Source organism: Miscanthus floridulus, chromosome 2 (assembly GCF_019320115.1).
Source record: "Miscanthus floridulus cultivar M001 chromosome 2, ASM1932011v1, whole genome shotgun sequence".
Classification (NCBI taxonomy): domain Eukaryota; kingdom Viridiplantae; phylum Streptophyta; class Magnoliopsida; order Poales; family Poaceae; genus Miscanthus; species Miscanthus floridulus.
This window is the reverse complement of record NC_089581.1, coordinates 126,469,406-126,540,520: the sequence shown is the minus strand read 5'-3', so window position 1 is coordinate 126,540,520 and position 71,115 is coordinate 126,469,406. Positions and strand designations below refer to the sequence as shown.

General features: G+C 46.4%; 5 protein-coding genes and 1 long non-coding RNA gene across 8 annotated transcripts; 4 read left to right on the top strand and 2 right to left on the bottom strand.

Moving 5' to 3' along the window:
* The first annotated feature begins 6,588 nt into the window (after nt 1-6,588).
* On the top strand, nt 6,589-7,095 carry LOC136537029 (uncharacterized). Its single transcript, XM_066529131.1, has one exon. The coding sequence runs from the start codon at nt 6,589-6,591 to the stop codon at nt 7,093-7,095; it is 507 nt and encodes a 168-aa protein (XP_066385228.1).
* A 9,411-nt stretch (nt 7,096-16,506) lies between these two features.
* Nucleotides 16,507-27,399, bottom strand: LOC136529314 (1-(5-phosphoribosyl)-5-[(5-phosphoribosylamino)methylideneamino] imidazole-4-carboxamide isomerase, chloroplastic-like). Of its 2 annotated transcripts, none has more exons than XM_066522398.1 (9): nt 27,019-27,399; nt 26,804-26,906; nt 26,665-26,723; nt 26,205-26,412; nt 24,821-24,906; nt 18,451-18,552; nt 17,948-18,081; nt 17,271-17,319; nt 16,507-16,795 (listed from the first exon to the last, which is right to left on the bottom strand). In XM_066522398.1, exons 2-9 carry the CDS (start codon nt 26,895-26,897, stop codon nt 16,616-16,618), a joined length of 912 nt encoding a protein of 303 aa, XP_066378495.1. In that variant the 5' UTR covers nt 26,898-26,906; nt 27,019-27,399; the 3' UTR covers nt 16,507-16,615. The 2 variants fall into 2 exon arrangements, with proteins under 2 accessions (XP_066378495.1, XP_066378500.1); XM_066522403.1 differs by having other exon boundaries at nt 27,109-27,399.
* Nucleotides 27,400-34,778: 7,379 nt separating this feature from the next.
* On the top strand, nt 34,779-37,615 carry LOC136539610 (uncharacterized). 2 transcript variants are annotated; one of them, XR_010779722.1, is made up of 5 exons: nt 34,779-35,350; nt 35,433-35,535; nt 35,743-35,880; nt 35,959-36,032; nt 37,320-37,615. It is a non-coding gene; the product is annotated as an uncharacterized lncRNA (long non-coding RNA). The 2 variants fall into 2 exon arrangements; XR_010779721.1 differs by having other exon boundaries at nt 34,785-35,535.
* A 14,156-nt stretch (nt 37,616-51,771) lies between these two features.
* LOC136539609 (diacylglycerol kinase 1-like) lies at nt 51,772-56,193 on the top strand. The gene is made up of 7 exons (XM_066531567.1): nt 51,772-52,905; nt 53,818-54,184; nt 54,252-54,328; nt 55,334-55,453; nt 55,530-55,694; nt 55,780-55,917; nt 56,044-56,193. Exons 1-7 carry the CDS (start codon nt 51,772-51,774, stop codon nt 56,191-56,193), a joined length of 2,151 nt encoding a protein of 716 aa, XP_066387664.1.
* Nucleotides 56,194-56,985: 792 nt separating this feature from the next.
* On the top strand, nt 56,986-61,032 carry LOC136539608 (uncharacterized). Its single transcript, XM_066531565.1, has 3 exons — nt 56,986-57,168; nt 58,918-59,254; nt 59,346-61,032. The coding sequence occupies exons 2-3, from the start codon at nt 58,924-58,926 to the stop codon at nt 60,509-60,511; spliced, it is 1,497 nt and encodes a 498-aa protein (XP_066387662.1). The 5' UTR covers nt 56,986-57,168; nt 58,918-58,923; the 3' UTR covers nt 60,512-61,032.
* Nucleotides 61,033-62,959: 1,927 nt separating this feature from the next.
* On the bottom strand, nt 62,960-64,772 carry LOC136539607 (zinc finger protein ZAT9-like). The gene has a single exon (XM_066531564.1). It carries the CDS (start codon nt 64,484-64,486, stop codon nt 63,275-63,277), a length of 1,212 nt encoding a protein of 403 aa, XP_066387661.1. The 5' UTR covers nt 64,487-64,772; the 3' UTR covers nt 62,960-63,274.
* Between the last annotated feature and the right edge of the window lie 6,343 nt (nt 64,773-71,115).

Genomic DNA, 71,115 nt, shown 5'->3' with positions numbered 1-71,115 from the left:
CCATAATGTCCATCAGCCTCTGCGCCTGGGCCTGCCGCTCGGCCCGCTCAGCCTCCAACTGGGCCCCCAGCTCCTGACGTTCCTTCATTTCTTGTTCCAGCCGGACCTACAATATTTCACTCCAATGTTTCAGTAATGCAAAGCTAATTAAGATGTGTAAAGATCAATGTATGACGAGTAAAACAGGAATAACCTCGAGTGCGTCGACCCGGTGCTGTGCAGCGGTCGGCCGTGTGCGAATGGCCGGGCTCTCGCTCGTGCTCCATGCTCAGATCTGGGAGAGAGAGGGAGTAGAGGCCGTGTCGATGACGCCGTCACCAAGCCAGAACCACCCATGCTTCTTGCCTTGCCCCGCCCTCATGACGGCCTCTCCATCGAAGTCCTGAGTGCTCGAATCGTGGTCTGCCCCATGGAGCGACCTCACCACCTCAGTGTACTCACTGATGCGGGAGTGGACGCTTGGGTTCATGTATGCCTCGGGCGGGTCCTCCAGGTTGAAGGAGACGTCGGACATCGCCTTACCCTTGTGGGCCATACACCATGCCTAGAAGTCCGAGCAAGCCTGGCCACTATGTGACGCCGACTGTGAGAAAGACAGCACGATGATTAGAAATCAGACAGAACTGAGCGTGACAATAGATAAATCAATTCGCGTACTCATGCTTGTTTGTATCCGGCGAGGTTGTGGCTGCCTTGATGGTGTGCTGGACCTTGCATCAGTAAACGACAGTCCCGGGCATCCCTGTGCATCTTGAGGTACTCCTCCATGAACCACCTGTCCACCATCATCGCCCAGCACTCGGGATACGCTTGGCACCACTAGGAAATCACCTACACGTCATCAAGTATTGGACATATAAGAAGATCAAATTAAACCAACTTAATCTCAAATCGAATCAATATTGATGTTCTTCATTTACCTCAAGGTACTGCTCCCGGGTCAGCTGCATCTCTCTTGCGTCTTTCTTGGTTTTCCTCTCTCCAAGCTTCGACCCGTAGTAGGTTACGATGGCCTGGATGCACGCCTCATGATGCATGTCGGTGATGAGTTTTTTACAGGCTTTGGTAGTCGCCTGCTCCGCCCTGGCCTCAAATCCCTCCTCGCATCTGTAATAAGTCTGCATACAAAAGCGATGTATCGATTCATTATTTCAAGAAAAGTCCAATGAATGTGACGTATTGAGCAATGTTGTGCAAGGGAGACTTACCCAAAACTCTGCCTTCACCCGCGCCGCCTTGTTGGGGTACTCCGCATCGGAGGCGACGACGTAGTGGTCAAATGAGTAGGCCGGCTCTGTCTTCGATGCGTATGTGACAATGTCGGGGAAGTGCTGCCTGCACAGAAGACCCAGGATGTCATTGACTAGCCGTGTGCTACCACCCAACACAACCACCCAGTTCCTGCACAAGTAATTAAGAAAAATTATTAGTTTTTTTCATCATATCATATGAAGTAGTGGTGATAACATATATAGTTACTTACTTTTGTCCTTTGGGGCGAATCACTGGGCGTTGGTGAGGAAGCGGAACCTGTGGGAGGCTCGCGGGACCTCGCAAGTAGACACTCGAAGAGGAGTTGGAGGAAGCGGAACCCGTGCCTGCCGCCTACCCCCCTCCTCCTCCTCCACCTCCTCCTCCTCCGTCTGCCGAACCAACTCCTCGTTTGACTCGTCCACGGGCACCACCTCCTCCTGCGGCTGGCGGTCCTCCTCACATGGCGTGGGAGGAGACGGCCCCCTCCTACGGCTAGCGGTCCTCCTCCTCCTGTTCGATCCCTCTGCTGCCCGCTCCTGTGACTAGCATGGTCTTTGGTAAATCGAGTTCACAGACCTATGACGATCGCCCGCCATCTTTGTTCAATCACCTGCAATAAAAAAGAAAAACAAGACGTAATTAGAAATAGGTGCAAAAATAAACAAAACATAATTACAAAAAATATAGTATTACATGTATTAGAAATATATGCAAAAATGAACAAAACATAATTACAAAAAACATAATATTACATGTATTAGAAATAATCTTCATGATTGAAATTAGCTGGATCATAGGTCTCGTCATCACTATCAACATTGTCCAACTCATCAACACTATCCGAAGGAGGAATGTTGTCTTCATTGTCATTGCCGAAATGTAATCGCTCAAGCATTTGTATGTCCTTCAGATTTCGCACCTCGTCTCCAGCGTCCTCGTCATCATCCCTTTCATTATCTACTTCCATTCCTATCTCTTCGGTTAAGTCTATGTCAAACCTCCCTTGTAGCCCCTCTTCTTGATAGAACTCTCCATCATATGTGTTTGGGTTGAAGTTGTAATCTTCATCGTTTGGGACAGGTAGTTTACTGTGTGGCGATACCTTGTGCACAATAGACCAACCCTTAAGATGCTTGGCGTCTTTGCACGCGTATGACGTATAATAAACTTGGACAGCCTGTTGAGCCACAATGTAGACATCTTTTCCTAGATAGACGGAATCCTATCGAATCTCGACTAGCCCAAGCTTAGGGGTCCGTCTCGTTACACCAGGATGAAACCAGTGGCATTTGAATATGACAGGAGTAAGAGGTTTGGAACCATAAAATGATAGTTCATAGATTTCTTCAATTCTTCCATAATAGTCGAGTCCATCAGTGCCGGGCGTAACAACTCCGTTGTTTGTGGTTTGTCGATTGGGCCGACTCTGCTCGTAGCTTGCTATGTGAAAACGATATCCATTCATGTCATAACCGGTAAATGACTTGACCCTAACGGCACAGCCATTTGCAACCTGTCTTAACTCATCACTTATAGGTGCATCAGTTTGGGCTTTCTGTTTGAACCAACAAATAAAATTGGGGCTCCCTAGTCCCGCACCCCATGAAAGAAGGGTATCATTTTCTTGCGGGGTAGGTTGACTTGATCCATGCCAGGATTGATGAAGAAATTTCCTATACCAACAAGAAACAAGGGGGTTGGACGACGAAACAAGGACATACGGCGAAATGAAACAAGTTCGTTTAGAACTTACCAAATGAACGGTTGCACCTCGACAAGGTTGGTCAACACATATAGCATGATACTGCGCCACTCTTCATTTTTCAATTGCTTAGTGGTCGATGCACTTGCGCTTCCAAGTTGCCCTTAGAAAAGGCTGAGGTTCGATTCATTTTCGCCAGCATTATAACGAGGGGATGGATTATGAATGTTAGGAAGTTTCTCAGTGTAGTATTTCTCTATGAAGTTCGACACCTCCTCTAGAATGTATGCCTCTACAATGGAAGCCTCAATTCTAGCTTTATTTCTACATTTTTTGCGAAGAGTCTTCAGACATCTCTTGATTGGATAGCACCAACGGTTCTACATGGGCCCCCCCATCCGTGCCTCATACGGGAGGTGCACAATCAAATGATGCATCGACAAGAAGCAGGTGGGTGGAAAGATCTTCTCTAACTTACAGAGCAACACGGGTGCCGCTTTTTCCAAGTCATCAATGACGGTCCGAGAGAGCTCCTTGGCACAAAGCTGGCGGAATAAGTAGCTCAACTCTACCAGCACTTGCTAGACATGCTCTGGGACATAGCCTTGAACCATCGCCGGAAGAAGCCGCTCAATCCATATGTGGTAGTCATGACTCTTCATCCTGTTGACTCGCAGAGTGCCTAAGTTAACTCTCCTCTTTAGATTCGCTGCATATCCATTAGGGAACATTAGCTTCTTAATCCATTCAAGTACTTCCCTCGTTTGGTCCTTTTTCAAGACAAAATCAGCCTTAGGCCTTCTCCAGGTCTTGCCACGACTAGGAGGTTGCATCTCTTGATTTGGTCTATCGCACAACGTTGCCAAGTCTACTCTAGCCTTTGGGTTGTCCTTAGACTTTTCAGTGTCCATGAGTGTTGCCCAAAGTGCCTCGGCGACATTCTTTTCAGTGTGCATTACATCAATGTTATGTGGTAGAAAAAGGTCATAGAAATAAGGGAGCCTCGTCATGCCCGAGATATGAGTCCACATATGCTGCTCACCATATCCCACAAAACCACCTTCTTCATTAGGCACGAGAGCACCTATCTGAGCATGAACCTTGGCACCATTCATCATCCGCGGTGCAGGGTTTGTCACTTTGACGCCTTTCGTAAAGTTCTTGATGTCTTGTCTGAATGGATGGTCAAGAGGTAGGAATTGACAATGTCTATCAAACGATGAATACTTGCCACCCTTCTACAACCAAATAAACCTCACACCTTCCTTGCATATTGGACATGGGAACTTCCCGTAAACACACCAGGCGCAGAATATCCCATACGCCAGGAAGTCATGCAGGGAGTAGTGGTACCAAACATGCATTTTGAAGGTTGTCTTTGTAGCTCGATCGTATGTCCATACCCCTTCATCCCAAGCACAAACCAATTCATCAAACACGGGCTCCATGAACACACCCATATTACTCCCTGGGTGTCTAGAAATTATCAACGACAAGAATATGTTATGTCGTTGAAAGGAGACACCAGGGGGGGAGAGTAAGGGGGATAACAAAGACGGGCCAACATGTGTATGGGGCAGCCATCATTCCATAAGGATTGAACCCATCTGTTGCCAACGCGACACGTACATTACGAGCCTCATCTGCTTTGTCACAATGTTTGTCATTAAAGTGGATCCAAGCTTCACCATCAGATGGATGTACCATCTTGTCAGGATTGTACCATTTGCCATTTTTGTGCCATGTCATCTGTTTCACGGATTCCTCGGTCATGTATAGCCGTTGGATCCTCGGTAGGAACGAAAGGTACCGTAAGATTTTCATGGGGATCGTAAGTTGCCTCTTCTGGCCATCATCAAAGTCCACCTCCAGGTACCTGGAGGATTTACACTTTGGATAGAACTTTATATGCTCGTGTTCTTTCCTAAATAGGAGGCACCCTTTCGGACAAGCATGTATCTGCTCATACGGCATCTTAAGTGCTCGAAGGAGTTTCTATGACTCGTACATGCTCTTCGGCAGAATGTGGCCCTTCAGAAGCAAGGTGCCAATCATGGCCAACATCTTATCGAAGCCAGGTCGACTTAAGTTTAACTCGGACTTCAACCCCATTAAGCATCCAATGGCATCCAGTTGAGACACCATTGACCGATCGTGAAGGGGTTTATGTGCCGAATCCATCATATCGTAGAACGCCTGTGCGGCTGCTTCCATCTCCTTCTCACGTCCCTCATCGAACTATCCTTGGTGAAAGTCATCTAACATGTCTGCTACCCTGGCATCAGCATCAAAAGCCTCCACCCATGGTCTCACCACCTCCTCTCTCATATGATGGGCTTCACCATGGTGGACCCACCGGGTGTAGTCCAGCGTAAATCTATTCTTCACAAGATGTTTACCCATTTCCACCTTGTTTACCCTTCTCCTGTTTGCACATTTGCTGCAGGGACACAAAACTAGGCAATGTCCTTTAGTAGCGTTGCCAAATGCACTGTTCAAGAAAGCATCGGTCTTGTTCATCCATTCCGTGGTGTAATCGCTCTGACTTCTCCAGCCCGTGTACATCCACTAACGGTCATCCATTCTCTAACATATGTATCGGCGAGTAATGTAACCATCAATTGCATCTACATGGTGTTCCTACTGTCTAATAGGTGAGGATAGGTCCTAATCCCACCCGCAGATGCATAGATGAGGTTAGTTTCCATGCTCTACTCCTATCCGAGATAGAATTTCGGCAGCACCTCCCCGCTGTTCTCTAGATACACATCCTGCCAAAGAAGAGTGTGTATCCGGAGAACAACAGGGAGGTGATGCCGAAACTCTATCTCGGACTAGAGCAGAACATAGAAACTAACCCATCTACGCATCCGCGGGCTGTCCAAAAAGCGTGGACAATCTGAAATAGATACGATCATAGATATGCAAAGATCTGCATACCTCCAACCGTATCTCTTTCGAACGGGAGACACCTAACTAGGTTACGCGATCTACGACAATGATACGAAAAGAGGGGTTATACCTAGGGTGGCAACGGAGTCAGGCTAGCGGGGCCATGGCGGGTCGGTGCAGTGGCGAGACGACGCGGTGCAAGCAGACCGACACGGTGGCAAGAACTCCGACTCAACTCTGACGGGCTCTTCTCTACAAAAATGGAACAAAATACTATCATTTACAAAAAAAAATTGGCAGAACCTCCCCTGCACGGTGAGGTTTCCAAAACCTACAAAAAACAACGGCACAATGGCCGACAAGCACATATGGCTCAACAGAAGCCATGTAGTTTGGATATCAATCCATGCAGAAGAATATATCCAAGTAGTACCACTACTTGTACTACTACTTTCACTATTGCTACTACTACTACCATTGGTTCTTCTACTACTACCACTATTGCTACAACTACTACCATTAGTTGTACTACTACTACTACCACTACTTCTACTACTACTACCACTAATTCTACTACTAATACTACCACTAGTTGTACTAATACTACCACTAGTATAACTAATACTACTACAACTACCACTACCTCGACAATAATAAGTGAGAAGGCATACCTGACGGGTGACGGGGTAGGGGCGGGCGGCGTCGGGATCGGGCGGAGTCAGGGACGGGGTCGAGCACGGATGGCGTCGGGGCGGGTGGTCCACGGGGCGCGGCTAGGGGCAGGGCAAGGCCGAAAAAAGGCGTGGCAGGGGCGCAGGGCCGGTCGGGGTCAGGGTGGCGCGGTAGGGGAAGGGCTAGCCGGGGGCACGACGCGGCCTAGCGCGCGGGCAGCGGGCGGCGCGGCTGGGGGAAGGGCCGGCCAGGGCACGGCGCAGCCGGCGGCAGGGCGCGAAGGCAGCGGGCGGCGCGGCCAGGGGAAGGGCCGATCGGGGGCAGGGCCGGCCGAGGGCACGGCGCACGGGCGGCCGGGCGCGTGGGCAGCGAGGGCAAGGCAGCGTGGGCGTGCGGGCAGCGCGGCGGCCGGGCGGCGCGGGCGCGCGGGCAGCGCGACGGGCACGCGGGCGGCCGGTGGCAGCGTGAGCGAGCGGGGCGGTGTGGGCGCGGCGCGCGGCGCGGAGGCGGGGGCGGGCAGGCGTGGGGGCGCGGGGTGGCTGGTTGTGACTGCCCGGCCGGTCAAAAACCTCTAAGTCCGCGGCTTTGCCGAGTGTCGGATCAGGGAGGCACTCGGCAAAGATTTGTTTTTTTTTGTTTTTAATTTCTTTGCCGAGTGCCCCAGATCTAGCACTCGGCAAAGATTTAATTTTTTTAAAAATTCTTTGCGGAGCGTCTCAGATCTGGCGCTCGGCAAAGAAATTTTTTTTATTTTTAAAATACTTTGCCGAGTGCCCCCTGGACGGCACTCGGCAAAGATTTAATTTTTTTTATTATTATTATTTTGCCAAGTGCTCCTGTGGATGCACTCGGCAAAGAGGAAATTTAAAAAAAATTAAAACATTCTTTGCCGAGTGCCTGATGGCTGGCACTCGGCAAAGACACCCTTTGCCGAGTGTCATGCCCCGGCACTCGGTAAAGTTTTTTTGTTTTTGGCCTTCAATTTTTTTTGTGCAGCCTTTTTAAAGCACCAGGAACTCCTAGTTACAATTTGGGGATTTTTTGTGGCTTTTTGTTATATTTAGTTACTTTATTTCGTTTACTTGAATTTTTCCGGAAATTAGAAATTTGAACTGCACGTGGTACGAATAATGGAGTTTAATGATTCAAAAATTGATAGTCATGTTAGTGAGTGTTGTGAGAGGCCGTATCCAGGAACAGACCCGAAATTTCGGACATCTTGTTCATGAAACATGTCCGCGAAATTGCATGTGAAGTGTTTATAAATTCTATAAAAAGCAAACGAAGTCCAAAAATCATAAAACTTGTTGAGATGTCGTGATATCATATGTGGAGGCTATGATAAAAATTTCAGAAGATTTCGTGCACGTTGTCACGTACGATGCTTACAAACCAGGACATCTCCATATGTGTATCTGATATCACATGTGGAGATGTCCTGGTTTGTAAGCATCGTACGTGACAACGTGCACGAAATCTTCTGAAATTTTTATCATAGCCTCCACATATGATATCACGACATCTCAACAAGTTTCATGATTTTCGGACTTCGTTTGCTTTTTATAGAATTTATAAACACTTCACACGCAATTTCGCGGACATGTTTCGTGAATAAGATGTCCGAAATTTCGGGTCCGTTCCTAGATACGGCCTCTCACAACGCTCACTAACATGACTATCAATTTTTGAATCATTAAACTCTATTATTCGTACCACGTGCAATTCAAATTTCTAATTTTCGGAAAAATTCAAGTAAACGAAATAAAGTAACTAAATATAACAAAAAGCCATAAAAAATCCCCAAATTGTAACTAGGAGTTCCTGGTGCTTTAAAAAGGCTGCACAAAAAAATTGGAGGCCAAAAACAAAAAAAACAAAAAAAAACTTTGCCGAGTGCCGGGGTATGGCACTCGACAAAGGGTGTCTTTGCCGAGTGCCAGCCATCAGGCACTCGGCAAAGAATGTTTTAAATTTGTTTAAAAAATTTTCTCTTTGCCGAGTGCATCCACAGGAGCACTCGGCAAAGAAATAATAAAAAAAATTAAATCTTTGCCGAGTGTCGTCCAGGGGGCACTCGGCAAAGTATTTTAAAAATAAAAAAAAATTCTTTGCCGAGCGCCAGATCTGAGACGCTCGGCAAAGAATTTAAAAAAAAATTAAATCTTTGCCGAGTGCCAGATCTGAGGCACTCGGCAAAGAAATTAAAAATAAAAAACAACAAATCTTTGCCGAGTGCCTAACCGCAGGCGCTCGGCAAAGAAGGCCGTGACAGGACGCCGTTTCACGGGCAGCCTATGCCGAGTGTAGAGATTTTGTCGAGAGTCTGGCACTCGGCAAAGAAGTCCTTTGCCGAGTGCCCGTGTTTGCCGAGTTGCCGGCACTCGGCAAAGAAATCTTTGCCGAGTGCAATTCTTTGCCGAGTGCCCGATTTTTTACGCTCGGCAAAGAATTTTGCACTCGGTAAAGTCTCTGTTTCCAGTAGTGTTTGGTCAAACTTTAGATACTTTGACTCTTTACGAAAATTAAAATGACTTATAATTTGGGACGAAAGGGAGTATATATATACTAGCTACCGGCTAGAAATATCTATACTTTATTAATGCAACAACTATGCATGCGAACAAGTACTTCAAGTCTTTTCTATTTCCTCGATCAATCATCGATAGAATGCAACCTAGCAATAAGGAAATGCCCTTGCACCCAGCACATTAGTAATCTAGACGGCGATTTCTGTTTTGATGAGGGGCACAAAAAAAATATTCTTGTTACTTTATTGTTCGAAGGAACAAAAACAAATTGAGAGGCCTCTAGACCGCGAGAGTGCTCGCCGATTAGAAAAAAACATCATACCAGTCTAGGTTCAATGGATCCTCCTCCTTACATGGAACCTAAAACGATAAACCTTGTCTTTAGGCATGCATTTGGTCGAACACCTTGTCCCTCTTGTTGTCATTCGCTACACCTTCTTCGTTCACTCTAGCCAAGCGACGCCATGACATGGCATCTCAGTCGTCGTGGTGTCTCTGATACTGGTGGACAAAGAAGGTGTCGTGAATGACAATGCGTGAATGACAATGAGAGGGCGAGGCGCTCAGCCATACGCATATGACTTGACAATACGGTTTGTTATGGTGGGTCCTATTGAAAGCCCTAGTTTGGTTTTGGATAATTGATGAAACTTAAGCACTAACCTTTGTTATGAGTGATGATATGAGCTAGGTTGGTGCAATCCAAGTGAGGAGTATGGTGGCACTCAAGAGATGGTAATGATCACATGAAATAATGAGATGGCCACATGTGATGATGATCAAGTGCTCAACTTAGAAAAGAAGAAAGAGAAAAACAAAACCCTATGGAGATCAAGGCAAAGGTATAATTAGGGATTTTGTTTCGGTGATCAAGACACTTTGGAGAGTGTGATCACATTTAGGATAGATGTCTGTACTATTAAGAGGGGTACTTAACTAGACAATTCGGTCATCTAGTGTCACTAGGTGTTGGACTTCATGCAATGCATTTAGGCCTAGTGCACATCGGAGAGCAAGCGAAAATATTTATCGAAAAATGTTTCGAGAAATGCTAACTTGGCTCTAACATGTTTTGAGAAAACACTTTGAGGGTTAGCAACGCTCGAAAAAGAGTGTTAGACTACTTGTGGATCGAATCGAGAAACGAAATCGCATCTAACAAAGGAGTTTGCCTCGGGGTGGTCACCACCATGTGTGTGGCGGTGCACCGCCCTGGCCTGTCCGGTGACTAGCTAGCTAAGACAGAGAAGCGCTGGTGCTAGGGCTGGGGCTGGCACTGCCACTATTCCGGTGGCACCGCCACCCCTAGGGCGGTGCCCACCTGGAAGTGGCTGAGAGCAGCGTGTTGGAGGGCGGTCACCGGCGTGTCCAGTGTACACCGCTAGGTGCATGGTAGTGCATCGCCTGGTCACCACCATAGGTAGGGCGGTGTCACCGTCCCTCTTTACCTGAGAGCACCGAAAGCAAAGGGGGGCACCGCCATAGTGAAAGCTCTAGTTTCGTTTTGATGAATTGATGAAACCCTAAGTGCTAACCTAATTTATCTAAGTGATCATGAGATAGGTAGCACTATTCCAAGTGGTGGAGCAACGATGAAGATCATGATGATGGTGTGACCATGGTGATGATCAAGTGCTTGGACTTGGAAAAGAAGAAAGAGAAAAACAAAAAAGCTCAAAGCAAAGGTGAAATTTGATAGGAGCGTTTTGGTTTGGTGATCAAGACACTTAGTGAGTGTGATCATATTTAGGATCGATAGCAGTACTATTAAGAGGGGTGAAACTCGTATTAAAATGAGGTTATCAAAGTACCACTAGATGTTCTAACTCATTGCATCTACATTTAGATCTAGTGGAGTGCTACCACCCTTGAAAATATTTGTAAAAATATGCTAACACATGTGCACAAGGTGATACACTTGGTAGTAGGCACATTTGAGCAAGGGTGGAGAAGTTAGTCAAGTAAAGGAGGTGATTGTCACTGATTTTCAATGACCAGATGCTGTTGTTGCAGTGACTGGACGCAGGCTTGTGAGTCCGGTCAGTAGAGGCCGAGGTAGTGTAACCTAGGGTATTACACCAGACGTTGTGAAGGGTCCGGTCGAGATGCACCAGACATGTCCGGTCATGATTTGGCCGCTTTGGAACCTCTCTGGAAGTGAAGAGACTCTAGGCGTAGATGTGTCCGGTCATCTCAGCGGAGCGTTCGGTCATGGCATAGCAGTGGCGCGCGTGCATGGCTGACTTGGCATCGGCGCGTCCGGTCTGCGTGACGGCGCATCCGGTCATGACTTAAAGCGCACGAGAATGGCTACTAGTCGTTGGCATCGTGCGGCCGGCTCAAAGCTCACTCTCTTGGCCATTTGCATTAACATAGCAACCTTGTGAGCTTAGCCAAAGCCCTCCCACTCATCTCCATCATAGATTGATCATCTTTGTGAGATTGGGAGTGAATCCAAGTGCATTGCTTGAGTGATTGTATCTAGAGGCACTTGGTATTCGTGTTTCGCTGTGGATTTCGCTTGTTACTCTTGGTGGTTGCCACCACCTAGATGGCTTGGTGCAATGAGGATCGTCGAGTGGAGGAAGGTGCTTGTCTCCGTCTCCGATCGTGGTGATTGTGAGGGGTTCTTGACCTTTCCCCGGTGGAGAGCCAAAAGATACTCTAGTGGATTGCTCGTGGCTTGTGTGATTCTCATCTTGTGTTGGTTGTGCGGCACCCTATTGACGGTTTGGCGTGTGATGCCAATTAGCGCGTGAACCTCCAAGTGAGTGTATCGCCACAACGGGGAGTAGCTTACCGGCAAGCAAGTGAACCTCGGTGAAAAATCATTATGTCACTGGGACTCTATTGTAATTGATTGGCTTCATCTTGTGATTGGCACATCTCTCTACACGGCGATATAAACATCTCAACCACTTGTTTATGTGCATTCATAGTGTAGCTAAGCTCTTTAGTGTAATTAGTTTTGAGAGCTAGCTTGTGTCGTATCTAGTGGTTAGTGAGTCTCTTTAGTTAGTCATTGAGAGCTCACTAACTTAGTATAGTGACATAGTCTTTGTGTGCCTAGAGATCATAGAGACTAGAATTGTGGTAGGTGGCTTGCATTTTAGTAGGCTAGTGCAACATTTGCTTCATCTCATAATTGTGTAACCATTTTGTTTAGTGTTGTTGTAGAAATTTTTATAGGCTATTCACCCCCCCCCCTCTAGCCATTAGGACCTTTCACATAGTCACCGCCATGGATGCGGCAGTGCACCGCCCCTTTTATCCAGAGAGCAGGGAAATCAGGGGGCTCAGCTGGGTGGTCACGCCACCCCATGGCAGTGCCACCGCCACCCTGTCCGGTGCCCCAACGGCTAGTTTTTAGCTGTTGGAATTCGATCGTTGGGCAGGTCACCGTCATGTCTGGTGCCAGGCACCCCTTGCCCGGTGACCTCACAGAAATAGCTTCAAGGGGTATAAAGGCTCTATTTGCTTGTGTGGCTATAAACAGAGGGTGTGGCCAGCCTTGGCCACTCTCTTGGCACCTCATACACTTTGTGCACATCCTTTGAAAGCTGAGCCACACACTCTACTCACTTATTCACTTGATTTCATCATCTTGAGTGAGATTGGAGAGCCTCTAGTGCATTGTATTGAGTTGCATCATCTTGTGGTACTAGTTGGGTGATTTGGGCTGGTTGTGAGCTTGTTACTCTTGGTGTTTGCCGACACCTAGATGGCTCGGTGATTGGAGGATCATTGAGCGGAGTTGGTGATTGTCTCTAGCCTCGATCGGTTGCTTGTGAGGGGTCTTGTGCGTTCCCTAGCAGAGAGCCAAAGACAACTCTAGTACATTGCTCGTGTCATTGAGCTACCTCACTTGTGGGTAGGTTCTTGCGGCGCCTCTTGTGGTGGGCTAGGTGTATGATACCTATTAGCCGTCGAACCACCAATTGGTCGACACAACGGGGACTAGCGTGCCGGCAAGCACGTGAACCTCGGGAGAAAAATCTTGTGTCTCTTATGTGATTGGATTTCTCCCGGTGATTAGTTGTCTCCACATTGTGATTAGTTCATTCCTCTACGCGGAGGTATAATCACCCTACTCACTCATTTACTTTCCTGTAAACTAGTTGTAGCAAGCTCTTTAGTGTAGCTAGTATTGAGAGCTTGCTTTGTCGCTTAAGTTCATCTAGTGGAGCTCTTTAGTGTAGCAAGTGTGAGAGCTCTTAGTGAGTAGTGACTTAACCAATTGTGTGCCTAGTGATTATAGTGACTAGAATTGTTGGATAGGTGGCTTGCAACCCTTATAGAGCTAGAGCAAGTTTGCATTTCGTTATTTGTCATACTAATCAAATTGCTCTAGTGATCTTATAGATTTTTTAATAGGCTATTCACCCCCTCTCTAGCCATATTAGGACCTTTCACTTACGTACATGGAGGAGGATCCATCGCACCTAGATGGGTCTTGGGTTTTGAACACCTTGTCCCTTTGGAACACCTTGTCCCTCTTGTTGTCATTCGCTACACCTTCTTCATCCACTCTAGCCAAGCAACGCCATGACACGGCATCTCGGTCGTCGTGGTGTCTCTGATGCTGGTGGACGAAGAAGGTGTCGTGAATGACAATGCGTGAATGACAATGAGAGGGCGAGGCACTCGGCCATATGCGTACGACCTAACAATATGGTTTGTTATGCTAGGTCCTACGTACACGGAGGAGGATCCATTGCACCTGGACGGGTCTTGTATTTCGAACACCTTGTCCCTCTTGTTGTCATTCGCTACACCTTCTTCGTCCACTCCAGCCAAGCGACGCCATGACATAGCATCTCGGTCGTCGTGGTGTCTCTGATGCTGGTGGACAAAGAAGGTGTCGTGAATGACAATGAGAGGGCGAGGCGCCCGGCCATGCACGTACGACCTAACAATACGGTTTGTTGTGGTGGGTCCTATACACGCGGAGCACGCGGAGGAGGATCCATCGCATCTGGACGGATCTTGCGTTTTTGCTAAACAGAAGGCTCTCTCGGTCTAGGTGCCTCCTTTGGTTAATACTTTGGAATTATTGACCTTGTCATTTGACAATGATGTTGATGTTGGTTCTTTACATGCCGTCCAGGAGGCAGGGGCGTAGCTTCCCATGCTAACGCCTGAATTTGAAACAGCAATATACTGTTGTCAGTTTAAAGTGTTGTCTGCTCCATGTCCGGCACTGGTGTGGTCTCATATGTATCTTCGTAAACTTCACAACAATTGTGCAAATGCTCCACGCTTCAAAGATTGGTTTGATCACAGCCTCAACCTATAGTGCTTTTCTCAGAAATCTTGCAGAAGGAAAGAGCAAATGGTAGATCCAAATCAGCCACTGCTACCGGGGGGGGGGGGGGGGGGGGGGGGGGGGGGGGGGGGGGTGGGGGTGGGGGTGGGGGGTGGGGGGGGGATGTCTGATTGAATTGCAACCAAGCAAAAACGTTCATCTAGACTATAGTTTCCCGGCCTAAAAGTCTTAACAGTTGCTGATATGATATATAGGGCCCGTTCGGTAGGGATCCAATGTTTCAGATCCATATTCTCTTCAGAAACATTTCTCTGTTGAAATAGGAATCACTTGGTAAGAATCGGTGAAACGTTTGGCTATTGATCCAGATTCTCCTTGAAATAAACTAGAATCACTGTGAAACAACTATTTGGGTGATTCTCATTCCTATTAAAAAACGAGAAACGTTTCTGTCACCTATTTAGGTGTTTTGCAGCAATTCTGGTGATTCTACTAAGAATCTGAAATGTTTCTGTCATCCAAACGGGGCCATAATCTGCAAGTCTGCTTGCATGCAGTCCTGCATCAGAGGAACTGAATTTCAACAGTTGGTTAATTTGACTGCCTCATGTCATGTTCATCGATCAGGATAGAGATCGTAGACGTCAAGACCCTGCAAGGGCTGGCGAGTGGCGAAGATCGCAGGGACCATGGTGTCGTTTGCCGGGGTGACCACCATCAGCCTGTACAGAGGAGCGGCCGTGAAGAGGCTTTGGAGGGCTCCGGTTCACATACACGCCACGGCACCGGTGGCGGCGTTGCGGTGGCACATGAGAGCTGGGTGAAAAGATCACTCCTTGCGTTGGCATTTGGCAAGCTGCATATGCTGGCCAATCCGCTGCATCTTGCAGGTCCCTGGCCTGCCTCTTCATTCCAGTCCAGCTACTGGTACAACAATAAGCAACAAGTAATACAACAGTGACCACCCTCTGCCCTCAAATTATAGGTGTCGTCTATAAAGAGGTACCCAGCCAAGCAAGCTATCACTGACGGCATGGATGTCGATGGTTGGAAAAGGTCCAAGTGAGGGAGAACTTGAATTTGTAACCAAGCCCAGCAAGCTGAAGCAAAGCAATGGAAGAGGAGGTGCACCATTAGTCTTGCAGTTCCATGTTTTTCCTCTTGAGCATCTCCATGGTGCTTAAATCTATCTTTCAGGATGAGCCAGCAGAAGACTTTATGCTTGTTTTGACAGGAACTATTCCAAATCCATTTGAACCCTGGATGAACTGCTCCTTGAGCACTGAGGTGTTTGCATGCCTTTGCTACCGAAAACTTTCCTGAACTCTCCAAAAGAATAATTTAACCTTCAATCCTGTTGACACTCCAAAAGAATGTAATAAGGCTTTCAGGGTGATCAATTGTTTACTGCAAGCTTCCATGATAATCAGTGGCTTCACGTTAGTTGTTGAACCTCAGCTCGTTAGTTGTTGCTAATATCTGCGGCGTAGTTGGAGGGGTGCTTGTGATTCTGGGGCTTCACGTATTGCTATGGGGCAAGGACGACAAAGAACATAGCGGATGGCAAAGAGCACGAGTCTGATGAGCTGGACTGCGAGAAGCAGGCGGCCGTAATATAAGCGACCATTTTGCAGCACGGAACGACAAGGCACCAGAAACGGCAACGATAAAACCGAATAAAGAACAATATATGCTTGTTGTATCAAGTCCAGACACCAAGCACTCAAGACGTGAATAAAGAAGAGTGAATTCTTGTTCGGCAGCCATCTAACTAAAATCAAACTGTTAATTTGCCCCTAGAGATTCATAGGCAATTTTACCATCCAAACTGTCTGGTTCAAATTTTCAGGTACTCATCTACGTCTTGGTAAAAGAAATCGAATAGGTCGAATAGACATCAGGTATAGCAAACCAGAACAGAGAATCCATATGCAATAAGATTGTCAAATACCTTCTTCAGACTGCAGCTTACCAAAACATCTTCATAAGCATAAAATCCATTCTCAGACAAGCGATTCCAAACAAGGCTATGTTTTTTGGATTCAAAATTTCGAATTAAATAGGAGAATATGAATGGTAAAAGGCAGAGTCCAGGTTTAGCATCAACGTTAAATAAATCGAACGATTTAAGAAAAATAGCTATAATCGGCACTTTTTTTCTAAAACGAGGAATTTAGAAACTAGAATGCAAGTATTCACTGAAGACCAACTGAATTATTGGCAACAGAATGTTTAGAAAGTATACTGTGCCAAAGGTTGAACCATATGAACTGGTAATACTGATCAATACAACATGTTCCTTCACACTTGGCCAACCATACTTTGCTTCTTGTGCCAAAGGACAACATCTTTGTAGGGCAAATCTCCTCCAAATATATCTAGAGCACTCCCAACAGTTACATCTACTCGACTTTTGCCTGCTTTTCTTATCCTCTCTAGGTCATCCATTGTTGATACACCCCCAGCATAAGTTACTGGGATCTACAGAGTCAAAGAAACAGCTGTGAGCTTAGAAGCAGGAACAAAAACACAAAAACATAAAGATATCTGCACAGAAATATATTAAAATTTCATTTGTTGATAATCTTCATGAGTTATTGTGCATGATAGTTTTGAGCTCAATAGAAATAAGCATGGAAAGATGGCTAATCAACTAGTCTTTGATTTGACTTGACCGAATCCTGTAGAAAGACTAAAGAGAATTTTAAATTATGACCACAGTCAAGTTAGTTTATTGCTTTTGAAATAATAATCACCATCACAAAATATTTGCTACAAAACAGAATACAGGGGTATTCTTTGCTTCCTACTTTGGTATAGTTTGCTGACAGCATAGCATAAGCTGTAAAATTAGTGAAGATTACAGTATGCAGTAAACAGGAGAAAAAATATATAAATAATGAAAGGAAGATCCAGAAAAGAAAACTGGAAGTTCAAATTTGAAGTTTGTACGCACTGGTGAATGATGCCCCAATAGTTCCACAAGTTCCTCATCAATCCCTAACCTGTAATTCACATCCTAGCTTAAAATAGAATCAGGGTAACTGGACAATAGCAAATTTCACACTGCAAGAGCAGGATTACCAACAAGATTTCAGAAAATAAGAAATCAAGTTTCGATGAGTTAGAGTACTTAACATGGATGAATATGGAAATTAATTAGATAATACAAAGTGATAATCAATCTAAACAGAGAATTAGATCAAACTTTACATTAAACTCCAAACAAAGAGCTAGGTTTTAGATCCCCTAGTACTATTACAATTATTAATGCCTTTTATTTTATACTTCCCTTTGTTGGCAGTTTATGTACCCAACTTGTTTGGGATAAAAAGTTTTTTTTGTTATTGTTGATACTCACAAAAAAGAGAGCATATGTAGTATGATTTTCATTTGGGAGCAGCAGATTAATTTCAATGGTAGGGCAAAATATATATCTATATAAAAAAGCTCAAAAAAGAAACAATTCAAACTTCAAATCGGTATATAAAAGCTGGTCCATCATATATATATGCCAGAATAATTGGATATGACAACTTGCAAAGCAATTTTGTCCCATATGGTCATGTCAATGTTGCAATATGAATTTCTATCAATAAAAGAAAGACTTGATAACAAGGAACATAGTTGCACCTTTTGCCCTCCACATCAACACCATGAACCAAAAACTCATCTGCAAAGGCAGCGAGGTATTCTAATGTCGATTTATCCACAAACACATCACTAAACTTTTGCCACCTGTCAGTTACAATGGTATATCTGCCATCCTAACCAGGAACAATATGGTTAGAAGATAATCAAAGATTGAAAGAGTGGAAAATAAGATGAAAAAAGTGTCTGTACAAGGAATATGCTTGCTTTCTTTCTCTGATCACGTAAAGAAAATGCAATGAAGAGTACCATTTGTGACCACAAAAAGAGTGCACACATAAGAATGCATCTACCACAGTTCAAATAAAATAGTTGAAATGATTACTTCACTCGATCTCTTTCATTGCATTTCGCATATATTATTAGCATATTCAGCAAATCGCAACCCCACATTGTTCACTTGTTTCCACAGATGCAAAAGAACCAAAACATGAATCTAGCATCATAAAATTAAAATTAACATAATTGCCCTATGTACTTGGTACCTTTTTTCGACAGCTAAGGTCCAGCACAAGCCTCTGTTTCCCAACCAGCTCGACAAGTTTTCTCAGCCTTTCAATGTTCATCTTGCCATCGCTAAACACATACTACATAAAAGACTCGAATACATGAGTTACAGATACTCAAATAATATACAAGGCAACCTGCAGTGAAAGCATGTTTGTGCAAAGAATAATATCCAACGATGCTAACTATCAAACAAAGCAACAAGTGCAATAAGGGGGAAAAGCTTTCACCTCCACATTAGAACAAGATAGCTTAGGACTGTCATCGAAGGTTGTTTAAGCAGAAGATACAGGTGTTATTAGCAGAGAATCATCAATACTAGCAGCTGAAAAGTGATAACATCATCTACTTGCGCCAAAGTTCTAAGTGGCATCCAGAGATGAGACTTACTGTTGGAGTATGAGTGTATTAGGCCCATGAGGCCCATGTATGACTAATATACATTACTACCCTTCTAGGGTTAGCCCAAAGCCCAATGTGAATTCCAGCATGGTATCAGGCTAGCTTTCCTCCCTCCCCTTCCCCAACCAGCCGCCAGGCGCCGCCGGCCGCCGGCCGGCCTCTTGCCGCCGCCATGGCTGGCCGCCCTCCCCCTCCCCCTCCCTCCCCAACCTACTTCCACGTTTTCCCCTCCCTTCCCTACCCGTCGTGGGCCCAGCGCGCGGGCGCCGGCCCCCTTGCCGCGGACGCGGATGGCCCGGCCGCCGCCGCTGTCGCTGCGGGCGTGGGCGCGGGCGCGGGCGTGGGTGGCCCAGCCGCCGCTGCGGGCGCGGGCGCAGGCGGCCCCGCCGCCGCGGGCGCGGACGCCGCCGCTGCTGCAGGGGCGGGCGCGGGCGCAAGCAGCCACGCCGCTGCAGCTGGGGGCGCGGGGGAGACCCTGGAGCCTTTCTTCTTCCCCGCTCCCCCTCCTCTGCCGCCCCCTGCCCCTCTCCAGACGGCAGGGGCCAACTCCGCTCTCGCCGCCGCTCTCGTGGCTGCACGGGCTGCTGCTGCGGACAGCCAGGCCCGGGTGCGGGCGGCCGCCCTCGCTTTGGAGCGCGAGAGCGACGCGGCTGATGCCCTGGCCCGCCAGATCGCTGAGGCGGAGCAGCTCCTCGTCCTCCCTACATCCTACGACACCGCGGCCACCTCCTCAGGCTCGACGGGTCACCGCGCGTCTCGCACCACGGTCATCTGGCACGACCCGGCCGACCCGCACGTGGCTCAGCTCCACTACCAGGCCGGGGGTGTCCAGAACATCCGACTCCTCGTCCCGGTCGTCCTCGAGCCTGAGTCGCCCTCTTACGCCCGCTGGAGGGACCTGGTTCTCCTCACCCTCCGCCGCTACGCCCTCGACGACCACGTCCTAGTCGACGCCTCGGTCGCGGTCCAGACCCCATCGTGGCTGCGCCTTGACAGCGTCGTCCTCTCCTGGATCATCGGGACGATCTCCCTGGACCTCCACGACCTCGTCCGCAACTCTGCTGACGCTCGCCGGGCCTGGCTTGCGCTCGAGGGCCAATTTCTGGGCAATGCCGAAGCCCGGGCCCTGCGTCTCGATGCGAGCTTCCGCACCTTCGTTCAGGGTGACCTCTCCGTTGGCGATTTCTGCCGGCGCATGAAGAGCATGGCGGACTCCCTCGGCGACCTTGGCTGGCCCGTGGAGGACCGCATTCTGGTCCTCAATGTCCTCTGCGGGCTCAGTGACCGCTACGCCCACCTCCGGACGTGGATCACCCGGCAGAGGCCCTTTCCCTCCTTCCTGCAGGTCCGTGACGACCTTGTCATGGAGGAGCTCACTCAGGGCGTCCAGCCAGGGTCCACCTCCGCGCCAGGGTCCTCGTCTTCCTCGACTGCCCTGGCCGCTACTCCTCCGGCGCGTTCGTTCGCTCCACCGCCGTCGTCGCTTCTTGGTTCTCCTCCCCCCGGGCCGGGCGGGGGTGGGGGGGGCCGTGGCGGCCGCCGTCGCCGCGGAGGGGGGCGTGGGGGCCGCGGGGGCCAACACACACCGGCTCCTCCAGGGAGCCACCAGTCGCCCGCGACTCCACGGGGTGCAGCCTGGCCCTCTTTCCACAACCCGTGGTTGGGGCGCATCTCCATGTGGCCCTTCCCGGCTCCAGGTGGAGAGCCTCGCCCACCAGTGGCCTTGCTCACTGGAGCTCCTCCGGGGTTTTACTCCCCGTCTGCGTGGGCTACTCCTCCCGGCGCATCTTCGTGGGTGCCACCTCCCGACACCTTGCCCGGGCCTGTCGGTTGGAACCCGGCGGCCTTGGCCAGATCCTTTAGCACCATGGCCCTGACACCGCCTGCCGGTACCGACTGGATTGCCGACTCGGGTGCCACTTACCACACTACTCCAGACCCTGGTATACTCTCCTCTTTTCACCCTCCTTCTCCCTCTCATCCTTCGTCCATCATGGTCGCGAATGGTTCGTGTATTCCAGTCACGTCCGTGGGTGCCGCCGGCACTCATGGTTCCTTTCTTCTTCCTGACATTCTTGTTGCACCCTCTATGGTTCACAACCTTCTTTCTATTCGTCGTTTTACAGCTGACAATTCCTGTTCTGTTGAATTTGACTCTTCTGGTCTTACTGTAAAGGATTTGGCTTCCCGGCGTCCTCTTCTCCGATGTGACAGCACGGGACCCCTTTACACCCTTCGGCTTCCGACGTCTGCTTCCTCTTCGTCACCGTCTACTTTGTCAGCTGCCTTCGCCGCCACTCCTTCTTCCACCACTTGGCACCGTCGCCTCGGCCATCCTGGACGTGATGCTCTGACGCAGCTTAGTCGCAGTTCCGACATTGGTTGTACTCGGGCTCACGATGAGCACTTGTGTCATGCGTGCCAGCTGGGCCGTCATGTTCGTCTCCCTTTTTGTTCTTCTTCTTCACATGCTACGCATGTGTTTGATCTTGTACACTGCGACTTATGGACATCTCCTGTCATCAGCATTTCTGGGTATAAATACTATCTTGTGGTGGTTGACGATTTCTCGCATTACTCGTGGACTTTCCCCTTGCGTGCAAAGTCGGATACCTTCACCACTCTTCTCCACTTTTTCGCCTGGGTGTCTACTCAGTTCGGCCTTACCATCAAGGCCGTCCAGTGTGACAATGGCCGTGAGTTCGATAACGGCACCTCCCGTGCCTTCTTCCTCTCTCACGGTGTCCAGTTGCGCATGTCTTGCCCGTATACCTCCTCCCAGAACGGCAAGGCCGAGCGCATGATTCGCACCACGAACGACACCATGCGCACCCTTCTGCTCCAGGCGTCGCTTCCTGCTCGCTTCTGGGCCGAGAGTCTGCACACCTCCACCTATCTCCTTAACCGCCTTCCTTCCGCTGCCTGCCCGGCTCCCACACCACACCACGCTCTCTTCGGTACCCCTCCTCGGTATGACCACCTTCGTGTCTTCGGGTGTGCGTGTTACCCTAACACCACTGCCACCGCTCCCCACAAGCTGGCTCCCCGTTCCGCTCTGTGTGTCTTCCTTGGGTACTCCCCGGATCACAAGGGGTACCGGTGCTTTGACCTCACCTCCCGTCGGGTCCTCATCTCTCGCCACGTGGTGTTTGATGAGTCTGTCTTCCCCTTCTCCACCACCACCACAACATCTCCCACCCCCGATCCTGACCCCTTCTCTCTGTTTCCCACTGACACGGTGGTCCAGCCGCTTTTACCGCTGTCTCCTGCAGGTACTGCTTCCCCGTGCCCCTCGCCGGGCCCGTGCCCCCGCTCGCCGCCCACCAGTGACGCCCCTGGCCCTGCGCCCTGCCCGGGTCCGGAGGCGTCGCCCTCCGGAGCTGCCCCTGCCCCTCCGTCCGCAGCGGGTCCGGGGACGCCGCCTGTCGCACCTCCTGCGCGTTTCGCCCAGCCGGTGCACGTCTACCAGCGCCGTGTGCCGGCGGCAACGCTGCCTCCGGCACCACCGGGGTCCACCTCTCCACTGGTGACGCCTACACCACCGGTGGCTCCTTCTCCGCCGGCGACCCCTACACCGCCGCCGCCGCCTCAGGCTGCCCGTGTCGCGTCGCCGGTGTACCACCCGCAACTCCTTCACCGACACCCGCGGCATGTTCACCCTATGGTGACGCGTCACGCGGCTGGTACCCTGCGGCCCCGGGCTCTCGCGACGATGCCCGACGACCCGCAGATCTCTCCTGTACCCTCTTCCGTTCGCGACGCCTTGTCGGACCCTCATTGGCGCCGCGCGATGGAAGAGGAGTACGCGGCTCTCCTCGTCAACCAGACATGGGATCTGGTGCCCCGTCCACCCGGATCCAACGTCGTCACCGGCAAGTGGATCTGGACACACAAGCGGCGGGCTGATGGTACCCTTGAGAGGTACAAGGCTCGCTGGGTTCTTCGGGGTTTCACTCAGCGCCCTGGAGTCGATTATGATGAGACTTTCAGCCCCGTGGTGAAGCCGGCCACCGTACGCACAGTGCTCTCCCTGGCTCTCAGTCGCTCTTGGCCTGTGCATCAGCTGGACGTCAAGAATGCTTTTCTCCACGGGACTCTCACCGAGACAGTCTACTGCAGCCAGCCAGCGGGGTTTGTTGACTCTTCTCGTCCAGACATGGTCTGCCGGCTCAACAAGTCTCTCTACGGCCTCAAGCAGGCCCCCCAGGCGTGGTACTCTCGGTTTGCTGCTTTCCTGCTGACACTGGGGTTTGTGGAGGCCAAGTCGGATACGTCCCTGTTTATCTATCACCATGGACCTGAGACTGCCTATCTGCTGCTCTACGTTGATGATATTGTCCTCACAGCCTCCAGCCCGTCCTTACTCAGCCGTGTCATCGCCTCTCTTCAGCAGGAGTTTGCTATGAAGGATCTTGGTGTGCTCCACCACTTCCTCGGGGTCACTGTTGAGCCTCGCCCCACCGGCCTTCTCCTTCACCAGCGGCAGTACACTCTTGATATCCTGGAGCGTGCTGGGATGACTAACTGCAAGCCCTGCTCTACTCCAGTTGACACACAGGGCAAGCTGTCAGAGGCCGTGGGCACCACCGTGGCAGACCCCACTGCTTACCGGAGTCTTGCAGGTGCCCTTCAGTACCTCACCTTCACCAGGCCAGACATCACCTATGCAGTGCAGCAGATATGCCTTCACATGCATGATCCCCGAGAGCCTCACCTCACTGCGCTCAAGCGCCTCCTCCGTTACCTCCGCGGCACTGTCGACTACGGCTTACTCCTTCAGCGGTCTTCCTCCACCGAGCTCGTCGTCTACACTGACGCCGACTGGGCCGGGTGTCCGGACACTCGATGCTCTACCTCCGGCTACGCTGTCTTTCTGGGCGGCAACCTGGTGTCCTGGTCGTCCAAGCGCCAGCCGGTGGTCTCCCGATCCAGTGCCGAGGCGGAGTACCGAGCTGTCGCTAACGGCGTGGCTGAGGCCTCCTGGCTCCGACAGCTCCTTGCCGAGCTCCACAGCCCTCTCTCCCGGAGCACGCTGGTCTACTGCGACAACGTCAGTGCGGTGTACCTCTCCACCAACCCCGTGCAGCACCAACGGACCAAGCATGTGGAGATCGACCTACACTTTGTCCGTGATCGGGTTGCCATCGGCGATGTTCGGGTCCTACACGTCCCGACCACCTCCCAGTTTGCCGACATCTTCACCAAGGGCCTCCCGTCATCGACCTTCACCGAGTTTCGCTCCAGCCTCAACATCATTGGTGGCTAGTTGCGTCTGTGGGGGGGCTCGTGTGTGTGCTTCTTTTCATGTCCAGTCTGTAACTCCGCTGCGACGGTAGTTCAAACTGCGGGGGGGTGTTGGAGTATGAGTGTATTAGGCCCATGAGGCCCATGTATGACTAATATACATTACTACCCTTCTAGGGTTAGCCCAAAGCCCAATGTGAATTCCAGCACTTACAGCGAGGATGGGCGACTAAGGGTATTGACCAAGCCATGGTAAGAATATTGACAAGCCCAATGTGGAATAGGGGCTGTCCAAGAATGGCGATAAAGTATTCCTCAACGGCAGCAATCCGACTACAAACTTGCATGTCCATCAAGACGAAATCGAGGCAGCCAAGATGCAAATCACATTGGCATGAAGGAATAAACAAAATGTGGTGTAGAAACTTGGACAAGAGAGTAATAAGGAAGATGTGATGCATCAGTGACTGGAGATAGGATTGTTATAAACCTTGTTCTGACAAGAGATGCAGGCTTTTGAGGAAACAGTGGTATCTTTAGACCAACGAAAGCAAATAGAAATATGAATATAATGGAGATAGGCCCAAATTATATCTTCATACAGAAGTACAGACTAGCCAAAAACATTTACACGATACGTCACATGATGAAGAAAAAAAAAGAATAGCAAAGTTTACACAGATTTAGAGCATGAGCACGTACAGAGGTCACTATCACATGACTGGCCCCTTCATTAAGGTAAGACATTGCATTCTCCAAATTTATTCCACCTCCAACTTGCAAGCCACCTAGTATGATAGCCCATGTTCATTGCAGTTTGTCATTGATGGCATCTCATGGCTTACAGCAGAAACAAACCATACTAACAGAAGAATCACTAGAAGATGCAAAAGTCTCCATCACAAGAAGGCTGTTGGTTGTGACTGTAGAGAACTAAACGAGCACAGGATTGAGATAATACTTTACCCTGTAATCTCAAAGAAATTAGGGTTTCAACGAAGATAAGTGTAACTGAAGTACATTGAGTATCACCTAATACTACTAGACAAAAGCCATCTACAGGGTGGGAGGCTAATATGTTGATGTGTAAACCATCACCAGCCTAGCTTTATATCTACTTTTTGTAGTGGAGGCCTATCGGAAAGGAAATTAACACAATGAACTTAATTGTACAACAAATACCACCTTTCTGTTCAGTAAATTTCATGATCCTGTACAAAGGTCGTATATTTGACAAAATAAGCTCAATTGGTACATAATACAGTTTCTTGGATACCATAAATCGGTATGCATATGCAGAATCATCTTGTATGTATCTAACTCTAACAAAACAAAAAACAGAGTCACCATAATTATTTACGACATACATGTGTTCCACAATTGAAAGACTATATACTTAAATTATTGCGTCGAATACAGATGATGAAAATAAAATAAAAAATCATTTTTATCCATCAGCAGCAGCATTTGATCATGTATGAGTATGACCATGGCTACAAGAAATTATGATTAAAAGGGACAAGTAATGCAGCTTATGGTGCTTTGTTAAGAGCAAATTTACTTCCAAGTATGAACAGGATAATAAATCATTTCTATAGGTCTCAAAATTCTACCTGATATTTCGATCTGCTATTTTATAAAATAAATACTTTGATTCTTATGCATTTTAGCATATGCAACATCCAGAGCACCCAATAAGAGACAAGGGGCAAACAATAAGTGTTACTACAAATAAGACTAATAAGAGCAAACAGCCAAATGCAAGAGGCTAACCCAATGTTATGGGGCAAAGTCAGCGTGGAGGGAGACTAGAGTATTTGGGGGAATTTGATTGTTTGTTCTTTCTTCATTGCTTTCTCCTTGGTACATCACCTCCCTTAATATCGAGAGGACTCCTGGCCACCTAACGAAGGCCAATCAAATCATATCCAATTCTATCTCTAATTGACCCAAATCTAATCTAATCCTATCTCTAACTGATCAAATCCCTCTAATTGATCCTGTGGCCCCTGGGCCCCTAATTGATGCCCCATAACACCCAATGAGCAATCACAGTTCTTGCAGCAACTAGATAACAAATTCTCACCAGGATATGCATGTAGTGCCTCCAGTGCAGCAGCCTGGCTTGCAGGATCTGCGCCAAGCATTATAACATGTCCTCCAAGAAGTTCATCTTCTTTATATAATTTTGTAAATTCTGCAGGAGATTTGTCTGATTCAAAGTTTGTCACAAGTTCCATGCCATCATTGGATGAATCCCGAAGAGTAGAACCAATAATCTGTTTAACTTTCCCCTGAAAAATTAATAAGATAAACGGTACGTTTACAGCCACAGGTGTGAGGTGTCTGAACTCTGAACTTAGATGACTACTCATTGCCACAATTCGGTAATTTTAGCACCATTAGTACACAGTCTAGTATGACACAACGGAGCACCAATTCACAATCATGTAGAAGTGTAGAGCTGACCACAGTATTTTTTTTATTTTTTTTTCACACACATAAGTATAATATCAGAACAAAGCAAAGGAACCATTTCTATGCACCTTGTGGATGTCGATGCATGGTCTGAAGCTAACGGCGGCGCACACAACAACCCGTCCTCCTGCAGGAATGCACGACCCATTTATCTCAAGGCACAGACGACGGCAAAACGAAGAAGAATACATATACATAGTTACCTACCCGATGCACCGCATTTCGCCGGGCGGACCGAAAGCCACGAACCCACCAAGCCACGCCGCGGAGACGGTACCCACGCCGCGCATTTCGACGCCATCCTCCGGCACTGTGGTAAGAAGAGAATGAGAGCAAAAGTAAATTAGGAGCGCGAGCAAGCATGAGCCTCCAAGCCACCGATATGCAGACGAGAGGATATAGGGATGAGAGACCACGCTTACCACCACCGTTGCCGCGGCCAGTCAGCGTGATAGGGCAAGAGCTGCAAGGAGGAAAAGAATGGAGGGGAACAAGTTCCTCAGTGCTCTCACCAGTTGTGCTCGGCACTTCGGCAGGGGGGAGAGGGACTCGCGGGCACGGGTCCCTAAGCCGACGGTGGACTGCGGCCTCAGAGGCCCCGTCGCACGGGCCGCGGGTGCCTGGCGGCGGCCGGCCGGCAGAAGCAACCAGCAGGGAGCAGCCGTGCAGGGATCAGGGGCCGGCTGGGCGGCCGGTGGTGGTGGAGGACGGGGACCGCCGGCCGCCGCCGCCAGCGCCAGGAAAGGAGTCGCCGAGTCAGTGGAAGGAAGGAAGCGTCCTCCTAATTTTTTTTTTTTTTTTTACAGAGTGTTACTGTCATAGTTGGGCTGGGCCAGGTATGGCAGGGCATACCCGTGAAGCCCATTAGGTCCGGCCGTGCCCTAAAAATCAAAGTCTTTTTTTTCGACCAGATATATGTGCCTGCGTTGCACGGGACGAATTGAATAAGACAATGATTTGACACTTTTTTTAGTCAATGCATATGTACATATACGATCGTATTTTTTCAGTTATCTTGTAAGGGAAAATGAGTGTAATGACGTCACGTATCCTCATGTCAACGTGGCCATGCATCGACGTTGGTCGTCACGCACCAGGTCACCAGCGTCCGGTACTTTTTTTATAGGAATTTTCATTCCATTACTCAACCATGTCGGCTAAATTGCCTGACATCAAAACCATAATACAATTTGGCACATCGGCCAACACTAAGGGCGTTAAATCATGGCTCTACTCCCTATAGAAGCAAGCTCATGTGCTACCCTATTACAATCACATGGAGCATATATGACAAGGAAAGATGCAAAAATTTCTACCACCAAATCTTTGAGCTCATGGACTAAGCCACCCACAACTGCAAGTTTGAAATCATCACCCTGTATTGCCCACACCACCAGTTGTGCATTAGTCTCCAGGATGATATTGTTGATGCCGTGGGATATCGCCGCCTTCACTCCAATGCTTGCAATAAGCTCCATTTGTATCGGATTGATTGCAAACGGCACCCTTCCAGACCATGATTGAATCACTTCGCCACTTTCATCGCGGATGACATAGCCCCAGCCGCCATTTTTATCAGAGTCCCTGAACACGGTCTCATGTTGTTGGAGGCTACTACGCACGAGGTCATATGTTGCTGGACCTAGAGGCGTCGTAAGAGGAGGAGCTGATGCGTAGTATGGTGTAGCCTAGGTGGTGCCACGCCGTGAAGCGTTGTGCATTGATAGCCGCGACAAGTGAGCCGTCGCGGCGGTTGTCGTGGAGGTGGTTGTGAAGCGCGCCATGGAGAGCATGAACTCGAACACCAGGATGCGCTCGCCACGCTCATAACAGAAGCCCAGCAGTTGCACCAGGTTGCGGTGGTTCACGCGTAACAGCAACAGAAGCTCCGTGCGAAATGCGAGATCTGCGTCGAAGCGATGCTGCCGACAACCACGGATGCCGCTGCACTTTGGCCGCTTGATGGCCACCTCGCACCTGTAGGGGAGCTTGGCGTGATACACCGACCCGAAGCTACCGCTCCGAGAAGCCGTTGTTGAGGCTGGACCGCGCGACAGTTCTAGAAAGACATGAACATTTATTATCTTTGAAGATTAAAAAAAAACAGGTTTTTTTTCTTTTCTTATTTTTTCACTTTATTTGACTTATGTTGAAATTTAGCTTATGCTAATGTCTATACTAAAATATTATGAGAGAAAAATATTATTTCATAACTTAAAAAAAATAGCGCTGAATAAGCTCGAGGGAACAGAAGAAAAAAAATGCACAGAGCGTCTCCGTCTCCGTCTCTTCCTCCTCTCCCGCACGTTTCTCGGATTTGCGCCGCGGAAGCCCTGCAACACTGCCCCTGTGCCGGCTCCCTTAGCGACAGCCCGGCCTCGCCCCGCACGGTTCCGTCCATGCGACGCCGTCACCCTGGCCGGCCTAGGCTCTGCGGACCGTTCCTCGCTCCCACGGCGTCGCGCTGTCCATCATATTCGCGGACGCAGCCGTGTTGAAGGCGCGGTCGCTGAAGCGGTCCGCCGAGGCGCGCGCATGGCGGCTCATGGCGTTCCAGCGTCTCGATTTTGCCGTGGACGACGTGCTGGACTGCCTCAATGAAAAGAACGTGATCGGCATGGGCGGGTCCGGGATCGTGTACAAGGGCGCGATGCCGCCAGGGGGCGCCGTGGTGGCCGTGAAGCGGCTGCCGGCCATCGGGCGCACGGGCGCGGCGCACAACGACTACGGCTTCTCGGCGGACGGGCGGAGATACAGGCGCTAGGCGCATCACAGTATAAGGCTATCCTCACTCGCCAACCTTTATTTTCATCTCTTAAAAAGAATATTCTATCCTAGTCATTGAGATTCTCTACTCTATATTCATTTCTCCCGCATCCATGTTATCTCCATCCCATACTCTATACCCACTATTCCATATTTTATTTCTCTCCCTCTCCCTTTCTCTCTGTCACCAAAACTCTCTCTCTCTCTCTCTCTGCTACAGTGTTTAGCGGTGGCGGAGACGCGCGCTGGGAATAGCACTTTCCTGTGCGGCCGGTACGCTACCGCGCGCGTTGCAGACGCGCGGTGCGGGCGCGCGGTACGCCACCGCTAGCGTACCGGCCGCTTTAGCGGTCTGCGGTGCGGACAGCCTAAGGCATCACCACCCTGCTCCCCGACCAGGACCTCGCCGGCTTGCTCTACGATGACTACGGCTTCTCGCTTTCCTGGCGGGACTGTAGGCCGGAGCGGGGCAGCAGACGATAAGCATAGGAACTTTTTAGGTGCAGGGATTACACGGTACAACATAGATACTGTACGTAAGTAAATCCTATTTTTATGAGCATTTTTGAAGACTTAGCTGATAAATCCTTGATATTGACGAAGTTATTACAGACGCCTCGCTGATCAAACCATCGTCTATGACTAAAAGCACAATGCGGTTAAATTCTGGATTACTCACTCTCACAGAGAGTTGAACTCAGAACCTGAGGTGCTATTAAGGCTTTTGTAACCACTAGACTAGACGGGCCCTTTCGCAAGTATTTATATTTAAAAAACTAGCAGATCGAAATAGAATTTTGAGCTTATAGAAATGATTTATTATCCTGTTCAAACTTGGAAGTAAATTTAAGCTGCATTATTTGTCCCTTTTAATCAAATGGTGCTGCTGATAGATGAAAAATATTATTTACTTTATTTTCATCATGTGTATCCAACGCAATAATTTAAGTCTTTCACTATGGAACACATGTACTCACTCTGTCCCCAAGTATATGTCGTTTTCGTTTCCTGATAAATAACTTTGACTAAATATATATTAAAAATATTAATACTTATGATACATAATTAGTATCATTAGAAAGGTTTTTTAATCTAGTTTTTTTATAAATTTATTTAGGGATATAAATATTGCACGTATTTTTTATAAATCGAGTCAAATTTATAGCACTCACACCAACGGCGACGGTTATTTAGTGACGGAGGGAGTAATCGTAAATATAATAATCATGGTGACTCTAGTTTTTGTTTTGTTAGAGTTAGATACAAGATGATTCTGCATATGCATACCGGTTTATGGTATCCAGGGAACTATATCATGTACCAATTGAGCTTATTTTGGAATTGCGGATCTCATCTCATTGCTTTGCCTATTTGCTGTAGTGAGCTTGGCTTCCTTTTCTGACCAGTTGGTTTGATGGTAACAAAAAGGTATTCATGGATACCCACCTGTTTGATTTTGGTTTTGGTGGTAACAAGAATGTTGTGGAAAATGAGCTAGAGTTCAAAGTGTATATGTCATATGATCCTCCATTGAAAACTTGTGCAAAATATCATTTCTTTTGCTATGGCTTGCTTTATTAACAAAAGTTTTTCAAGAATGACTTAAATTTGACTATGTGTGCACAAATTTTTTGAATAAGACGAGTGGTCAAACTTGGGGTCAAAAAAAAGTCAAACGAATTATAATTTGGAACGGATGGAGTAAAAATTTAGGACATGTCTACCTAATGGCCGAGGCCACGGAGCTCCGCGAAACCCTAGCATGGCTGCGGCGGCCTCCTTCTTCCTCTCCTCGATCTCCGGCTTCCACGGCGAGCTCTGGCCATGGAGCCCTCGCCCCGCCCTGGCCTGGCCGCCTCCACCGCCCCAAACCGCCTGGGCGTCGTCCCCACTACCTGGCCAACCTCCCTCGAATCACCTTCTATGCTCGCCGGACTTGGAGAAGAGGAGGGGGAGAGGCCGTGAGCTCACGCTAAACTTACCTACGCCGGCGAGGTTCCTCACCGGAACCCTGGCTACGGGTGCGGTCGAGGCCAGGAAATCCCATGTCTCAAAAGGTAAAACAACCAAGTGTTGTTTAGCAATTCTAAAAAATTAATATATTTCACATATTACCTCCTAAAAAGTAATAGATAATTTTATCTATCGGATCTTATTAAATGAATGGCTCATGGTTATTTGGAGGTACCACAACTCCACGCTTCAAAGATTGGTATGATCACAACCTCAACCTATAGTGTGCTTTCTCAGAAACCATGCAGAAGGAAAGAAGAAATGGCAGAGCCAAATTCCAATATAACTTTAGACTGGAATGAACATAGTCATCCATAGGATTTTTTTTTTTTTTTTTTGGTGACATTGAACTTGCTTTTGAAATCAGCAACTGCTACCGGGGGAAAAAATGTCTGATTGAATTGCAGAATTGCAACCAAGCAAAAATGTTTTAGTTTGTATCCACTCATGGTTTAGTATTTGTATTTATATATATGGAGGAAGAAGCGATAGTAGTTTGAGGAGTTATAGAATACTCATTTGCCAACTGAAATCGATGGAAAGAGTAGCATCAAGTGTGATACACCAGTGCAAATTAATGTGGCAAAAATGTTCAAAAACAATTGATCTGGCAAAAAGATGCAACGCCCACCGTGGGGCTACCGCTGAGCTAGACGGGCTATGCTGATTGCCGTATGGAAAGGTTTCATATAAAAGCATAACTCACACAACAAGAAGAAGCAGATCAATGTAAGAGCCCAGACCACCAAAATATTTGCAAACCAGATCTCTAACCCATCATGCTTCTCCTCTGCGTAACTCACTAGTATCTTCTGGGCGAAGATCTGAAGAAGCAAACACGCAGCCTCTTTCGGCAGTGATTTTGCTCAAATGGCTTTGGGGGATCTGAATCATCCATCAGGCTCTTAAGACTAACTCTCAGATCCGATACCGTCTCCTACTTCGATGTTGCTCATCATGCTTTTTTTGTGTAATACCTAGCGTATGCTAATTCAGCAGCGTGTGAAGCTGAGTGTACCTAGACAATGGCGGATCTAGAAAAATAAGCGAGGAGAGACTTATCATCTTTCGTCCTTAGTCTCTTCTTCTAAGCTTGAATAGGTATAGATTTGCAGGAGGGGTTCCATGTCCGAGCAACGGTAACGCCGTAGCGGGCGCTCGAGCCCTATGATCTGACATTGCATTGAGCGTAATTTTCGAGTAAAGGGAAAGGGACTTGATTGTCATTTGTGTACATGTTGGAAAATTTAGACGAATGAACACAAGAGAGACAGAAAGCGCGAGAAGCTAGCCAGCGGGTGCGCTCTGCGCTGGCCATATGCCGACGTGCCGTGGCGAACGGGCGACATCATCTGATCATCATCGGAACTCGGAACACGGACTGCCTGCCTGCCCAGCGCTCCTCCAAGCCTCCAAGGCTCCAAGCCAGCTGCTGCCGACACCGTTTGCCCCGGCGACGAACGAATGCAAAATGAGTGACTGGCCCACGTGGCTGCCCCGAGCCCGACACGTGGCGGACGACCACCTCACCACTAGTGAATCAGCAACAGATGCGTGCATGTCAATCGTCGTATCGATGCCGGCATGCCGCATGAGCCATCGGCCATCGCAGGTCGCAGCTGATCCATCTCGTCTGATGAATACACACATGTTCGTTTTGATTATTTATTATTTAGATATATAATTAAAGCTACGATATACTTAGAAAAACCAAAAATACTTACAGTTTTAGGATGGAGTAATTTATTGTTTTACAACAGGTTCCAATCAAATCTGAAAGACTACTACAAACATCTACTATATTTAAATTTAAATTTAAATTTTGTAGTATTAAGTCGTGCCAGATATATAAGTAACTTTATTTATATTTGCACACATCATGAATTTGAAGAACCTTTTAGAAAAATATAAATACCCTCTCCGTCTTAGAAAGAGTACACCGCTACCTCTAAGCTAAATCAAACTATCTTTATTTGAACCAATTTTTTAAAAATACTAATATTAATGATATAGAAACAAATGGTATCAATTTTATCATCTAATATAGTTTTATAGTATATCTATTTAGAATCTATAATTGTTGATACTATTTCAATTTGGTTAAGTTTAGATTACTTTATTTGAGAAAGAAAGAAATTACTTTATTTGAGAATGTGTACTCTTTTTAGGGGAGTGTTGTTCTTGAAGACATTAGTGATGCATGGGTAAACGTGTAAAATGAAACATAACATGACAAATATTTTTTACCGGAGGAAAGTGAGTCTCGCTGAGTATCTTGAGTCTTTCTAAAATTCACTTTTTAAATTAGTATTTAGATAGTCATTGAAATATAATCTTTTTTATATCTTTTCATTCGCTAACCGCTTGTCTATATCTAATACACACTTTAGAAAGTTAATCTCACTTTGTTCTTTAACTAGCATGAAATTTGAAACATAGCATGGTAGCATTTGAAGATTTATAATTAACAAAGCTATTAGAGAGTATTTTTCTCAAAGAATCGACGAGGAAGGATATAGAAGCTTCTCTTATACTTGTACGGATATTGTGGTAATTACGGCGTACTCGGGAGGGTCTTGAGTAAAATATGAAAACGACGTGCCCCAAAGATTCACCGCGTCAGGGGTCAAGCCATGGCCGTCGGCGCCGCCCCATCACCGCGCCGACGCCCGGGATGCGGGCGGAATATATTCTGGGCCCCACGTGGAACCATCCGGAGGCAGACACGGATACACTTCCGCCTCGATCCATTGCAGCTGCAGTCTTCTGCTCTTTCCTGTAACCGTAGCGGAATGCCGTCAATTTCTGGGCGACGCTCCTTCCAGTTCTCTTCTCCATGATTTCATTCTGTGAGTTGAGGGTGCTCCTTTCCATGCCGTCAATTTCTGGGCTCCATTTCGGTTGCTTGTTGCGGAGATCAAATGTGTTGATACAGCGCAGATTCATTCATCTCCTTAATTTCGCTTATTATCCGGAAACCCGCTGCTGTGGAGTGCTTGTCCAGGCTCCAAGCCCCTCTTTTCCTTGTTACTTTCCTCATAGACCTGATATATAAGAGTACTACTACTTCTCTCATAGACACGTAGTAGCTGTAGATTTTGTTGCTTCATCGTTATGTGCTTTATATATATATATATATATATATATATATATATATATATATATATATATATATATATATATATATATATATATATATATATATATATATATATATATATATAGTTATGATATATATTACCTGGGTACTGATTAATATTCAGTACCCGAGTCCGAATCATCGACCCCGAGCGTCGGGCGTTTCCCGCGCGGATTCCCCCGCTCCCACCTCGGACCGGGCCGACCACGGGCGCTCCCCGCGCCAGTTCACCCACGAGCTCGAGCTGGTATGCTGCTCCGACGCTCCCCACCCACGCACGATTCTTTTTTTTGCGGACTTGCGGTTTCTATTCGCCCACACAATCCGCTCGGTCTCCTCTTTCCCTCTCTCCGCCGGCACCGCCCGTCCGACCCCTCTCCATACCACCGCTGTTTCGCCGCTGCCTCCACCGTGCCGCCCGCACAGCGCCGCCTGGCCGGGCGTTCTCGGCCGCCTTTCCCCAGTGTGCCATTCGGCCTCGCGCAGGGGAGGTGTAGGCACCGACGGCGGCCCGTCTCTTCCATCACCAGCGGCAGCGCGGCCCGTCCCTTCCCCGACGGCGTGGCCGCCGCCCTTTCTCCGATCCGCAGCGGCGCGGCCCCTCCGCTTTCCCGATCCACGGCGGCGCAGCCCCGCCGCTTCCCCGACCCACAGCTGCGACGACGTCCTCTCCCCCACCGGTGGCGGCGCTGGCGTGCCCCTCCAAAGCAGATCCGGCCATGTCGCACCTCCCCTCCCGTCCTTCGGCGACGGCGACGTCAGACAGCCTCCTTTGCCGCCGGGTCTCCGACGGCTTCACGCTCTACCCTCTCCGCAGCCTATACCTCGCCTCCCAGGTACCGATGGCTCCTCTTCTTGCCCTTGTTGTCGCACTGGCCTTGATTTCTGCGTTTCTTGTCTTCTTCACTTCCCCTGCAGTGCAGGAGCTTGGGCGGCGTCCATTGAGCTTAGCTCAGCAGTGGTGTATGACACATCAGTGCACCTGAGGGGTGAGCAGAAGGACGTCAAGCAGCTGCTCAAGGTGAACAGCCTTGCGAAAACATGAAATACTTCCATATTTGTACAGTGTAATCCGCTTTTCTTATTTTGATTGTTTCATGTTCTGTTCTGTCTTCATGGATTTCTTCAGTAAACACAACCATGAGGACGAAATTGTGAGCTTCACATAAGCCTTTGTGCATACTCTCCTTATTCTAAATTGTTCCATATGATGTTGCGCACGGTGCAGGTAAGCCAGGGTAGAGGGCAGATACAGCAGGTCCCTGGTCTGGTTGGAGCATCGAAAGCGTGGCTGCACGGACTTCCTCTCCGATCTTCCTTGGTTTGATCCTTCTGATGAACTCCCCATTGAGTATTGATGTGCAAGGTGCCCATTAATTAGCAATATCTGAATCCCAAATATTTTGTTATATTTTGCTCATAGATCTGATGATTTTTTGTGCAGGTGTAGGAAAGAACCGACAAGCAGGAGCACAACTAGCTCATCCTAATGGCAGTTAGAACGGAAGCACCAAATATGTATGATCAATCTCTTTCTCGATTTATTTTTGCGGACGATGCAAGGTGTTGTGAGCAAAAGATATCTACTTACAGTATTACACTATTAGTTCAGTTGATTAATCAATCTCTTTCTATTACAATGTTTTATAAATTATATGATCATGGATGTGGCAATGCTGGCTAGCTCCAATCCGTCGTGTATTCCTGCCCTCTCCAAATTTGTTGCTAGGATGATTCATACATGCAGCTCAACTAGCACTTCACTGCATTTGGGGAAGTTCTTTTGTTTTATATTTCTTCCTTTCCAAATAGACTTCAGGTATGGGAAGATGCACAAATTGATTTGTTTTGGAGTTGTTAGCAAATGAGTTTTATGTGAGAAATCAGACAAACATTATTTCAATTTTTTTTTTTTTTTTTTTGCAAACAATGGCTAAAGGATAAGAAGCTAGAACTGATAGTAATACTACAAATAGTATTACTTGTTTTGCCTTTGCTGCATAAGTATTCAAATAATACAAACTGTAATCCATAAGAGAGAAACACAAGTTCCCTAGAAGGGCATTTTGATCAGCACCTTTATATAGACAAGTGACAAGTGCATGGTTTCAATCATATTTGGTCCAACGGTTCAGAATGGGTGCCTAGATTATTTTTTTTGCTAGTAGAACTACATAGGCGACCTGCAGTATTAGTAATTCGGGTTTTTTGATGTGATACTACGATGGTCGTATTGTATGATGATTAATCAGGCAACTTAAAAAAAACTAGACTTGTAAGATAAAAAACAGAGTAAATTAATGAGATTGGAAACATAGCTTAGATTGCATCCCTATTTGCATATGCTTGCATCTGGTATGGATCCATTAATATATTGGCCTGATGTGTACATACATGCATGTACAAAAATCAGGGTATTGCCAACTAGTGTGGTTTAATACTAGCATTTCTTTTTGAATATTCTTCCCCTGTTTTACATGGCATCTCAGTGTATAGCTAACATATGTATCTCTTCATTTTTTTTCAATGCAATCATTCATCAATGTGGGAATCTAATCAGTAATCAAACATGATTCCTGTCTTAGACCTGCTAAACTTGAACTCTAAAGACTTCCATATAGAATTTCTTGAAACATATGATTACATGAAAATAGTACACAAAAGAGTAAATTATGCTAGTACTTTTTGATCGAACATTTGTTTTCAGGCTACCTTGGTATATCATATCTTCCATGCAAATTGAGCTATTTTGTGGTGCTTTTCAAATTAAACTGCAAACCACTCACTTCCTTGTGGCTTAAACAGGACGAAGGTTGACTGAGAGAGAAGCCTTGAACTTTGCCTTGTGGAGCTGGCTCTGACAGACGGATCATAGATGTTGCCTATTAGGACCACAACCTTGATTAGAGCTGTACCTTGAAGTAGCCGTGCCCTCCCAACTTGCTTTTTCTAGTAATGTAAATGTAAACAGGTTTGGGTGCATGTTTATAGACCAGCCGTGATTTTTTATATCACTTGGTGGGTATGTGTCCTAGTAATGAAAAATGAAATTCGGTCTGTTTGTGGTGGAAAATAATTGTGCTCTATATATTTGATTTCAAAGTTCACATTATGACAAATTTGTGCCAATCGAATGGGCATTGATAGTCGATTTTCATGCCAAGCAAATCTAAGACGTATAGATTATTTGTACAATAATAAAACCAATCAATATCTGTTAGTAATGTGGTCACTTGACAAAAAAAAAAGTTCAGAAACCTGCCATGCGAGTGTCACGGGCAAAAAAAAAATCTATCGACAAAAAAAATCAGTTTGGAAACCTGCCTGGCGACTCTAACGAGCGGCAAAAAAAAACCGAAAAAATTGGTCGACAAAAAAAAATCGGCATGGAAACCTGCCTGGCGACTAGTATGGTTTTTTTTAAATGGTGCGGGCGGACAGTCGTGTAGCGCTTGCGTCGGGCAAAAAGGGAGGTGAGCTGCGGGAGCGCGCCGGCGCGCTGCGTGCGTGGAAGGGGTCGGGTACTGAATAATAATCGGTACCCTGGGTACTAACTAGCGCAGTCCTATATATAGTTATGATATATATATATATATATATATATATATATATATATATATATATATATATATATATATATATATATATATATATATATATATATATATATATATATATACTAGTAGAGAACAGACCTTTGATCCTCGGCTAAAATGGGCTCTAGTCCCGGAATTTTTTGCGCACGGGACTAGAGATACCTTTAGTCCCGGTTGGTGGCTCCAACCGGGACTAAAGGTCCCTGCCCAACGGCTACTGCGCCAGACAGAGGTGGCAGGGACCTTTAGTCCCGGTTGGAGCCACCAACCGGGACTAAAGGTATACTTTTACTCCCGGTTGGTGGCTCCAACCGGGAGTAAAGGTCTACCCCGGGGCCGTGGCTGCGCCCAGGGTTGGAAAGTTACCTTTAGTCCCGGTTGGATCCATCAACCGGGACTAAATATTCTCCCTTTATAAATCGGCTATCTCCTCCTTCCTCCCCGAGCCCGAGCTCAGCACATTTTGAAGCTCACTGCAGTAGTGTTCTTGCTTCCTCCCTCCCTCCATTGTTCCTCCATCCATTCTTCGATTCCTCCATCGATTTCTTCGATTCCTCCGTCCATTCTTCAGTTGTAAAGGTTACCAATCTCATACTCTCATTTTTCACCATTTTCTTATGCCATTTTGTTCACTATATATATTTATGGTTCTTTATTGTGGTTTTTTTCATTTGTAAGCAATTTGAGCTCAAAATCACTTCAAGCTTGCATATTTACATGAAAGAAAGTTAAAGTATATATAAATATAAACTTAGAAAATAGTTAGAACATTATAGCAAATCCGTACTAGTTGAACTTGCGGACCGTGTTCAGCTCGGCGAGCATGTTCTCTGCCGAGCGGTAACGGACGTCAAGAAGGAGCTTTGATTCTACGAGGGAGAGCGACAACGGTCGTGGAAGACCGTGTTCCCTTCCTCGTAGAATCGGAGCTCTTCCTTGACCAAGTACGATGCCGTCCGGTGAAGAAATGCTCGCCGAGATGATCACGTAAGAAAGATCAACTAGTACGGATGGTTATTTATTCACATGTCCCGATATCGTCGCAGTAGTCTGTCAATCACCGTACCTAAACGTAGTATATATAAATAAAAACTTAGAAAATAGTTAGAAAATTATAGAAAATCCGTACTAGTTGAACTAGCGGACCGTGTTCATTTCGGCGAGCATGTTCTCTGCCGAGTGGTAACGGACGTCAAGGAGAAGCTTTGATTCTACGAGGGAGAGCGGCAACGGTCGTGGAAGACCGTGTTCCCTTCCTCGTAGAATTGAAGCTCTTTCGTGGCCAAGTACGGTGTCGTCCGGTGGAGAAATGCTCGCTGAGATGATCACGTAAGCAAGGTCAACTAGTACGGATGGTTATTTATTCACACGTCCCAATATCGTCGTAGTAGTCTGTTATGTGTGTACACTCCCATTCTTCTGTTAATTTACGGAAATATCATGTGAATTACTTACCTGCCGCAGTAAAAGACGAGAACACAATGACCATTAAAAATATCATTGTTTAGAGATCTAGATAATTTTATAGTTTGTTAATTTTATTTGTTTATAAAAGGAGAAATTTATAGTGTATTAAAAAATAAGTATAGAGAGTAGATGACAACTGCTTCCGGGTCCTCGGCCTCTCATGGGTTTCTAAAGCGACTTAGGTCGGGCCTTCCTCTCATTCCATGCGGCAAGTGTCGTGATGAGACAAAGATTGTGATGGAGTACCGAGTGAAGAAGGAGGGTCCCAACAAGGATCGTATCTTCTACAAGTGTCCGGATCGCAATGTGAGTTATTTTATCGTATTTAATGATTATGGTTAGTTTATACCTATTTTCATGATGGTTGTGATTAAAGTTCTAATTTTTTGTTTTAATTTCAGTGGGATGGCAGTGGACGATGTTCAGGCTTCTACTGGGAGGAAGAGTATGTTGAACTCGTGCAAAAATATCTTGCACAATAGGCAGATACGGCGGCTAATGAGGCAGTGATCCAGCTGAAGAAACCCAAAGATGTTGCACAATCGGGGGATCTGTCTGTTTAGTTGAGATTGGTCGCAAAATCCTTGTGCTCCTGAAATGTATTTTAGCTTTAGTTCTTTTAGTGGTAGTTGGGATTATCTACATTGTAGCGATGCTTTCATAAATTTGTATATTTTGTGGTGGCACGCATGTTGTATAAATAATTAATTATGATCTAGGTTTTAATATGATATTTATGTCATGTAATGCAGATGAGCCGTTATTGGATGTATAATGCTGATCGCCGCTCCCAAGAGTTCATTGACGGCGTGCATTCTTTGTTACGTGCGGCCGAGGCAAACAAACGCAATGGTTTCATGTGATGCCCATGTGCCATATATAAGAATACGGTGGAATATCCTTACTCAAGGACTCTTCATTCACACTTGTTCAAGTCGGGTTTTATGCCAAACTATATTTGTTGGACAAAGCACAGAGAAACCGGTGTTGTAATGGAAGAAGGTGAAGAAGAACAATGGGATGACAATGATATTATTCCTGATGGTGCGTGCTTCAATGATACTGCAATGGGAGAAGCTGAAGAAGAGGTAGCCGTAGAAGATGAGCCGGCTGATGATCTTTGTCAGGTCATTCGTGACGCACAAAGAGAATGTGAAAGTAAAAAGGAGAAGATCAAGTTCGAGCGGATGTTAGAAGATCACAAGAAATTGCTGTATCCAACTTATGATGCAGGGCAGAAAAAGTTGGGAACCACACTAGAATTATTGCAATGGAAGGCAAAGAATGGTGTATCTGACAAGGGATTTGGAGAGTTACTAAAAATCCAAAAGAAGATGCTTCCGAAGTACAATGAATTGCCCGCCACTACCTACGAAGCAAAACAAGTTGTCTGTCCTATGGGGCTAGAAATAGAGAAGATACATGCATGCCCTAATGACTGCATCCTGTACCGTGGCAAAGAGTACGAGAAATTGGATGCATGCCCGGTATGCCATGCGTCGCGGTATAAGATCAGGCGATATGACCCTAGTGATGTTGAGGGCGAACATCCGCGTAAGAAAATCCCTGCCAAGGTTATGTGGTATGCTCCTATAATACCATGCTTGAAACGTCTGTTCAGAAACAAAGAACATGCAAAATTGTTACGATGGCACAAAGAAGACCATAAGGTAGACAATATGTTGAGACACCCTGCTGATGGGTCCCAGTGGAGAGCAATCGACAGAGAATTCCCGGAGTTTGCAAATGACGCAAGAAACTTAAGGTTTGCTTTAAGTACAGATGGTATCAATCCTTTTGGAGAGCAGAACAGTAGTCATAGCACTTGGCCTGTTACTCTAAGTATCTACAACATTCCTCCTTGGTTATGCATGAAGCGGAAATTCATTATGATGCCTGTGCTCATCCAAGGCCCGAAGCAACCTGGCAATGACATCGATGTGTACCTAAGACCACTTATTGACGAACTTCTTATTTTGTGGAATAAAGAAGGTGTACGTGTGTGGGATGAGTACAAATAGGAACACTTTGATCTGCGAGCATTGTTGTTCGTAACAATCAATGATTGGCCTGCTCTAAGTAATCTTTCAGGACAATCAAACAAGGGATATAATGCATGCACACACTGCTTCGGTGATATTAGAGGTGTATTCTTGAAAAAATGTTGAAAGGTCGTGTACCTTGGCCATCGTCGATTTCTTCCTGCAAATCATCCCGTAAGAAAGAAAGGCAAGCATTTTAAAGGGAAGGCAGACCACCTGACCAAGCCTCGCAACCGAACCGGTGAGGATGTACTTGATATGGTCAATGATGTGAAAGTCGTCTTTGGAAAAGGACATGGAAGCCAACCTATTCTGAAAGACGCTAACGGTCATGCACCCATGTGGAAGAAGAAGTCCATATTTTGGGACAGACCCTATTGGCAAGTCCTGGAGGTCCGTAGCTCAATCGACGTGATGCACCTGACGAAGAATCTTTGTGTGAACCTGCTAGGCTTTATGGGTGTGTATGGAAAGCCTAAGGACACATTTGAAGCACGACAGGACCTGCGTTGTTTGAGAGAAAGAGACAACCTGCATCCAGAGAAGACAGATGATGGACGCCATTACTTACGTCCTGCTAGCTATACTCTAAGCAAAGAGGAGAAGGAAATCATGTTTGAATGCTTAAACAACATCAAGGTACCATCTGGATTCTCCTCGAATATAAAGGGTATTATAAATGTGCCAGAGAAGAAATTCTGTAACTTAAAGTCCCATGACTGTCACGTTCTCATGACGCAATTACTTCCAGTTGCATTAAGAGGAATTCTACCTCCAAATGTACGTCTAGCCACCGTGAAGCTATGTGCATTCCTCAATGCAATTTCTCAGAAGGCAATTGATCCAACTGATCTAGCTAAACTATAGAATGATGTGGTTCAATGTCTCGTCAGCTTCGAGTTGGTGTTCCCTCCTTCCTTCTTTGATATTATGACACACCTCCTAGTTCACCTAGTCAAGGAGATTTTCACTCTCGGTCCTATGTTTCTACACAACATGTTCCCCTTAGAGAGATTCATGGGAGTCCTAAAGAAATATGTTCACAACCGTGCTCGCCCAGAAGGAAGCATCGCTAAGGGCTATGGAACAGAAGAGGTCATTGAGTTCTGTGTTGACTTTATTCCCGACCTTGACTCGATTGGTGTTTCTGAATCGAGGCATGAGGGGAGACTAAGCGGAAAGGGGACACTAGGGAGGAAAACATATATTGGTACGGATGATGATTATTTCAATAAAGCGCATTACACAGTTCTACAGAACTCCTCTTTGGTAGATCCGTATATTGAGACACACAAGGATCTCTTACGATCCGAGTTTCTAGGGAAGACTGAAGCTTGGATTACGTATAAGCACATGAAAACTTTTGGCGGTTGGTTGCGAAAAAAATGTCAAGGTGATGAGAGCATCCATGAGCAACTGTATTTATTGGCTATGCAACCATCATGGCTATCGTCACATACAAAGGGTACAAGATAAATGGGAACATATTCTACACAGTAGCCCAAGATAAAAGGAGTACCAACCAAAACAGTGGTGTCCGCATAGATGCCATAGACCCGAATGGAAATAAGCAGACATATTATGGACGCATAGATGAAATATGGGAACTAGAATATGCACCTACTTTGAAGATCCCATTGTTCAAGTGCCAATGGGTCAAGGTGACCGGAGGCGGGGTAACAGTAGACAACGAGTATGGAATGACAACAGTAGACCTTAGTAATATTGGGTACAAAGACGAACCATTCGTCCTTGCCAAGGATGTGAATCAGGTGTTCTATGTCAATGATATGTCTACCAAACCAAAAAGAGGGAAAAACGATAATGACTCAACCAAAGTGCCAAAGCGCCACATAGTTCTTTCAGGGAAAAGAGTCATCGTGGGAATTGAGGACAAGTCGGACATGTCAGAAGAATATGAAAAGGATGAACGAATTCCGCCCTTCAAAGTGAACAAAGACCATAGCATCTTGGTAAATAATGAGGACACTCCATGGTTACGAAGCGATCATAACCAAGGGACATACGTAAAGAAGAAGTTCACTGCTGTGCCCACTTGATGATATAGTGATTTAATATAGTGTGTGTTTGAGATATTATGTAATAATTGTGAATTTAGATGTTTATTATGTCATGTTTCAAATTAAATCAATGTTTGATTTGGTGGGATTTCTCTCTCAAAAAGGTAAATTAGGATACTGAGTGATGAAAAATTAAAATATTAACGTTAAAATGATGTGAAAACAAATTTCCTGTCCAAAACTAATAGTTTTAATAATTTTAATTAAACACTACATTTTTGCATTAACGAAATAATAAATATTAGTTACATTATGTTTTATAATTCTAACAAAAAATAAAAAAGTTAGGTTATAGATTTTTCCTATGTGCAATAAACAAAAAGAAAATTCATATTTTTAACAAAATAATTTTATGCCTTTTATTTATTTTACTATGTATTTAACAAAAACTATTGCATTTCTATTGTATTTAACAAGACTATTGCTTAAAACAAGCGGGAAACGAAACTGCAGGCCACCTTTACTCCCGGGTGGGAAGCCCACCCGGGAGTAAAGGTGGGCTACAGTTTCGTGGCCCGCCAAAAAAATCCTTTACTCCCGGTGCGTGTTACCAACCGGGAGTAAAGGTATACCTTTACTCCCGGTTGGTAACACGCACCGGGAGTAAAGGAGTAAAGGTACCTTTACTCCTGGTTGGTAATACGCATCGGGAGTAAAGGGTTTTTACTCCCGGTTGGTGGCTGGCACCGGGAGTAATTCTCTCTGGTATATAACCTCCAGCGCCTGGCGCAGATCGATCCGCTCGTCTTCTTCCTCGTCGAACACCGCCGCCCTCTTCCTCGCGCCGCGTCCGTTTGTCTTCCGTGACACCGGCGCCGCCCTCTTCTTCCTCGTGCGGCCTCCACCGCGCGCGCCCGTGCCCCTCCTCCGCGCGCGCCCGTGGCCCTCCACCGCGCCCTCCACCGCGCGCCCTCCTCCGTGCCGAGGCCCTCCACCGCGCGTGTTGTCCCACCGCGCCCGAGGCCCTCCACTGCCGAGCTTGAGGTGATATGTTCGTCAATCTCTTTGTACATTCGCCCGAGCCCTCCACTGCCGAGTTATAGATCACGTCAAAAACTACAACTTTGGTGTAAGCCATGTCAACACTCGAGGTCGATTGAAAATTCTAAATTTTGAATCACAAAATCTAGGAACTGAAAATGAATATTTGGAACTCTAAATGATTTTAAATAAAAAAACATATCTTAACGCAAGTTTTGAATATTTGGATATTATATGGATAAATTAGCAAGTTTAATTAGAGTGTCAAAAACTGCATTTTATGGTACTAAAATACATTTTAAGATCACTAGGACCTGAACTCATGACAAGTTTAATTAAGGACCACCAATGAAATTACTTTAGAAATTAATTAGATCAATGTAAATCCATGGCTTGTATAATAAACACGCTATATATTATTTGGAAACAACGCTACGAACCATCCGCTAATGAACTTTCGTACAAACTCCTCAGGATGGCAACCATTGTCGTTGTCACTAAAGCTAAAAATGATCCAGCCCATCAACCGCCATATATTCATCACTATATGATATTGTCGTTGTAGGATATATAATGGTCAAATAGGAACTCAATTTTGATACCCAGTTTGTAAACTAAGCGTTTTTTAGTTTATAAAAAATATCACATGTGATGATGTAAGCAGTTTTGGTTGGACTTGCATGCATGGCTACAGACAAATGAAGGAAAACTTCAACGTTTCTTCATTTGTGAACTTTGAATATACAGATATAATATATTAATGTTGCTAAAGTAATATGAGCATTACATATTTTTTTCGGGAAGACTATCTTCAAACTTTATATCATAGCATCAGAGATCGCCTGTAGAAGAAGAAAATAAATTCTTATCATTTCAGAAATAGTAATGGTTATATTAGCAATAAGACACATATACTTACATTTCATAATGACTTATACTTACATTATTAACATAGAATTTTCTCATATGATGAATGACTACATGGTTCACATGGTACATAGGATCACAACATCACGCACCGACACCGCCCCGACCCGCCTCACATCGTCGTCGTCGTCAGAAGCCGGCCCGTCTCACGTCGTCGTCGTCAGCACACCGGCCACCGCGCCGACACGTATATATACGTCATTTGTATTCATATGCATGTATATATATACGTCGCGGAGCACCGCCGCCATCGTTTGTCCATGCGTTTCTATGTATACGGCGGAGCACTGCCGCCCTCGTTCACCTATGTGTACAGACATATATACGGTGGAGTGGAGCACCGCCACTCTTGTCACACCGCCCTTTCTCATGGCCTAGTTGATCAACATTCGTATTATCGTTATCGTTAATGCTAAACAATCACACTAGGACGAACCGTGCTGTTGATGTCACCGACGTGGTTCGCCCTAGTCACCGACGCAATTTGCCCTTGGCCGTTTATGTATAGCCCTAATTCGCCCTAGTACCGACGTAGTTCGTCCTAGTATGACGAATTGCATCCGTGACCGAGGGGCAAGATTTAATAATGCATATTGTTCGTAGATTTTACGCATGTAAGCAAAGATTTGACGTACTATATATTGGTTTTGTTTTTTGAAGCTAGATGGCCGACCCAAGAAACATGGATGAGGAGGAGTTGATGATGAATTTGATCAACACTGGCACTCAAGTTGCCGGTGATGATGGTGCTAAAAATAACGTGCAAGAGGATGCAGATGACGGGAGTCAGTACTTAGCTCTTGAACAAAATGAGCAACAACATATTGGCCAAGTATATATTTTTTATTATTAGCTATATATATTATCATATGTCTTATGTGTGCTCATGACATTAAAAATAATGTTTATGTTTTGTAGCCCTCTGGATCGACATCAACAACTACAACGAAGAGTAAAAATGTTCGAGGTCCCAAAAAGCCATTGAAGGGTCGCTTCATCATCTCGGAGTTCAATGTGGATACAGGAGAACCGAGGGGGGGGGGCGAATAAAATGAAATTTGTGCACCACTATGGTTACCTTGTACGGGACCAGCTCCCGATTAGTACCCATGAATGGAAGAAGAAGACCAATGCTCCTCATATCAGTTCTGTCTCCGATCGTGACAAGGCGTTAATTTGGAATGATGTCTTGGTATATTTCATGCTCCAAACAGATGGTTATGATGATATAATAGATGATGATGAATTGAAGGAGCGAGTTAGGGATTGGGCAATGAAGAAGATGGGCACCCAGTTTCAGACTTGGAAGAAACACCTATACACGACGTATGTCAAGAAGAACATAGCACCAGATTTTACTGTCCTAGGCCCGATCTCAAAGCAGAGGCCCTATTGGGATAAGTTTGTACAGTACAAGACTTCGGAAGAGGGTGTGAGTTGGGTGATAAAGAACCAACATAATGCCCAACAGAAGACATACCACCATACCTTGGGATCAGGTGGCTACCCGACTGCCATTAAGAAGTGGAACAAAATGGAAGCAGACCTTCTTGCCAAGGGTATCAGACCAGAATCACTCGAGTGGGGAGAACGTGCAAAGAATTGGTTTTTCGCTCATGGGGGAACACTAGACCAGGAGATAGGGAAGTGCGTTTATGGCGCAAGACTGCAAGAAGCAGCAGAAAGATTGTTTTATGCTCAGAGAGCTACTGCTAGTGGTGCGTTCAGGCCCAATAGAGAGAAGGATGAGCTGACATACGCCATCGAGACTATTGAACATGGTGGCCGAACTAGAGGCAAAGGAAGTGTCTCGTGGGAGCATGGATTCTCTCAGGACAGACCTTCCTACAGAAGTCGCCAGAGAAAGAAGGAAGAAGAGGCACAGCGGCTCCAGAGGTTGGAGGAAGCGGTGCGTGAAGCACAGGAGCGGGAAAAAAACCTTGAAGCGAGAATGCATGAGGAAATCAGAAGGCAAGTGCAAATAGCAATGAGTGCAAGCAAGCAGGCATCAGAGCCAGGAATCAATATTAGCTAATCTGTTCAGTTAAAAAGCAGCTGTGCTTCCACGGAGATACCAAATCAAGGGGACACAGGACTGCGCTTCCCTGTGGATGATGTCACTGAACCTTGTACAACGTGTGAGCTACACATTCCGAAGGAGAATTCCACAATCAAGGTGGCTATCGGTCTTGTTAATCCTATCGACCGAACCAAGACACCAAGGATTTATGGGAATATAATCCAAGAAGGATATGCTACCATCTCGGTAGATAAAGCTGAAAAAGGTTTTAGTGATTTGCCTCTTGACATTCCTAGAGGTGATGGCGAGAAGACTCTAGGAGAAGCGGAGAAGACATTCATTCTATGGCGCAAGCGCTACATCATCATTCCAGGGATGTCGGCTCCACCTCCTCCTGAACTACCTCACCATAGGTACGTGCGGATGAAAACACTACATCATTAATTTGTATTGGCTTAAATAATTAACAATCTGCTCATAATAATATGTCATTCCTTTTTTTGTAGCAGATCCACCCCCAACCTAAATCCAATTATTCAATCGCCAGATTATCATAGTGCTCTGTACGATGACATTGTGTTGGAAGACGAGGCTGCATCCACACCATCTCCAAGGAGGTCTCCAACGCCGCAGCCGCCACCTCCAAGGAGGTCTCCAACGCCGCTGCCAACACCTCCAAGGAGGTCTCCAACGCCTCCCCCGCCCCCGCCTACCAAGAAGCCTAGCAAGAGGCCAGCCCCTCAAACAAAGAACCAGTCCCCGCCTGCAAAGAAAGCCACCATGAAATTAAGGGCTATTCCCAAAATAATATCTGAAGAGAAGGAAGAAGGAACTGATGCATATAAAAAAGACATGTCTAGATTCTATGACAAACTTAAAATGAATCAAGAAGCAAGGAGAAACCCGGAGAAACCGTACTTCTTCGTAGCTCCAAATATTCTAAGAAAAAAGGTGACTTCTTACCAGCAACAACAGCGGGAATCTCATAAGCCATCCAAATCAACGTTATCAGACTATGACCGCACTCTCACCAAGTCAATTGAGGCGGCACAGAAAAAGAAGCGGGCAGGGAAAGGAGTTGCCCAACTCGGACAATAAGCGCACCAATCAATCCCCCCGCTAGTTGTTGGTAATGAATATGGTTCGAATTTAGGATTAATGCATCAGGCAAACATACCTCCGGATGTCAATTTGGATCACCTTGGTGAATTTCTTGATGAGACTGGTCTCGACCTTTACCAGATGTTTGGTGATGGAAACATTGAGAGTGCGGCGGAGGTTGATATTTGGAAGAAAAAATTTGTACTATGCCAGAGTCTATACAACCCTCAAGCCTTATCTGATCTGGGGACGCAAATGTACCTGCTAAACAAGTGGTACATGCAGGCGTCTACCAGTGGAGACTTCTACGTTGGTGTCAGAATTAGAGACGAACATTGGTTCCGTGGCGATGATGTTATGTATGTTGACTTTGCAGAATTTCATCAACTATGCCACCTGACCTCTCTGGACAAAGTTATCATTAGCTGCTATTGCTTGTAAGTAATAATTCTTTCGATCTATTATTAAACTTATCATATATGTGTATATGCATATAAATTATCCTAACAAGTACTATATATATGTAGATTTACAATGACAGAGCTCAGAAAGGAAGGCTGCAATGAAATTGGTTTTGTTGATCCCCATATAGTATTCAAAGACCCAATTACTCCAAAGACTAATTAGAAGTCTGAGTCAGAGAGTAACCTCATGAACTTCTTAGTGAACCAACGCCACAAGAAGGATATACTCTTTTCCTATAACTTCAAGTGAGTGTTAATCATGTCGATCATATCCTTAATGGCTCATATATTGATTCTAGTTAATTAATGAGTGTTATGCGTTATGTCCTATAAACACATGCAGCAATCACTGGATATTGATGGACATCGATCTGGTGAAAAGTCACTTGATAATCTATGACTCGATGAGAAAACCACAACAAGACTACCAAGATATGATAGATATTATCCAGAGGTAATTTCGGGATCTCTAGCAACTATATATACACACAAACATGATGATTAACTATATCTGATGACGTGGTAAATTTTTTATTGAGCAGTGTTTGGAAAACCTTTATTGAGAATCAACACATGGAAAAATGCAAAGCGCCACTGAATGTAATCCCTTTGAAAGTAAGTCCCCTGAATCGCATCATCTTTATTAATTAAACATATAGCTTTCACCGGATCACCAGATTGGATGACAAATCTTTTTCTCGTAAAGTGGTGTCTGAGGCAGGAACAGGGGAACAACTACTGTGGTTACTATGTTTGCAAGTTTATCAAGGTGCTCTCCCAAAGAACTCCTACAGAGAGACTCAAAGTACGTTAAAAATACACTATATATTTATTTAATTATTATTATTGATTGTGTTACTATGTCTTTATATATATATACATATATTAATTTATTTTCCTTTAATTCAAACCTGTAGACTCGATGGTTGGAGGAAAAGGTCATACGGCAAGACCAAATCAAAGCAATTCAAGAGTCTATAGCCGGATTTTTTAATGAGCAGGTCATCGATTCCAAGGGCAAGTTCTACTTCGACCCAACACTGCCATTGAAGCCAAGCTAGAGGATGAGAGAAAACTTGTTATGTCACAACAACTATAATGCAATCTTTTGTAATATATGCACATGAAATAATATAATATAAAATACACATATGCATGCATGCATGTAAATATATATATATATGATGCATGCATGCATATATATATATATACATATATATATATATATACATATATATATATATACATATATATATATATACATATATATATATATATATATATATATTTATGCTTGAATCGTGTGATTTAATACGTTCATTGTGCTTGAACCAAAACATACTATATGCGCATATAAATGTATAATTAGCAGCGTACAATACGACTTCGAAAACCTATTTTGAAAAGAAAACAAAAAAATGAAAAGAAAAGAAAAAAGAAAAAAACCTTTAGTCCTGGTTCGTATTACCAACCGGGACTAAAGGTGCCGGCCATCGTGGCATGTCAGGAGGCACCTTTAGTCCCGGTTGGTGTTACCCACCAGGACTAAAGGTCCTCCTTTAGTCCCGGTTCCTGACCCAGGACTAAAGGACCCCCCTTTAGTCCCGGATGCTTGCTCCCGGGTGGGGAACCGGGACTAGAGGGGGTTCCCCACCGAGAGTAAAGCTCGGTTCTCTACCAGTGATATATATATATATATATATATATATATATATATATATATATATATATATAACCCATGTATCTCGGCTTGATATGATTTTTCAAGTACTATGACTGTGCTGCTAGATCTATTGCCGCTTCATACATAAGATTGCTTTGCTTTCTTAGTAATCATCACATTGCACGCCACTCACCAAACTATGCTTATGATAGGGTGTCAAGTATATGTATGACTATTTCTGCACAACTTGTGAACTATGAGCCTCAGGTAATGCCTAATTCAATAGGCTGCCTGTCAAGGTGAATGCGAGCTTAGTCTATTCTTGATCAAAATTGGATCACACCTACTGTATATGGTTTAAAGCAATTCTGAGCTAATGTGTTTGTTACAACTTTTAAATTTTAACCACTAATTAATGGTATAAAGCAGTACGCCTAGCATGACCTGTTGGCCTGTTGATCATGTTGGTTACACTTTGTCATATCTGTGATATTTTTCTTTATTCATGTGTTTCAATTGCAGGAGATGTTCACAGGCAGCGGCGGATCCACAGGGGGGGCTGAGGGGGCTCCAGCCCCCCTAATTTCTTGATTTTAAGCCTAATTACTGTAGCAAAAGCTTGATTTCACCATTAAATCTTCCTGCAAATCAACATCTCCATTGTTTTAGCCCCCCCTTATCCCGCATCGTGCATCCGCCACTGTTCACAGGGGCTATGTAGATTTTCCAAACTCATGTGATGGATCTTGTCCCTAATGTTCTGATCAAGAGTGTTGCCATGGCTGCAAGGCTATAGTTTCTTATAGTCCATGTCCACGATTCAAGATAAAAATATTGTTTGGCCCTCCCCTTAATGAAGCACGTGCTATGCACGATTTCGAAAAAAAAAAATTGTTTGGCCCATCCACTGTGAGAATGGTCTGGTTGCAAGACCAACTCGAAATGCACAAGCTCCACTGGTACAGGAGAGCCCCTACTCCATCAGAGTTCTGGATACCACTTGCTGCTTGGTTCACTGTTGGCCTAGTTGGTCTTTGGACATTTTTTCACTTCTTTTCATTGTGGCGGCGAAAGATCAGTTTAAGCTGGATGAAAATAATTGCCAGATCGAAGAGGAAGAATTTTGAAAGAAACCATGAGGTTCCTACTGCTGAACATGTTTGGAACACAGAATCTTTGATTCGTGCAAAAGGGATGAAGTGCTATGTATGCTTGGAATCTATCTCACCTGCTCAGCCCCTTGGGCAGATGATGACTTCAGAAAATATGGTTCACCGTTGCAATGTTTGTGGTGCGGCTGCACACATAATATGCTCTTCGAATTCTCAGAAAGACTGCAAATGCATCTCAATGTTCGGGTCCAAACATGTGGTCCATCTATGGACTGTACTCTGGGCAGATGTAGCCAACCAATCCGAAGAAGGTCAATACTGTTGTTACTGTGAGGAGATATGCAGTGAATCTTTTCTGGGAGGTCCTCCCATATACTGCTGCATGTGGTGCCAAAGATTGGTGCATGCTGAGTGCCAGTCGGCCATGGCTACTGAAACAGGTGACATTTGTGACCTTGGTCCCTACAGGCGCCTTATTCTGTCGCCACTTTTTGTCCAGGCCATTAGCAAACCTGGTGGCATCTTGAGTTCTATAACTCATGGAGCAAATGAGTTTGCATCCACTGTGCGGGGGCGTTTAAACCGAACTAAAAAGGAGAAACATCACAACAGACTTCCATCTGACAGTAATGATGATTCATCAAGTGATACCACATTGAACTCAAACCAGAGGGCTGGGGAATTAAAAGCAACTGGGGGCAGTGCTCAAAGGAGTCCTGAGAATGAGCATTATAGCAGTGAGAGTGATGGTAGAGAACTCATATCAGAGCCCAGAAGGCTTGGCAACAATGAGACTGGTGAAGTTAAACTTAAGTACGCATTGTCTGAATTGCCTGCTGATTCCAGACCTCTTTTAGTTTTTATCAACAAGAGAAGTGGAGCTCAGCGTGGAGATCTTCTCAAGCACAAGCTACATTTTCTTTTGAATCCGGTGCAGGTCATGATACTTCTCACACTAAACTTACTTAAAGTCAAGTCACTTCTCATCTAGTCAACTTGTCATGGTACCCATCAATTTTGTAGAATATGCCCATTGCATTACGAGTTGAGTTCATGCATTTACTTAAACTCATCCATGTGATGCTGGATCACTTCATATTATGTAAGGAAATCATCATAATCAATCTTATCTCATGTTTCTAGCGCCATCCACACTTAAAAAAAACATTTTCTCTGTGATAATCAGTAGTTAGTAGTAACCGCATGGTCACTCAAGAGGAGTGCTTAAGCCTAGATTTTTTTTGGACGTTAGGTAATTCAGTTAGTATAATATAGTGCATCTACAGTGAGATACAACAGTGTAAAAATTGAACCCTTTGAAGAAGCAGCACCATTTGCCTACATCTGGTGCTGTTGGTGTTGGATCATGTGTAAGAGACTTATTTTCCATCCTACTAGAAACATAGGCACACAGTTGAACAGAAGCTGTCAATGTGCTTGAAAATTTGAAGGCTAGTGTTCTGTTTTTGGTTCCGAGTTGGGCCTCTAGGCTGTGGTCTTTCTGCGGGTAGTGGTCTTTCACTAGCTGATGTGTTTTTGGTCCAATCTGTCTTGTAAGGTCATGGAGTACGGGGCTGTGGTCTTTCTGCAGGTAGGGGGTCTTTCACTAGTTCATGTGTTTTTGGTCTGACCTGGCTTGTAAGGTCATGGAGTACGATCGTGTAGACCCTGTCGAAGGGGGTTTGCCTGTAATCCTTTTGTGTTTTATTCTTCTAATATGATTCGGCAAAGCTTGCAACCTTTAAAAAAAGTGTTCTTTTTCATATATATTTCAGCACCCCCACCTTAGCAAATGCTTTTCAGATATTTATGATTTCTGTGTTTCTAATGTTCCATATTATTCATCTAGGTTTTTGAATTGAGTTCTTCACAAGGGCCAGAAACAAGATTATTTTTGTTCAGAAAGGTACCGCATTTCAGAATACTTGTGTGTGGTGGCGATGGTACTGTTGGTTGGGTTCTTGACGTGATAGATAAGCAAAATTATGAATCACCTCCACCTATTGCAATTCTTCCAGCTGGCACTGGCAATGATCTTTCGAGAGTTTTATCATGGGGAGGTGGCCTAGGTGCTGTTGAGAAGCAAGGTGGCCTCTGCACAGTTTTACATGACATAGAGCATGCAGCAGTCACTATCCTGGATAGATGGAAGGTGACAGTAGAAGATAAGGAATCAAAGAATGTGCTTCTAGTAAAGTACATGAACAACTATCTAGGTAGGTACATAGAAACTTAATTTATCGGCACCCCTTGTTGAATAACCTTAGTTTACTATGGTGACAGGTATCGGTTGTGATGCAAAAGTCGCCCTTGACATTCATAATCTCCGTGAAGAAAGTCCTGAGAAATTCTACAGTCAGGTAATGTTTGTATCCATCATAAGCAATATACAGTAGTTGGCCCTTGATTTTAATGTTTAGCTTCTTTACAAATTTGTACTTGTGAAATAGTCCCTTTTCGCATTTATTGTTCAAGAAACAAAGGTAGTACAGCTGGATGTTACTGGAAATGTAGTGTTTATTTCGATGTTATCTGCTGTAAGTTGGGCTTGTGGATGCTTGCAGCTCAACATTGATTATGTAAATTGGTCAGTCAGGGCAAAATTGAGTCAAAATTAGTCTTCCAGCGTCCCTTCAGTGCCTATACTCATAGATACTTTTTATCTTTATTCAATTCTGGACTTTACTATTACCATCTATTCTATATGCTTTTCCATCACCATGCGTGCATGTTTTCCCTCTTTGCATAGCACCTCCACACCTTAGTTTGAGCTGTGTTTGACATAGAGTTGGATATGATGTGGTCTGCATGGTGCCATGGTGGTACACATCATGAATTCATACCTTGAGTTAGTTCTATATTAACAATGCAGAAGTGGGTAATTTAGAAGCATATATAGGAGGACTTTGGATATTTTTTTAATGACAGGTAGGTCATTTTGGTGTATATCTATGAGCTTGCTTTTGGTTATTTTTAACAACGTCAAAAGTGGGCAACTTAGATGCAAATTTAGGGAGTAGTTCAGATCATCTTTCATAATGACATAGGTGAGTAATTTAGACAAATATTTAGGGGATTTACTTTAGGTTATTTTTCATAATGGCAGATTTGGTAATTTTGATATAGATTTAGGGGTTTACTTTTAAACTATTTTTCATAATGGGCAAAGCTGACAATATTTTATAGAAAACAGAATAGTCACTGATGATTAGAGTTTACTGAATTGATGGCTGAATGTTTTTGTTTCACGTGAGAAGAATTCATATGGTTTAGCATGTCTTGTGATGACTAATGTGGAGGCTTTACCGAGTCTTTAATTCCTAATACTAAGATGGATCTTATGTTTCTTTCTTGGGTTTCATCAGTTCTTAAATAAGGTGCTATATGCGAGGGAAGGAGCCAAGAGCATCATTGACAGGGCGTTTGTGGACTTACCATGGCAAGTTCGGTTAGAAGTTGATGGCACTGAGATTGAGATACCAAGGGTTGTGTCAGAGTGAATTGTGATTATTACATATAGACCACCTGCCGGTTGTACTAAACTGACTATGGATCCTTCAGGACTCAGAAGGTGTGCTTGTTGCAAACATCCCGAGCTACATGGGAGGGGTTGACCTGTGGCAAAATGAGGGTGAGAATCCTGAAAATTTTGATCCACAGTCAATCCATGACAAGATGCTCGAAGTGGTTAGCATTACAGGAGCATGGCATCTGGGAACACTCCAGGTAAGTGATCATCATAGTTCAGAAACCTTTGAAGGACGAAGTAAATGGTGGAGACTTAAAGAAAGAATTAATAAACTGCATCTAGGTTGGACTTTCTCGGGCACGGAGGATCGCACAAGGTCAGTCGATCAAGATACAAATGTTTGCTCCTTTCCCTGTTCAAGTGGATGGCGAACCTTGGGTCCAGCAGCCCTGCACGCTTAAGATATCCCATCACGAACAGGTTTATAGTCTGATCTTACTCTTGCATGTGCTTGGCATCATGCAAATCACTTATAAGGTGAATTGATGATTGATTGACAGAGTGTTGTTGGTTTCCTTACTCTTGTTTTCTTTTCATTGTACTCAGGCTTTTATGTTGAGGAGGGCAATTGAAGAGCCACTTGGTCATGCTGCTGCTATGATCACCGACGTGCTCGAGCATGCCGAATCCAGCCGTGTAATCACTGCTTCGCAGAAGAAATCCCTCCTCCAAGAAATGGCTCTACGGCTGTCATGAAGCAAACGCCGATCGTTCGGACGTCGCAGAAGAATAGTTTCCTGTGCTGTGCCCTTGCTTGCACTGCGGAGAGGTTCCTATTGGCAGCGATGATTATTAGGAGGATCTGTGATCCCAACAGGAGCGCTCGATCATGTTTGTCGCAGCAGATACAGCCCGGGGGACGTGTACAGAGAGTTTCTGGTTATGTTCACATTTTGAAAATAGCAAGGCAATGTTGTGTACAGGTATGTGTGCTGTGTAGAGCTCGGGTATGCCCCCTGCCTTGTTCTGTGCAAATCTAGTTACGCCTGCCATTCTGTGTTCGGTTGGCTGTATGGATTTTGGGGGCTGTGTTGTGTCGCTGCCACTTGGGGTGGTGCCCCACATGTAAATGAGATGGGCTTGAATGCTTGGTTGTAATGAAGTTGTACAAATAAGTGGCACATCAAAGTGAATAGTGCTGTGTAGAGCTATAATCATGTCTGGTCTAGATAGGTTTGACTAGCTCCCATCCAAATAGGCCCGCAGTGCCTATATATAAGGTTTATAAGGAGGACATTTTTGTCCAATACCAACTATCCTATAAGGCTCCAAAAAAAAACAACTATCCTATAAGGCTCTCCAACTCATTTTAATAGAGCTTGCTAATAGAAGAGATGGAAATATTAAATGGGTAATGTAATTTAGATAATAGGACCTAGCGGCAAATAGCGAACTCTGAAATTTAAAGAAAACACACCGTCGATTTAATAAAAACATATAAAGATTATTGGCCCGGAACCTTTGCGGCTTTACCCGCCGGCTCTGCCTTTCCCCCCGCATACTACTCTCTCTCTCTCTTGCGGACTTGTGGTTCTCCCTAGTCCCGTGCTGCTCGAGTGCGCTGTCTCCGTCTCTAGTGGCGACGACTGGGCGACCGCCGCCGCCGCCGCCCTACGCGAGGTGCCCAGATCTCCATTTTCGGGCCCTTCGCCGGTGACGAGCACCCACCAGGTTCGCCCACCCCTTCTCTTCCGTTCCTGCATGTCGAAACCGAGCACCCAAACCCTAGCTTGTTTGTATTTGGAACTGATCTGATCCGATTACGAGTGTAGTATATATGTCTTGTGCCTACAAATTTCGTTTTTTATATTTTTTGCAAAAAACTATTGGTTGTACATGTGTACACCCATGTCCTTCACTGGGTCCGCCACTGGTTAAGAGACAGGGATTCTGTTAGTGATCATACCTCTGTGTGCGATTCTAGCTGTCGGTAGTGCCGCTGAGGTGGGAATGCCCTCGTTACATGTGGTCGTTTCAGACAAACGGTTTTCATGGTCTTTTTATGCCATGAAATGAAATTCCAAGTGGACTAAATAAGGAGGAATGATCGTTACTGAATTCCGTGTTCCCTAAGAAAAGTATCGAAATACTGGTAGAATTCAGTGTAAGATCATGCTTGGTCACGTGTATGCTCATTCTATATGCATGTATAGCTTGGGCATGCTAAATATTTTCCTTCCAAGTTATTTTTCTATATGCGTAGCAAAGCTTTTATTTCTTTCAACCTTCATGGGTGTACAGTATGGTGGTTTATCATCTACACACGAAACATCCTTGGGAATGCTAAATGTTTTCCTTTTTTAATACATATATAGCTTTTGTAATTCAAATTCTTAGGTTCGATGATTAAAATTAGAAAGTCCTTTATATGCGAATGTTCTGTTTTTGGTGTTTTGATCGAATATGCACCGTAGTGGAGTGCACTGAACTGTCGACATGACATTGGCACTGGAAACTCTCGTGTCCGTTGTACCCTGAAACTAAACATACCGTTCTTGGGAGATGGGATGGGATATTTGACCTCGCCGATGAAGTTGGTGCTACAGTGGAGATGCAGTGGCATAGGCATTGGCAGAGGAACATTTGTGGATATAAATGGTCACGATGTGTTGCTCATCTCTCTGGTGAAGTTTGTGCAAGAGTTGTTGACTGTGGTTACATTGATGGGCACAGGCAAACTTGGTGATCTACTACCTATTCTGACTATTGTTTTGGGCACCAGGCCTCTTGTTGATGGGTTGATGGCAATTGAGGGTGTGCAGGAAGTCACCAGTTGTTGGGGGTAAATAGGGTCGACTCGTGGTTCTAGTCCATGAGGTAAATAAGCCAAGCTGTTTTCAGACAGCGGTGATTGAAATCAGATGTAGTATCGTTGGAAGATCAGTGGTTCGGATTTTGTAGTTCTTTTTTGCAGTACCATGCTGTGGGTGCGAGTGTAGGTGTGGGTGTGACTGGAAGTGAGGAACCACAGGATGGCAGGAAGGGAAAACTCGTGGTGTTACTGTATGAGACTTGATAGTAGTGAATTGATCTGTAGCATGTTGACCAAACTGCTTATTGCTCATTTTGTTTTATTTTTACTTTTAGTTGTAGAATTGTGAAGGGCGGGCCTGGTGCAAGCGGTAGAGTCTTACCGCCTGTGACCGGAAGGTCCCGGGTTCGAGTCGAGGTCTTCTCGCATTGCACAAGCGAGGGTAAGGGTTGCCACTGACACCCTTCCCCAGACCCCGCACAGAGCGGGAGCTCTTTGCACTGGGTACGCCCTTTTGTAGAATTGTAACATTCACTTAAGGGGCATTAAAGGACTTTCTATTGGTTTTCCTTCTCTATGTAGCCAAAATAATTTGCATGTCATAGGCAGTTCCATAGTTGAATAGTTCTTGGATGTTCATTTAATTGTATGTTTTGTCTTTTTGGCAGGATAATATGTTGTTCACGCATGAGACAAATGCTGACCAGTTTGATCTTCTTTCTTATGGTAATCTAAGGGGACTAGAGGCTAGTAGAAATTCCGAGGAATCCAATTTTGGAAATGACTTAAAGGATGGTTCTTCAGTTTCTTCTGAGAACTTCAGCTCCTCTTGTCTGCCTGGCGAGAACTATCAATCTGCCACAATAGATCATGAAAAACGACCTCTTTCTGATGTCAAGCCATGCCAAGTTGCTTGCAAACGTCCAAAGCAAACAGATCACCATACCTGGTTATATTCCTTTGAGGAAGACCCTTTGACCAGTGAAGTGGGGATATCTTCTCCAGGTTTTGTACTCTCATTTCCTTCTGTGTTCAGTGCTCTAAATAATAATAATTAATCCAGAAGATATCTAGCTGCAATTTTTTTTTCTTTCAGCTTTAGCTGATGGATTGGTTGAGACCAAACAACCAAATGACATTCCTGCAATTAATGGTGCCACAACCTGCGGTGGTAGTTCAGACATCCCTTGCCTTAATCATGATCAATCAGTTTTAGTGGAAAGCTTAGATGTACCTGATTGGGCGACTTCTTTCCCTGGTTATTTTGAAGACTGTGGGCCAGTTGCTACATATAACCATGTTGATGACATCGGTTCGCCTGTTCATGAGTACCTCCCTAGAAAGGGTGTGCCAATTGGACCTGAGCACCAGGCTGACATTCCAGAATGGAAGGCCCGAATCTCTATGATTGTACCTGGTGCTTCTGAGTTTTGTGCTGATCTGGATTGTAGTTCTGCTTCCACTTCAGAGTCTGTTCCCAGAGGTGATGACTATGTAAGTGACAAGTGGATCAGGTACTGTGTTGTTCCAATGACGAGCTGCTCATCTCTTGTTGACTGGTCTGGAGACAACAAAATAGATTGTAACTGCAGTGATGAGGGTTCTATGAGGTGTTCCAGACAGCATATTATTGAAGCAAGGGATAGCCTCAAAATGAGCTTGGGACAGGACAAGTTTTGTGAGTTAGGTCTTTGTGAAATGGGAGAGGATGTTGCTCAGAGATGGACTGATGAGGAGGAGAAGCTATTCCAAAGAGTTGTTTTCTTAAATCCTGTCTCCTTGGGCAAGAACTTTTGGGATCACCTTCCAGATGCATTTCCTGCTAAAACTAGCCAGGAGCTTTTTAGCTACTATTTTAATGTTTTCATGCTCAGGAAAAGGGCCCAGCAGAACAGGTCAGACGTGTTGCGTGTGGACAGTGATGATGATGAACTGCATGGTGAACCTCTAGTTGAGCGGGAGGAAGGGGATCCTGCAGTTGAGTCCTCTATACATGAACATTTTGTCAGCAATTCTCTGCCCATGGACGATGACCATAAAGAGTTTGAAGGAGCACAGTTTGATGGATCTTTGTGTGAGAAGTCAGTATACAGTGCAGTTGAGTGCAGACATCTACCAAATCAGATGCCTGCGGATTCAAATACGGTGAACACTGCACAAGATGTTTATGACCAAGATAATGGAGCTCAATGTGCAGAGTTTCACATGCCACTGCCAAATGATACTTCAAACAATCTTGGTGATCAAATTGCATCTGTGTAGGAGATGTTGTTTGGACAAGACTCTTTGGCTGTCGACATGTCCAAGACCTTGAACAACAATCAAATGGATAGCCGAGACATATTCAGTTTGAATCTGACATCTACTTCAGATGGGTGCTTGGCATTGAGATGCTGTTTTGGCCATGACTCGGAGCTGTAAATTCAGCCACATCTGGAGATGATAGTTCATGAAGTTGTACATTCTTCAACTACTATGTGTTTTTTGCGGCATTTTGTTAGCACATTGGGAACCCAACTGAGCTTCAATCTGCCCCCCTCCCCCACCACCATTCGTCAGATCAACCTTCTTGTATGTACGTTGTATTTCATTGTTGTATGTTCATTCCAGAAACTGGAATATGTAGATCGTAGAGTTGCCATTATCTGGATTTCCTGATGATTTGGCAGTGGCTTTGCACCTCCCTGGCTGTTGAAGCACGCTATCCTGCGATGGCTTTCATTTGCACCAAATCGTTTCATGCAAATAATGTGCTACCGACAGACATTAATTGAATCTATTTGATCTCGTACGTTTGTCACGATTGCATTCTTTTGTTTTAAAGATGTCCAAAATGCACTAGGGTAAAGGAATGTTGGTGAGATCCATGCGTTGCTTTGTTTGCAATACTAGCACAGCATGGCCCAAAGCCTCAGATGCGTCTCAATCTCTGTTCTTCCATTCCCTATTTTGCGGCATATATATACTTGAGGTAAAGAGTCAGATTTGTCGGTGAGGTGAGGCTATGAGGTGAAGAGTGTATCCCAAGGAAGGATACCTGTTCTGAATGTTTATCTTGCTCACTAACCTGTATTTTAATCTCTTTTAGAAAGCTTGCTCACTAACTAATCAACCATCCCAATAATTACAATCTACAAGCATGTCATAGTGGAGCTACTCTTTAATCCCTTTTCACGAAGGTAATGATACACTGAACAAACAACCAAAAAGGACAGAATAAAGAGAAGCTCGCCAACTTATTTTGCCAATGCCTCCCCATTTTCAGATTTTTACAGGCCACTAACCCTTTGGAGCACAATACTAGTGACGAGGAGCGAAGAGATCTGATTTCTCAACACACACATATTTGTTGCAGATCCGGATCTCTGCAAAAATGGTCTGGCTCGCTTGCTTCAGCTGGAGGTCGAGACATGCATGTGTTCTTTCGATGAGCACAGGTCTGTTACTCTGCTGCAACCATAAATAGGGAGCCCCCTTTCACACCTCTCAAATCTCATAAAATAGTTAGTATTTTTCTTTTTCTGATATCTTATTCTAGACTAGAGATACGTACCATTCTGTGAAAGGCTGCTCATTTCTTCGGGTATTGGTGTTTCTGGCGTGTCTGCCATCCCAAGGAAGTCATCTTGTGCTATGATGCTAGTTCTCCAGGCTCTGCACATTAGCATCATCCAGGGGCATCTCATGCAGCACAATTCTGGAGTATTTGGCGACGAGTTTCTCAAGCTTTTTTTTACTAAATTTGAAAGAAATTGTATTGAAAAGTAATCTCTATGGAGTTAGAGACGCATCAATTTACGTCAAAGGTCCTAAATACATAACCGCTCAAGATATAATCTTACTGCCTTCCGTAGAAATCTTTGATACGATATAGCTAACTTGACAGATCAAGAGAGATTGCAGATATCAAACGGAACTCAGAAGCACGAGTTTCCCAGACGATAATCTGGAGCTGGAAGCTGGCTTCACTACACCAATTACTGTATGTGTCTTCCTTATAAAATAAAAAAAATAAACATAAAGTTTCAGCAGCATCAAACATCAAAATTGTGAAGAAGAAAACATCATCACATGGCGTAGTTCCAAGATGGGATAGTGTCACAAAAGTGATATGTTCATTCCACCCATCATCTGGAATCCATGTCTGCTGAAGATCTTGAATTCTTGCTGCTGGTTGGGTCACTGCAGTTACAAACTAATCTTGTCACCCCGTGGGACTTGCAGCTCCTCACTGAACTTTATACATCAGTCTGCTCAGCAAAGTTTTTTGCTTGCTGCAGCCTCCTTTTCCATTCCCCCCATTTTGTTTCAGTTGGGTGGGTCACAATTCATGCCTTGTGTATTCTTTTGCGTAAATCTTTTTAATTACAATGATGCGCAAATCTTTTGCGTATTCGAGAAAAAAAACAATTCATGCCTTGTGTCAGGTGTTTGTGTCACATAAAAAGAAAGGGAGAAATGAAGAGATGGAAAGGGAGAGGTGAATTGACCTACTTGTTGCTCCAATTTTTGCCTAATTAAACTAAACCACCAGTATCATGAGAATGCATTCCTTGTGTCAGTACGCTGCCACTGCCTACCCGAATGCTAGGTCAGTAAAAAGCTGCAGTAAAGGCTAGAGCGGCAACAAAGCAAAAAATTGAGCAGATTAATATCAACCTTGAAAGCATTCACTGGACTCTATAAACTTAAGAAATGCAATGCTGAGCTAAATTGAAAATCTTTCATTGAATCATCTCAGGTTCAGCAGTTTAAGATCATGAGATGCTTATTACTCTCTGTAAAGAAGCTGAAAAACAAAACAGCAAAAAAGGACTAGTAAAAAGAATGACTTTAGAAAATGTAGGTGAAATTTTGATGAACCCATGAAGACTAGCAATCATGGTTCATCTCACCCAAGCAAGATCATATGTAACTTGAAGCTCCAAAGAATCAATTGAATCTGAATCTGAATCTGTAGTTCTGTAGTCTGTACATACCACATCCATCCTCTCCCAGAAAATCAAGATTCGAAGCAGCCATACTTCAATCCTCAACTCCTGGAGCTGGCAGATTGAGATCAAGAAATCCATCAGAGACCAGAGGCTGCTCATCGTCACCAATGCCATCGTCTTCGACAGCATGTGCGCGCTCATTGAGCTCACCGGCGATCGAGTGTGACCGCTTGTGTCCACCGAGCGCCTGCCCCGAGCCAAACACCCTGAAACAGATGGGGCACTCGAATTTGATCGCCTTGTGCGGCTTTGCCTTCAAGGCCACCACCGCAGTGGGAGCGATGTCAGCGCCGTAGTTCGGGTCCGGCGACGCCGTGCTAAACGAGGAGGCGTTGGTCTCGACGCTTGGCTCCGGTTGGTGGTCGACGACGGCCTTGGCGATGCTGCAGTTACTGTTGATCCGCTTGTGGCTGGCGCGGTGGCCGCCGAGTGCTTGGTACGACTGGAACGCCCTCCCGCACCCAGGGCACTCGTACCGGCCCCGCTTCTCGTCGCCGATGAGGCTGCGATTAGGCTTTGTCTTGTTGATCTTGGTGCCGATGGAGGCGTCGTCGTTGGAGTCGGCGTCGTGGTGGTGGTACTGGTACCGATAGTCTCGCCTCGTGCTGTCCTCTTCCGGCGAGTACTCGGCGCCCGTAGCCGCGGAGCACCGCCGGTGGTCTATGATGTCGCGCGACAGCATGATGAGGCAGAGCGCGACGTCCTCCGGCTCCTTGTCGAAGGCAGGCCGCGGCGACGGCGAAGGGGCCGGCACGCGCATGGAGCGCCGCCTCCGCCTCGGCGGTGGCATCAGGCCGGAAGCCGGCTCCGTCGGGATCATCAGCACAGCGTCCTCCTGCTCCCGACCCCGCTCCAGTTCCAGCTCCACGCCACCGCCTCGCGCACGGTGGCGCTCGCGGTCCACGTCCACCACCGGCGCGCACAGCGAGAGCAGCTCACCGCGGCCACCGCCGTCGCAGTCGTTGAGGCTCGAGAGGCGCCGCGTCTTCTTCGGGTTCTCCCTCAGCCCGTAACCCCCGGCGCTCGGAGGCGTCACGCAATCAAAGCCACGCCGTTGGTGGTGCTCCTCGCCGCCGCCATCGTCACCGTCGTCGTCGTCCAGTGCCGTCTCCACCTCGGCCAGGGAATGCGAGCGCATGTGGCCGCCCAGCGAGCGGCCGCAGGCGAAGCCCTTCCGGCACACCTTGCAGCTGTGCCGAGTGGCGCTGCTACTAAGCACAGCCACATCCCCCATGGTATGCATGGTTGAGGATGGATCGTCGATCAAGGTAAAGAATTAAAGCAGATTAATTTGATCGCATCAGCGGCGGATCAAGATCGATGATCAGCCAAGAAAGCTAGCTGCATACTTTCCAAAAAAAAAATCTAGCTGCAAGTAGCTAGGCAAGGATGGAAGTGGGTGGAAGGGGAGAAGAGGTCAAGTGAAGAAGAAGAGATTGGAGGAGGCCGGGATCCATGAAATGCAGCCCCCGCGCGCGAATGATCGATGAGCTTGCGAGAGGAAGCTGCTGGGTGTGTGTGACGGACGAGCAGCTAAAGTAGCAGTAGATGGGAGGAGGGGAGGAAGGCAGCTGAAGGGAGGGGGAGGAGGAGGTCATGCTGCATATGCGCGGTTGCTTGGGCAGGAGAAATCTCAGCCCGGCATGCAACCAAGCAAGCAAAATTAGCAAACGGACTCCGGAGAGAGAAAACAAATCACCTCAAGTGCTTTTTTTTAAGCCTCTCGTCCAGTACAGCCATAGTATCTTGTTCATGCACCAACGCATATCCACGCTGTCCATACACACCACGAGTATACAACTAGGCCTATAACTACGTACAGATCTGAAGACCGCGTCCTTCTATAGATCACCGGGACCATCACGGCTTCGCAAACGACAGACGTATCGCAATCTCTTCATGGCTCCACGTGATAGAGGCTACAGACGAAAATGGGGAATAAATCCCCGAGGTGAGGCCCCTAGGTGGCTTCTGAGAATCAAACCCAGGATTAGGGACGAAAAGGCCGTATCTCTTACTGTCCTACATTGTTTTTTACATCTGACTCGCTCGAATATGTATTTTCGAACAAATTTAAGATCCGTATTTGCATACAAGGTGGCCTTAGAAAAATCATATCTTCTTTATATGGTGTCGAGTGGAGATATTTTTCTATAAAAGTTGTAGCACTTGCTAATTAATTATTATATAATTTATCGGGTTCATAAACCTGTGGTCCCTAATGGGCCTGCTTCTCAACAAAACGACAGACCGGAAGAGCGACCCGCGTCTCCGACCGGAAGGCCTGGCCAAGGAGGGGACGACGCTCGCTTCCTACTTCGACCTACTTCTCCGACCGGAAGGGACTGGCCAAGGAGGGGACCGCGCTCGCTTCCGACTCTGACCCGCTTCTCTAATCGGAAGGCCTGGCCAAGGAGGGGCAACGCTCGCTTTCGACTCCGACCCGCTTCTCTGACCGGAAGGCCTAACCAAGGAGGGGCGACACTTGCTTCCGACTCCGACCCGCTTCTCTGACCAGGAATACACCAAACCACTGCTTATGGCTCTTCTCCGACCAGCGCGATCGGAGCCAACTGGGAACGACCGGCCGGGGACGCCCGCTCGGTGAGGACCCAAGAAATCATGCGGAGCAGATAAGGTGAGGCGCTCAAGTCAACCGCAATACCGAGGACCATACCTTGCACACCTGCATGACAGTACTACCAGGCCATGGCAGAAGGGTGCTTTCCAACCGTTCAGACATGTCAGAACACGGACAGTGTTGCAGGCGTCGATATTTGTCCTACAGTATGGTAGGTGTCGACATTTGCCATAGCAGAAGAACACGATGGAGTCTGCCACATGCATCTGGGCATCAACAATATTGTGGGCGTCGACAAACTGTCTTATACCCGACGGCGTGGGCAACAAGATAGGAAACACACATGCTCACTCTCCCACTCTCACTTGTAAGGCCGTCCCCTTCATCTATAAAAGGGGATGCGCTCTCTCCAAAAAACAAAAAAATAGATGAACGGATCATTCTGACTCTCTCTCTCTGCTAGCTTTAGACATTCTGAGCACTCGAACAGCTTCAAGGCTCTAGAACTCTAAAGCTACACAGAGCATATGTTCCAATACTTAGCGCATGTAGGAGCTCCCGTCACTCTCGGCCCTTCGGTCTAGAGTCTGACCGGACCTCTAACACCCCCATCTTATTCCCACTCGTTTGTAACCCCACAGCAAACTTCGAGCACCTGGACTCAGGAATAAAGTCACCGACCGACTCAAACTGGATGTAGGGCACGTTGCCTGAACCAGTATAAACCCTGTGTCATTTGAGTGCTAGGCCACATCCGATCACAACGTACGGCAAAACGATAAATATTTACTTGTTGGTCACTTTTCACACCGACAGTTGGCGCCGTCCGTGGGGAAGACGTCGTATGTTCACGCTTTTGGTCATCGGATGGCCCACCTTTCCGCCATCTCCATCATGGCGGGCTCAAGCGATATGACTCGCTTTGGCTCGCTGGAGTTTCCCACACTCCCACATGTTGGGATGTGGGTTCCTCGCGTCTTTAAGCCGTCCCAGACCTTCCTCTTTGAAAGCCTGGACTTTGTTGCCGACTGGCTTGGCGTGCTTCACCTCCACGAGGAGGCACTTGTGCCTTCAATGGGCGCCAGGACACCCAGTGACCTCAACGGCGAGACACCTATGCTTTGCTTCGAGCCCATGCTGGGCTCAAACCCCATGGTGAGTAACGTGCATATTGTTCTTTACTCGCTATTTAATATCTTCTGCCGACTCTCCGGAGGGACCCCGTTGTCCCCATCGTGACCGCCATGCAGCCGGTTCCCCTATGGCCTCGCGTCCCCCGTGGACGCGTATGCGTGGGGGCTCCGAAAGATGCTGACACCGCCCCCTCTCACATTCGAATTCGTGGGGATGGTGAGCTATGCTCCTGCCTCTTTCCATGACCTCATGGATGATGAGGTTGAAAGCAATGGCTCCAGCATCGACGACGTCGTGGCACCTAGCCACCCTCAGTCCCGGGAGTGTGTTATGGTGGACGCTCCGGGACAGCCACCGGTGGTAGCAGAGTCCCTATAGACTCACACCCCTCTGGACCCTTGTGCAGAGGCCCTCGCGCTTGCGCAGGGGCATGGCGAAGAGTACGACAAAGGTAGCAGAGCCAGCCGCCACCTGCGTCGGCGCGCTCAGCACAGCACGCTGCGCCACGCGCGCGTAACCCGGTGAGCGATGCCTAGGGTCACGCTCGCTAGGTCCAGCGCAACTCATATATGGGGGGAACGATCCCCCTCAATTTGCTCGGCCTGGCTAGAACATCACTGTTGTGGTGATGCTTCTGCACGGCCTTACAGAGCCTATCGACCCCTAGGAGCAAGCGATCCACCAGAACCTCCAAGCGCTAGTGGAAACCATCGCCGTTCATCAGGCGGAGAGCTCCATGTCGTGACACTGACTCGTGGCCTCTCTCCCCCCACCAGAGGCATGGGGCGCACCAGTCAAACTGCTCCATCCGCTCACCACTATAGTCGCTGGGTGTGGAATAGGAGGACACAACTGCACCATGGCCTGACCCAGCTCCTGTTCCACACCGACCACCTATGCGTGAATGGCTCGGGCCGAACTGAGACGCTCGTAGTGTCATCAACAATCAGTGTCAAGCCCAGCGTGATGATGACGCCCATCAAGGGGCGATGAGAGCAGGCAGCATGGGCCCCAGCTGGACCATCGAGGGGAGCGGGGAAACATGCCCCAGGCATGGTCGCCATCTAGACGATCGGAGTCCCAGCCCAGACCGCCTAGGACCATAGGCCTTTGGCTGTCACATCCAGAAGGCGTCGTTTCCACAACGCTTTTGATCGCCTACCAACGTCGCCAAATATACCGGGGAGACAAATCCCGATATATGGCTCGAAGACTTCTGGCTCGCCTACTGAGCTGGAGGAGTGGATGATGACCACTTCATCATTCAATACCTCCCCATCTGCGTGGGGGAGCATGTTCAAGCATGGCTCAAATTCCTCCCACCTAACAGCATCCGCGACTGGGCGGATCTCAAGAGGATCTTCATTGGAAATTTCTAGGGGATGTATGTCCGCCCTCGAAATTCCTAGGACCTCAAGACCTCCCAGCAGGAGCCCAATGAGTCCCTATGGGATTACATTCATAGGTTCTCAAAACTATGCAACTCCCTTCTTGATGTCGTTGACGTGGACATCATTAGCGCATTCCTCTCTGGGACAACCTGTGAGTCCCTGATCCATAAGCTTGGCTGTCTGAAGCCCTGTACCACCTACGACCTTCTCAACGTCGCCACGAACCACGCCTCCAGTGAGGAGACGGTCGAAGCAGTCTTTAGTGGAGGCCAGGACAAGGGCAAGGCCAAGCACGAGGACCAAGACAAGGGCCCCTCCATGCAAAGGGGCAAAAAGAACAAGAAGGATCAGCGTCGACCAGCCAACTCCGCTTTGGTCACTGTGGCCGATTGTGTGGGTAGGCAGCCCCAGTAGGGCCAGCCCGACCACTTTGACAAGCTCATGGAGAGCTCATGCACCAACCATGCCTATCCCCTCAAGCACCTCTACAAGTACTGTGAACTCCTCAAGCGCTTTCTGCGATAGGTCGGTGGACCAAAAGAAGGAAAGGGCAAGGAGACAGCGGCCAAGAAAGGAGGCATGGCGGGCAAGGATGGGGATGGCTTTCCTGACCCCGAGGAATGCCTTATGATCTTCAAGGGATCCAATGCCATATACTCCAAGCGCCAGCACAAAGTGCGCTACAGGGAGGCATGTGTCACTGAAACGACCGTCCTGTCATTCCTTAGCTGGTTAGAATATCTGATCACTTTTGATCAGAGGGACCATCCTTCCCACATCGCTAAACCAGGTCGCTACCTGCTCATCGTCGACCCCATTGTCCGCAAGAAGCACCTCCTCAAGGTGCTGATGGATGGAGGCAGTGGCCTCAACATCCTCTATGTCGACACCCTCGACGCCATGCGTATCCCCCGGTTAGAGCTCCACCCAGTGAGCTCTCCCTTCCATGGCATGATCCTGGGAATGCAGGCATACCCGCTCAGGCAGATCGACCTGCCTATCACGTTTGGCGACTGAGCCAACTTCTGTTCGGAGGTCCTCACCTTCGAGGTGGTGGACTTCCCAGGATCCTACCACGCCATCTTGGGGCGACCATGCTACACCAAGTTTATGGTGATCCCCAACTACACCTACCTCAAGTTGAAGATGCTAGGAACGAATGACATCATCACTGTGGGTAGCACCTTTTCGCACGCCTACACGTGCGACCGTGAGCATTATGAGCACGCCACTACCGTCATCAACTCAGCCGAGCTCCCTTGGCTCGGAGAATCATTGACCCTAGTAGTCCTAGACTGCAACAAGCCAACCTCCTCGACTGCCTTCCGCCCACTCAAGGAGACTAAGGAAGTGGGGATCGACCCCACCGACCCAACCAAGACGGTGCAAATTGGGACCCAGCTCCTGGCCAAATAGGAATGCGAGCTCGCTGACTTTCTATGTGCCAATCGCAATGTCTTCGCATGGAAACCTTCTGACATGCTAGGCATACCACGGGAGGTTGCCGAGCATGCATTGTGCCTTGTCCTAGGCTCAAAGCCCACCAAGCAATGCCTACGTCGCTTTGACGATGAGAGGCGCAGGGCCATAGGCGAGGAGGTTGCCAAACTCCTGGCAACCGGATTCATCAAGGAGGTATTCCACTCCAACTAGCTAGCCAATCCTATTCTTGTTAAAAAGAAGATCGGGGAATGGAGAATGTGCGTTGATTATACTAGCCTCAATAAGGCATGTCCGAAGGACCATTTTCCATTGCCACGGATAGACCAGATAGTCGACTCCACCTCAGGATGTGAAATCCTCTCATTTCTGGATGCCTACTTAGGCTACCACTAGATCATGATGGAAGAGTTTGACCAGCTCGCAACTTCATTCATCACCCCATATGATTCGTATTGCTATATAACCATGCCTTTTGGTCTAAAGAATGCTGGCGCCACCTATCAACAGTGCATGCAGCAATGCTTCACCGACCAAATCAACCCGCTCGACCAGCCTGACCAAGTCGAACAGCCAAAACCTACAATCACCGTCTATGTTGATGACATTGTGGTCAAAATGGCTCAAGCTTGCGACCTGATCGTGAACTTGGCCGCAACGTTCATGAACCTCCAAAGGTTCAACATCAAATTGAATCCTGAAAAATGTGTTTTCGGGGTTCCAAAGGGGAAGCTGCTTGGATACATCGTATCCGAACACGGCATCGAGGCCAACCTCGAAAAAATCATGGCCATCTCCAACATGGGCCCTATACGCAACATCAAGGGTGTACAAAGGCTCACCAGCTGCTTGGCCACCCTGAGCCGGTTCATCTCTCGGCTAGGCGAGTGGGAGATGCCTATCTACAAGCTTCTCAAAAAGATGGGCGTGTTCACCTGGACTGAGGAAGCACAGTAGGCTTTAGTGAGCCTCAAAGCATCACTAACGTCTGCGGCAGAACCGCCCAAAATAGCACGCTTGCGGAGATGCTCGTCTTCCACCAGACACTAAGCACCCTGAAAGCAGGCTACAGCAGACGCTATCCGTCGGGCACACCCAAAGGGAGAACCCGAAAGATCCATATTTTTTCCAAGGATCCAATAATGAGAACGAGTTATAATACTTGTCCATTTCATACATCAGAAGTTCTTAAAAATTACATTATTACATTACCAAATGTCAGAGTGCGGAATAATAAATAGTGGAATTTAAAAATAAACATCTAGCGATAGGAAACGAGGATCCGTCTGAGCCCACCAGAAGAATCCTCCACACAAGAGTACTTCT

Coding starts and splice junctions, on each gene's coding strand:
- LOC136537029 (XM_066529131.1), top strand. CDS start 6,589: ATGGCGTCGGGGCGGGTGGTCCACGGGGCGCGGCTAGGGGCAGGGCAA.
- LOC136529314 (XM_066522398.1), bottom strand. CDS start 26,897: ATGGCGTCGAAATGCGCGGCGTGGGTACCGTCTCCGCGGCGTGGCTTG. Junction 26,413..26,664: donor CATGCATCGACATCCACAAG/GTGCATAGAAAT, acceptor TTAATTTTTCAG/GGGAAAGTTAAACAGATTAT. Junction 24,907..26,204: donor GGCACTACATGCATATCCTG/GTGAGAATTTGT, acceptor CTATCATACTAG/GTGGCTTGCAAGTTGGAGGT.
- LOC136539609 (XM_066531567.1), top strand. CDS start 51,772: ATGGTCTGGTTGCAAGACCAACTCGAAATGCACAAGCTCCACTGGTAC. Junction 55,454..55,529: donor CTGAGATTGAGATACCAAGG/GTTGTGTCAGAG, acceptor TGGATCCTTCAG/GACTCAGAAGGTGTGCTTGT. Junction 55,918..56,043: donor AGATATCCCATCACGAACAG/GTTTATAGTCTG, acceptor CATTGTACTCAG/GCTTTTATGTTGAGGAGGGC.
- LOC136539608 (XM_066531565.1), top strand. CDS start 58,924: ATGTTGTTCACGCATGAGACAAATGCTGACCAGTTTGATCTTCTTTCT. Junction 59,255..59,345: donor AGTGGGGATATCTTCTCCAG/GTTTTGTACTCT, acceptor TTTTTCTTTCAG/CTTTAGCTGATGGATTGGTT.
- LOC136539607 (XM_066531564.1), bottom strand. CDS start 64,486: ATGCATACCATGGGGGATGTGGCTGTGCTTAGTAGCAGCGCCACTCGG.